Source organism: Thamnophis elegans, chromosome 12, assembly GCF_009769535.1.
Source record: "Thamnophis elegans isolate rThaEle1 chromosome 12, rThaEle1.pri, whole genome shotgun sequence".
Taxonomy (NCBI): domain Eukaryota; kingdom Metazoa; phylum Chordata; class Lepidosauria; order Squamata; family Colubridae; genus Thamnophis; species Thamnophis elegans.
The window spans coordinates 34,728,968-34,800,871 of NC_045552.1; the positions used below are offsets into that span (position 1 = coordinate 34,728,968).

The window sequence follows — 71,904 nt, forward strand, 5'->3', positions numbered from 1 at the left end:
TACTAAAATCCCTACTTATTAATCATCAAAAATTAGCTAATTTTTATCATTAATTGGTATTATCAGCCAGTGTCTTTCCAGTAGCGAAATAATCCTTTCTCTCTCAACGGGAGTTGTGTCATTTCTCTTATTAGAATCTTTTCAGAGTTTAACACTTTTCTCCGCACTCTGTAGCTTAAAGGATCTCTCATGTAGTTTCGTTGCTCTTTAATTGTTATTAACGTAGGCTTAGCTTTGGTTATCAAACTTGTTTCTGGATATATTTGTCTTCTTAATTCCATCCTTTTCACTCTTTTTTTCCCCTCCTGCATCTTGAAGTTGAAAGAAAGGCTCCAAGTTGTCAAAAACACTTTTCCAGCTTCCCTTCTTTTCACTTTTGCTCGTATTTAGTCCATTGATGAATTCATCTGACATATTATCTTTATTTTCTATGTTTCCATTCTCTTCCTTGATCTCTGGGTCTCCAACCCCCTCATAGCACCCCATACACAGTCCCATTTCTTGTCAAATCTCTTAAATCCTTCTGTAATATTTTGAAGTCCAGCCAGGATGTTTTGGATTATTAAATTTTCTTCCTCTGAATATTGATCCATTTTTCAAAATGCAAAGGAATATAAAGAAAAAAAATAGGAAAAGGAATCTGCCACTCTAGCCTATCAAAATTTTAGGAGATGTGTCTGTATTTATTTTAAATCTTAAACACCAGTTCTTTCAAAGTTTTTAAAATAGGAGGGTTTTTATTCTTGCTTATCTTTTCCTTCTCTTGCCAAAATATTTACCAGAAGCACTAACAAAACAGATTTCGTGCTTTTGAGTCTTATCAGGTTTTATAAGTGAATTCCAAACCCTTCCATTGCAAGGTCAGTGAAACCAAATGAAGCAGGATACATTGTATCCAAAACAGAAACAAAGTTCAGACTTTGGCTTCCAGGTGGCAGATTCAATAATTAGTCAATTGTTATTTTTGGCTTTCCCTTAAATATCTTTCATATAGTTTTAACCAATAGAAGGAAAAATTTGTTGAAGTAAGAGAAGAAGTTTAATTTAGCCAACAAAAAAAAGTAGGGTAGTAAAAAGGAAAAAATAGAAAAAAAGATCAGTCCATAGACTACAAGCAGGGAGACAGGAAATGTTGCAATTACTTCAATCCACAAAACATTGTTACTAACTAGAGCAGAAAATCTTCTAGTAACAATCCAATAAGTGTCAAATTCGTCGCTTTATTCTTACTTTGAGGACTAGTTGTTATTACTTTTTTTAAGAAAAAAAGTTTCTCAACACGGATTTTCTGAAAGTAAAAAAAGAAAAAAAACCCTCACCAGATGGAACGCTTTCGCTTCGTCTCTTCCTTCAGGAGCCATCTCCGACTATGCCAGCCTGGGGGCTGCCTGTTTGTCCTCAGTTGGAAGCACTACCCTTGGGTCAGACAGGGACTTTGCAATGTCCCTGTGACCAGCAAGGCTTTGGCTTCCCTGTCACCGTCTCTTCGGGACGGTTTAGGTCCTACCGGACCGTCCAAAGACAAAAGTTTCATCGACAGACCCGGACTGTTGGGTCCGTGCCATGTGACATCGTGACGTTGGCTCCTCCCTCTCCATAAGGCAGCTTTCAGAGAGAGGTTCTTAGCAGTTGTTCTTCCTAGGTGGGCATGATGGGGGTCTCAGAACCTCTTAATGGGTCTGTTCCTGGTTGTTTCTGGACCTCGTGGTTCTTCTCTGGCACACTACAGGGATCATTTCCATGATGGTGGCTTTGAGATGCAAGCATTCACTATAGGTGCCCTGTCTTTTGTTACACATCCTGCTCAGCTATGATTAGATGGATTCCAGTCCCACCCACCTACATTTCTTCATTCTAACCTCCAAATAAGCACCTGGCTGTTAGGCTGTTAGGATGGTCACAAATGGTTGATTTAAGCAGCACCAAATGTTCCCTCTTAATCATTCTTTCTTTCCACCCTCTGTAAGTGGTTTTTTTCATGTTCAGGTTTTCATCTGTTTTTTGTGTAGCCATCCACTATCCCCCGTTTTTCCTTTCTTTGAGTTTTGTTTTGTTTTGTTTTTGTTTTGTAATTATGCATCAGTATCTCCTTTTTTTCTTTTACAAACTCTTACTCATGAGTTCCTTTCTTCATTATCTTAACTGTCATGGTATCCTACTGTTTTTCATTGCTCTGAGTTTAATAAAATTTTATTTCTTGAAATCCACGGTAGATAAGAATTCCAATGTTACCTTACTGTTTTTGTCTCAAATGTGTCAAGATTTCTACTAAGACTTCAAGTTGTGTGTGTGTGTGTGTGTGTGTGTGTGTGCGTGTGTGTGTAATCTGTTACTAGAACTTACTAGAAAGCTCATTTCATCTTCTCAACCCGGCCCCATTCCTATTTTTTTTAAAAAACATCATGCAATCACTTTTGAGTCAGACATAAAAAGAAGAGGAAAAAATAGCAAGAATTGTGAATGACAGTCATTAAAATCCCTGGAACTAAATATATTGCTGCAGCAAAAGAAAATAAGTTACACGTTTATGAAGTTTCCTAAAAGGATGAGTTGTCAAGAAGCAAGGCAGCCATAGAAGAATAGATAGGTTAAAGGATGGATGGATGGATGGATGGATGGATGGATGGATAGATGGATGATAGATAGATAGATTGATTGATGAGAGAGAGAGAGATTTGTTGTTGTTTGGTTGCTAAGTCATATCAACTCTTTGTGACCCCATAGACCACAGCCTGCCAGGGTCCCCTGTCCTCCACTATCTCTCAGAGTTTGCAAGATGGATGGATGGATGGATGGATGGATGGATGGATAGATAGATGAGGGACAGAGATATGTAGAATAGTTAGTCAATAGTCTGCCTATTGAAGAGTGTCCTGCAATTTTGTTTTTCTTTATTTTCTCCTTCTTTAGTTATTAAATCACACTATTTTATCTTTCGTATGTGGAGAAAAACTATGACATTCCATGTAATGTTCCTGGGCACTTATGACAGCATTCAAAGCAAAGTTGCGTCATGTTCCTACAAACTTCTAGAGGCTGCAGGATATTTTTATTGCTCTCTGAAGACAGCGGGAAGGTTAAAATAGCAGAACAATGTTTCTGTGTGGGATGACAATGCCCATTTGTGACAAGCTGCTATTCAAAGCTGACCTCTGGGCTTCATCACTAGCTGCTTCTCCCTCCTTTGACCCTTGAAAATCAGCTGCAGCATCTGCCTCTTTCAAAAGCGGCCCCATCATGACCTTCCTCTTTCTTCTTCTCAATCTGGAGCCTTCAAGTTCTGTTGTCCCTCCACTGTCAATTTTGGTTAAGCTAAAGAGGATAGGAATAGTAAAGCAACATATCCAATCATTAGGTAACAATGAGTAACATTTTGGGCACCATGATATAAAAAAGATATTGAGATTCTAGAAAAAGTGCAGAAGAGCAACAAAGATAATTAGGGAACTAGAGGCAAAAACCTACAAAGAACAGTTCAAGTTTTGTACAAAGAACAGTTGCAGGAATTAGGAATCTCTATTCTAACAAAGAGAATGAGTAGGAGTGACATCTTCCAATATTTTAGAAGCTGTTGCAAAGAAGATGGGGTCAACCTATTTTCCAAAGCAGGACAAACTATTCTCTGAAGGCAGGACAAGAAGCAATGGATGGAAACTAATCAAGGAGAGAACTAACCTAGTTCTCTGATAGCGAGAACAATTAACTAGTTGAATAGCTTGCCTCCAGAAGTTTTGAGTGCTCCATTGTTTGAGATTTTTAAGAAGAGATTGGACATCCATTTGTCTGATTTAACTGAAATGGTATAGGATCTACTGCAGGATCCTTTCCAACTCTGTTGTTCTGTTAACAAGCTGGAGAAGAGCCACTACAACCAGGGAATTCTCCCTTCAAACTCAACAGATTGATGGTGATGCAGAGCTCAAAGAAATATAAGAAATCATTGAAAAGTGCTTCGGAAAATATTAATATGTATTACGTGAAGTGTCTTTGGAAAAGAGACAGACATACAGTCAAAATATTAAAGTATAGAAAGCTGCACAAGTGAGTTTGGAGTAAGAGCGCCCAAAGTAGGGCCAAGAAGAGACTTGCTTTGCAACCCCCTGAAAACATGATTATTGTAAATCAGGGCAGTCCAACCTTGGCAACTTCAAGACTTGTGGACTTCAACTCCCAGAATTCTCCAGCCCCAACTACTTAACTGCTGTAAATCCATCTACTAGTAATGAGACTCTCCAAAACTTTTGACCCACTAATTCTATTTATCAACCATTCTTGGTATCAGGAAGATTGCTCCAAGTATTGGGAGTCAACAAAGGGGATCCAAAAAAGTCAAGATGGTGGTTGCGACTGTGAGTTTGAAGTTCCCCGATAAAGAGACATGATTTCAATCATGAAGTTATGGTTGGCATGTTGATTTTTTGAATACACGGGCATAGCCCTCTTGCAGAGGCTTCTGCTTGCAACTAAATGATAGTCCTCAAAACACACGCACACACACACAGACACACATTTTACACTTGATACCTCAAAAAGGCTCAGAAGGAATTTCTACTTGATCAGGACGGCCCTTAAAACTACCAGCTCCATCCCTTTCTCTCTTCCTCTACTTCTCTTTTTTGAGCCTCCATTTCTGAGTTGTCCAGGTTTAATGTTCAAAACGTTTGTTAGAGGGCAATGATAATTAGAAACTAAGGGAACAGTTTCCCTAGAGACTTATGAGGCAAGCTGTGGCTGAAGCAATCTCTGCTTATTGATTGACTGAGCAAGTGAAGGAGTAGGAGAATTTGCAATGCGGCATTTGCCTTGGGTCTCCTCAAAAAAGAGACTCATAATCTTCCATCCTTTGGGATGTCAGACAACTGCGAGAGGGAGGTCCGGTCCGCATGCAACATTGCGGATCTACTCATGACTGTTAGTGAGGGATCGTTGGGTTTTACCTTGGAAATTAGAAGCCAAGTTGAACCAATGCTGAGGCCAAGAGCTGTGATGCAGTCCCCACATTCTTCGCTCACACTTGTGTCAGCCCTGCCTCAGCTGCCACTTTTACGTAAAAACCCTCCTCAGATTCATTGGCTGCAAAAGTACCATTTGATTAGAAGTCAGGTGATTTGCAGTAAAGCAAAACCAGAACTGGAATTCGTCTGCCAATTCCCTGATTGAAAACCTTTTCCTCTAAGGCACTTCTCATTGCTGCCCCCCTCCCCCCTCCTCCAATACATCTCCAAGATGTTTTGAAACTCACAGAGGTCCTTGACTTACAACAGTTCATTTAGTGACCAAAGTTACAACATCACTCAAAAAAGTTGACCAATGGCCATTTTTCATACTTACAACCGTTGCAGCATCCCCATGGTCACATGATCAGAATTCAGATGCTTGGCAACTGCTTCATATTTATGACCGTCGCAGTGTCACAGGGTCATGTGATCCCCTTTTGTGACCTTCGGATAAGCAAAGTCAATGGGGAAGCCAGATTCACTTAACAATGATGTTACTAACTTAATAAATACAATGATTCACTTAACAACTGTGGCAAAAAAAGTTGTAAAATGGGGCAAAATCGCTTAACAAATGTTTCACTTAGCAATATAAATTTTGGGTTCAGTTGTGGTCATAAGTTGAGGACTACCTGTACATTTGCTGCAGTTTTAAGGACAATCTGAGTCACTAAGCACAATTATCTGTTTAACAGACACATATTTATTTTACTGAATAAGCCATCTGTGAAATTAGCATAATCATAAACCCCCAACTATTATCACCATCCACATAATATCCTCATAAAATACAATTGGATTTATGGCAATCATTTATTCCTAATAAATTCCTTTTCCAAGCACAATGGTGATTGTTAGAATTGTTGGCATTATTATAAAATACAATAGCAAAGATGTAAAAATGTTTCAGCACCATCAATGGAGAAAACGGTGAGGGTAAGGAAGATCATTTTTTGGCAGGCAGAGCATGAACCACAGGTAAGTGATGGACCATTTTTCTTATGCATGTCTATTGTGCAACTAGGGTCACCCAAAAAGTCCCCAAAAATCCAAATCACAGCTGTCTCCACCATCATTCATTCCACAGACACCAAGAGAGGTCCCTTGGAACATCTCCAGGAGAATAAATGAGGAAATGGGACTTGCAGGGATTAACTCAACAGTTAGTATGGTTAGTTAATATAGTTTATTTTATTTTTATTCCTATTTTAGTGTAATTGTTATGCTATTCTATGCTGGTTGATGAGTGAAATAAAATTAATTGATAATATGGTTTGGTATGGTTCTTCTTGATGTATGTAATGAAGACATCCTTGGTTAAATTAAAAATTATAATTCAGTGGCAAAGTTTTCAACAGGCTGCAGTGATTATTCATTTTTGTTTTCTTTTGCTGTGCATAGATATATAAAATAAAATGACACATGATCTCAAAAGTTATCAAGTTACCGGATGAACAAAACAGAAGAAGCCAAAGGGAAATACAGAAAAAAGGAAAAACCAAATGCCAAAGTCCATAATCAATTGTACCTAAAATCTGGGTCACTATTTGGAATTCTATACCCAATGCACCTCCAAACAGTCTTAATAATTAAAACGGGATGCACAAATTTAAAAAATATATTATCTGGATATTGTTCCTATACAGGATTTACAAAAGAGGCCTGTTAAAGCTTTGAAAAATTGTATGACAAAGGATAAAGAAAAAAAATGACAAGAAATCAAATTCTAGGACTTTATTTGAAGGGATTAAAGATCAAGATCATTAAAAGCAAAAGGAAGGTATATAGAGTTGATTTAGTTGATCAAATCAAAATAGATATGTTGTTATTTCTAGTAATCCTTCATGGATTTTTTCTGACTGAGGGTCTGAAATGATGAGGCTTCATGGATTTGTTTATAGATAAGAAATGGGACGTGGGCAGAGGAGACCAGGTTTTGTGTTTGAAGAGAAGCTGTTCACTTATTAAAATTGTTTATATTTGTTGTGATGAAGGAGGAAATCATGTCTTTATATATTTGTTTGCTATATTTTTACATTTCTATTTTTCTTACTATTTTTTTCTTTTCTGTACATTCTATTTTTCCTTTTTGTCCTTTTACTTTTTTTAGTTTGTATTAGTTCTTATCTTTGCAATTATAACTTTCAATAAAATTAGGGTAAAGGTAAACGTTCCCCTTGCACATATGTGTTAGTCATTCCTGACTCTAGGAGGTGGTGCTCATCTCAGTTTCAAAGTCGAAAAGCCAGAGCTGTCCAAAGATGTCTCTGTGGTCATGTAGCTGGCATGACTAAATGCTGAAGGTGCAGGGAACACTGTTACATTCCCACGAAAGATGGTCCCTATTTTTCTACTTCCACTTTTACATGCTTTTGAACTGTTGGGTTGGCAGAAGCTGGGACAAGTAATCCGAGCTCACTCTGTTACGTGGCACGAGGGATTCAAACCGCTGAACTGCTGACCTTTCTGATCAACAAGCTCAGTGTCTTAGCCACTGAGCTATCAAACAAAATAAAGCTTTCTGTTCCAAGTACAGATGGGAATATCCATCCTCTAGCTACTGTATTTTTCAGAGTATAAGACGCACCCTTTTCCCTCAAAAAAGTCTGAAAATCTGGGTGCGTCTTATACACTGAATACAGCATTTTTGGCCTCCCGAAACCCCACCCCCTTCGCAAAAGTAACTGTGCAGAGCCTTATGGAGATTTATAGATTGCTCCTGGGGGCTGGGGAGGGCAGAAATGAACGAAAAACAGCCTGTTTTTTGCCCCCCACCCAGCAGCACTCTATAAGATTCATAAAGGCTTTCCGTGCCCTTTTTTGACAAAAACAGGCCCATTTTCATGAAAAATGGGCTGGTTTTTGCTCGTTTTTGCCCCCCCTTAGCCCCCCAGGAGCACTCTACAAGCCTCCTAAGGACTATTCATGCCTTTTTTTTTTTTTTGAAAAAAAGCGGGCCCATTTTCATGAAAAGTGGGCCATTTTTGAGAGGTTTGCAGCATGCAAAAACCTTTTTAAAAAATTTTCCTCTTCAAAACCTTGCTGAGTCTTATACTCTGAAAAATACTTTGAATACTTCAAACATTCATGAAACATTTCACTGAATATCACTATAAATATCACATTGATTTCTCTTCTCCATCTAACTGGAAATCTTGAAAGAACCTTGTCTGGAATCTTGCCATCTTCTAAATTGAGGTCCATGAAAATTGGTGAAAAGGGCCTTCACATCACTCAGTGGAATATTATTTCACAACAACCTTCAGAAATTGTTGGTGCTCTATCACAGGAGGCTTTTAAGAAGAAACTGGACAGCTACTTGTCCAGAATACTAGGGGCTCCTGCTTGAGCAGGGGATGGGCCTAGAAAACCCCCAAGGTCCTTTCCAACTCTTTTATTCTGTTAAACATATGTAGGTTTTTGTGCTTGTTTTTTGTAAACTTAAAAACATTGCTAAGTCAATATAGAATGTTGGCTATTTGCAGATACTTTTTTTTACAGAACTGCTTTGCTACAGGTTCTGCACTTAGGCAGGAAAAACCAAATGCACAGGTACAGAACAGGCAGTATCTGGCTCAACAGTAGAAACTGTGAGAGAGCTCTAGGAGTCCTAATAGACAACCGCTTAAGCACCAGCCAGCCATGTGCTGCAGCTGCCAAAAGAGCCAATGCAGTCCTAGGCTGCATCCACAAAGTGATAGCATCAAGATCACACAGCTTTATACCACACTAATGGTGCCACACTTGCGATAGCGTACCCAAGTTTGGTCATTGCAATACAAGAAAGATGCTGTGATCCTAGAAAGTGTGCAGAAAAGAACAAAGATGTTTAGGGGGCTGGAGGCTAAAATGCATAAAGAATGGTTATGGGAACTGGATACGTCTAGTCTAATGAAGAGAAAGATGAAGGATGACATGATAGCAGTCTTCCAGTATCTGAGAGGTTGTCACAAAGAAGAGAGAGTCAATTTATTCTCCAAAGTATCTGAGGATAGGACAAGAACTTACTGTACAGGTGGAAGATCATCAGAGAGAGGCTCAACCTAGAAATAGGGAGGAATTTCTCAACAGTGAGAACAATTAATCAGTGGAATAGTTTGACTCCAGGGTTGTGGGTGTTTCATCACTGGAGGCTTTTAAGAAGAAACTGGACAGCCTCTTGGAATTGGAATTGATTTTATTTGGAATTGATTTATTTTATTTTATTTTATTTTATTTTCTTGCCTGAAATGGTATAAGGTCTCCTGCTTGAACAGAGGGTGGACTAGAAGACCTCCAAGGTCCCTTCCTGTCCGATGATTCTATATTTTTTTCACTAATTCTGTTGCCTCCACAGGAGTCAAGAGATGGAGAGCAAAAACATCCAATGCCTTTCTGGAGACCCCCCCAAAAGGCCAACTTTGAGCTGAATATCGTAGTTCAACTTCGCTTCCAACAGAATCGTGTCAGAGGAATCAGTGACTGAATAGAGGCGATTACTTGTTGCTATGGTAATCATCCATTGTGATCTCCTTGGAAATAAAGAGAGAGATTTTTTTTTTGCAGTGCCACGCATCTGGTTTCTCGTGATAAGGGGTAAATGCTTCCCAAAGTGGCTTGAACATCTGAGAGGGAAGCATAATGGGGTAAAATTAATTCACAGGGACTGTTTCAGCCCAATGCCCTCTTCGCTTTGCAAGTCCAGTAACAGAGCAGCCATGAATCAAATGCTGTTTGATTCGGTTTCACTTGCTCCGTATCTGAATGATGCTGTTGGTTTTGCCTTTGATTTTCTAAGCATCCTATTTAAATTTATCCCTAATTCACATTCATTCAGCGACTTGCTTCTCCCTCCACCAACCTTTGCACAAAGCTGTAGGGAAAAGATTCAGTGCAAAATATTAACAGCCCTGGAACTGTCCACAAGCAGTTTCCAATGAGCCCTTGCCAAAGATTTTACAAATTTTTATTCCTTCAATTGCAAAATTTAATTTTGTCTTTCATAGACGTTGGAAAGGAGGGCTGTACCACGGCTGGTCTGGTTTTGAATCTATTCCCTGGATGTAGCCCAGTCAGCTGGCACAATATTCAATATATTAAGGGATTTTTTGGACCTACCATTTTGTACTGTAATTGTAAAGCAACCTTTCAGCTGAGGGGAATGACCAACTTGGTTTTCTTTTATGTCATAGTGTAAAGATCCACAGAACTGAAGTAAACCAACTGATCAGCTGGAACTCTTGTCTTCTGCCATGTTTGTCAGAGGGCCAATTGCCCTTCCAGGATCTCCCAGTCCATTGTCTCCCCCCACTTTGAATATTCAGTCCTTGCTACTGGGCTACGAATGTTGCAATGGGTTTTTTGTTGTTGTTGTTAAATTTCTCCAAATCTTCTCTGATTCTAACAACTCCCTTGTGTTTCTTAGTAACTTTGTTGGTTTACAGTCATTCATCTGTTGTATTTGCTTCTAAAAAAAGATCAGCAATAATTGTGGAAGGACACCCTTTCTTCCTTCCTTCCTTTCTTTCCTGCTTCCCCCTCTCTCTAGCAGATGTGACAGCACCCCTGGAAGGGAAATAACCAAAACTCCCTCTCCTAGTTAAATTGAAGGGGAGGGGGGTTTCGTTACAAATGTCTTCCTTTGTCTTCCTTTTTGGGGAAAGAATATGCAGACTTTGCCACTCAATTTCAGCTCATTGACCACTAGGAGGCGCCATGTGGTCTGAAAGACTTCTCCGGACAAGGTGGCCTTCAAGGCCCCTATGGGTGGATTGTCCCATATACCATGAGTTGACCTCTGGAAGACCTCATCACAGTTAAGAGAGCTACCATTTTATTTAATTCTTATCATTGTTCTCTACTGTTACTATATTACTATCTAGTGGGGTGGTCATTAAACGTTCCCTCCTGGTGCCCCCACATTTTAGAAAGTGTGAGCCAGCTTGGATGAGAAGCTGGATATACTCCTTAAAACACCAACACACCCAACTCCACCGACTGCTTGGCCCAGGTTTTTCTTTTGGCTGTTTTGAGGCTGGCAGTCACTCTCAGGGAAGCTGTCAGAGAAGACCTTTCATTGACTGCCTGGAAAGCAAAAGTGTCAAAGACTGAACTGCTTGTATGAGCAACAGGAACAACACATCTGAAGGCATCTCTTTCTGTCCAGAAGTAAGTAAGGTCACCTTATACTGAGCAGGTCATCTGACAATCTCTTCTCTGTCTATCATCATCCACAACTTGCTTTTTGTTTATTTGCATCAGAAGCACCACAATTAAAATAAGGCATGCTCTATGACATAACATTTAAAATATAAAATACAACATTTAAAATAAATACAAATCTAACAGATCTTGCCCAGAAACTAGCAGCCTTAATTGCATTCTATCATGAGATCCTCAAGTGTGCACTGATGAAGACACAAAGGGCAGGTATACATATGTGTTGTTGTCTGCATGTCACCACAATCGCAAAGGGCAGAAGGCACCAAATAGCCCCATTTGTTCAGAGTGTCTCCAGATCTTCTTGTACCCATGCACAGTCTGTTCAGTGATTTCCATGCTTCCCAGCTTTTATCAGACCTGGTGGCAGCTCCTCCGTTGTTGGTTCAGTGTTGGTTCTCGATGAGGTTCTCCTGTGAGTTACAGCTACTCTGAGTTTCTGCAAGCTCCTGTTGTTATGTCACCATTGATGGCATTTAATCACTTTCTCTTCCGTCTGCTTCCTTTTTTTTTTTTTTACTACTTGTGATTTTTCCAATGACCTGCCACTATACAGACTGATTTTATTTCATCACCTATTGAACATTTTGTTGCTGTCTAAGGTACCTCCAGCCATTCAAAGTCACGAGTTTTTTCTTCATTTATCCTTTCTGCTGGCCCATCTTTCATAGCCATTGAATTATATTTGAGAAATCATACTCTTGACAATATATACCATTGTAGTCAATATTTCAATATTTTGACTTCTCTGTCAGAATGTTTCTCCATATTGCAGATGGCTTTCTATTTTCTTACAGTCACTTTTCCTGTAGAGCAGGGTGTTCACCCTTCTCAATCTTAAGACTTGTGGATTTCCTGTCCCAGAATTTTGGGAGTTGAAGTCCACAGGTCTTGAAGTTGTCAAGGGTGGACACTCCTGCTGTACATTTTAGGTACCACTTCTTCCATTCGTTCTCTGATTGTTTGCATTGGGTTGACATTGTCCACTGATAGAATTTTAGGACCTTTGTTTTGTTTTTGAAGGCAGTGGACCAGCTTTAATCTTTCTTTGATCTTCAAGAAAAGATTCCTTTTCACTTAACCCAATCACCAAAGTGGTCCCTTCAGCATACTCCCATGGTTTGATGCTTCTCCCAAATTTCTGCTCTTCCTAGCCTAGCAGTTCAGCATGTAAGTCAAACAGATCCTGTGACAATACACAACCTTGACTCATCCCTTTCTCCATCTTCAAACTACACTCCATCTTCTTTTCTCGTTATTCTTTGGCTGTTCCAAATCCTTTTTGGTTGCTCCCTATTTTTTTCTCATTATTTCTTCATCCTGTAGTTTCATCAAGCAATATGTAAATTGTTGAATAGACTGCACAGGGGTATCCAGAAATACCTTAAACAAATGGGACTGTCCAGTTGTGTCTGCCTTTTATGATTGTGATGACATGTATACAACAACACACACATATATACCTGCCCTTTGTGCTCCGATCAGTGCACGTTTGAGACCTCATGCCACCACGACAGAACGCAATTAATGTTGTTAGTTCCTGGGCAAAATCTGTTTAATTTGTACATATTTCAATGTCGTATTTTTATATTTTATATCATACAGTATACCTGATTTTAATTGTGATGCTTCTGAAATGAATAAACAGACATCAAGAAGCAGAATGAGGTGAACTGATTCCAATCCATTAATCATTTTTCAAATCGACAGATATCCCTTTCTGGTGTCTGGATCTGCACAGATCATGCCAGGAGAAACTTAGTGATCTGTTTTCTTTGCAACTCCCCTCTTAGTGCTCTCCAGCAGGGACTTTGCATTTTTACAGCAGCCACAAACTGGGTCCATATTTTCAGGTGCCAATAGTGTCTCCCTTTCCTGTTCAGCCACTGGGTGGGATTGCACAGACAGTTGCAAGAAGGGATCATTGCTTTGCCTCAAAATTACTTTTTCCTGCCTGGGAATTTTGTAGCTTGGCACACCTGCCTTCCCGTAGGGTTTCCTTGGGATCAGCCGATGGAGACCTGGAGGGGAAGCCGAACAAGAGGCAAAATACCCTTGACTCACTCTCCCTTCCCCAGAGAAGGCTGGCAGCAGCTGCCCCCCTTCCCAAACAACCCCATCCGCTGGACTGGAGGCATCAACCGCAGATTCGCACCAAGAGTTGGTTATAAGACGGGCGGCTTTATCAATGCTCAAACAAACAAACAGGCGGCTTCTCTTGCGGATCATTCCAGGCCGGGCACTTTTGGCAGAGTCTTCTCTCCGCCCTCCCCAGAAAGCCAGCCTGGTACCGCTGACCTTGGAGAAAGAGAGGGTGCGACCCAGCCAGCTTATGAATGAAATTCCAGAGAGAGCCGGGCGGGGCTTCGCTTCTTACGCCGGAGCATCTGGGTACACCTCGAAGGGACGGGTGGGGGGAGAGCCAGCCAGGCGCCCTGCTTGTTATTCTGATCATGGGCGCCGCTGATTCACAGCCTGGGAGCCGCTCATGAATAGAAGCGGAGAATTTTGACGTCAGAGGGGAGATTTATCAGCAGACCCAAAGGGCGAAGAATATTCAGAGCTGCGGGCTGCCAACCATCCGCCAGCCTCGCCTGGCCATGCTCGCCCGGGAAGGACGCGCTGCTTGCGCCCCAGACTGAACTAGCGGGGCGCGGAGAAGCAAGCCGGACCCGAGACTGTCCGACGCCTCGCAAAGCCAGGTAAAAAAGAGGCCCGTCCCAAGTGCCCCCTTTCTTCCCTCCCCGGACCCCAAGGAGCCCTTCCAAGCGGCCGCCTCGGGCCAGCCTGGCATCCCTGCAAAGTAGTAAAAGGAGAAAGATTTATACGATCTGAAGAAAAACCAGAGCAAAAGCGCAGCCGGGTGGAAGAGCATTTCACCTGCGCGCCGGCGTAGGGAGAGCCCAGTCCGCTGGGGTAGTTTGGCTAGTGGGTGGAGGGGACAGTGTGGGGCGCGGGGGAAGGGTGGCTTTCCCACCGCCCGACCAGCAGCCCAACCTAAGCCGCCTCACCCACCAGCGGTTTTCTCAGCCTGTCTGCGGGGTCTCGCGCGAGCCTCCTGGTCCCCCCCTGAAACCTAGAGAAACCGCGGGAGATTTCTGGGCTTTTCCGGATTGCCTGCAGGGGGCGGCAAAGAGCCTGAAATGGGGCGCAGGTCCTCCTTTCACGGAAGGAAAGGCAGCAGCGCGTCTCCTTCAGAGCGGCTGGGAGCGAGAGGGGCGAGGGCGAGGGGACTGGAGAGGAAACCTGCTTTAAGGGAGGTTTGTTGCAGTAACTGAGCTTCAGGAGGGGCAGGAGACGCCGGCCGCAGTTGGGGAGAAGAGGCGGCGCTTTCCCTGCCGTAGATAGGAAGGGACGAGAGACGCTCCTTTGCAGCCGCCTCCCACTGCCGCTGGGCCTCAGTCGTCAGGACAGACTTTAGGAAGCGCGGCGTAGCGGGAGGGGAGGCTGAGGCTCTGGCTCTCTGCAGCCCGCGGGAAGCCCCAGCTTCAGATTCAAGAAATTGAACCCAAGATACAAGCTCCGAACTCGGGAGAAAGCGAGCGAGGCGCTATGGGCCACGATGGGATGCTTTGCCTGCCCTTTGGATGCAGCTGAAGAGGGAGCTGGTGATGATGTCACCGCCTCTGCATCCTCCGGGGGAGGGGAAATCTCCCCCAACTCCCCACCAGTGTTGCACTACATACCCCATCCTCCTCGGCGGAAGACATGTAGGAATCCAACACTTCGGAGGGATGAGGGACAATCTAGGAAGAAAGGAAGAGGAGAAGGAGGAGAACTTGTGCCCAGGGAACAATTGACTTTCTGGTGAAGGGAAAGGGAGCGGATCATATTGTAGAAAACGGGCTCGTTAAGGACTGGAAGGCAACAGATCCAGGGGAGGAGGCTGAGGGGTGGGGGTGTTAACAGAATAACAGAGTTGGAAGGGACCTTGAGATCTTCTAGTCCACCCCCCCCCCTTGCTCAAGCAGGAGGCGGCTTCGGCCTGCCACTGCGGGCGATGTCGGAGGGGAGCCTTCCCGGGGACTAGGTACAGAGACGGCCGGGGCGTCTAGGCCTCCTCCTCTCTCTGACTCTCCCGGCCTCCTTCCTCCCGCAGCGATGTTCCCCAACCCGGCCGCCGCCGCCATGGAGGAGCAGTTCCGGCAGCAGCAACAGCAACAGCAGCGGCTCCTGGTGCTCTTCAACGCCTCTTCGCTACCGCTGGCCAGTCTCTGGCCGCCCACCCACCTCTCGGCCGCCGCGGCCAGCCCCGCCCTCGACCTGCCGCCCGACGCCACCTTGGCCGGAGAGGAGGCCGGGACGGGCGGCTGGGATGCGGGCTCAGCCCTGGGCGTGGCGGGCGCGGTGAGCCCCTGGGACATCGTGCTATGCGCCACCGGGACGGTGATGGCGGGCGAGAACGCGCTGGTGCTGGCCGTGCTCTTCTACGCGCCGGGCCTGCGAGCGCCGCCCTTCCTGCTGATCGGCAGCCTGGCGCTGGCGGACCTGCTGGCCGGACTGGGGCTGGTGGTCAACTTCAGTGTGCGGTATCTGGTGCAGCCGCCCAGCGAGGCGGCGACGCTGAGCGCGGCGGGGCTGCTGCTGGCCTCTTTCTCGGCCTCGGTCTGCAGCCTGCTGGCCATCACCGTGGACCGTTACCTGTCGCTCTCCAACGCGCTGACCTACCACTCGGAGCGCACGCGGACCTTCACCGCCGCCTCTCTGCTGCTCCTCTGGCTGGCCTGCCTGGCCGTCGGGCTCCTCCCGCTGCTGGGCTGGAACTGCCTGCGCCAGCCCAGCGCCTGCAGCGTCCTGCGCCCGGTCACCAGGGACAACGCCGTGGTGTTGGCCGTGGCCTTCCTGCTCCTCTTCGCCCTCATGCTGCAGCTCTACGGGCAGATCTGCCGCATCGCCTGCCGCCACGCCCAGCAGATCGCCGTCCAGCACCAGTTCATCGCCAGCGCTCAGGCCACCTCCACGCGCAAGGGGCTCTCCACGCTCTCGCTCATCCTAGGCACCTTCGCCCTCTGCTGGGTGCCCTTCGCTGTCTACTCCCTGGTGGCCGACGACTCCTACCCGCCCGTCTACACCTACTCCTTGGCCCTGCCGGCCGCCTGCCACTCGCTCCTCAACCCCATCATCTACGCTTTCCGCAACCCCGAGATCCAGAAGTCTCTGTGGCTGGCTTGCTGCGGATGCATCCCGGCCGGCTTCTCCTCCCGGCCCAGGACGTCCAGCGATGTATAGAGGGGGGCTGGGCCAGAGGCAGCTGGGAGCCAACACACCCCTCCCCCCACCCACTGCCGTCCCTCCCCCGTCTCCTTCTGGATGCTCGCCTTCCGGAGTCTCCGCGGGAGGAAGAAAGGAAAGACAGCGCAGAAACACGCGACCGCCGACTTTCTGGGGAAGGAAAGCCGAGGTCGAGGGGAAAGCCATTGCAAAAGGTTGTTTTCATATATCAGATTTTGCTAAAACGGAGACAAGACGAGAAGCGTCCGACTTTGGCTGGGGGCTCCCTAGAAAAGGAGGGGCAGCAAATTGGCCAAAGCGCCTCCCCGAGGGATTCAGCGGAGAGGAATTGCAAAACGCCTTTGCCCTTAAGGCCTTTCCTTGATTTGTTCTAAAGTCCCTTAGTGTAAAACCTTGATCTCAGGAGGGGCGGGGGGAGGGGCCAAATGGATCCCGATTTATTTATGTTTTAAGTAATCTTTTATTGGCGGGAGGGATCATTCTCAGTTCTTGTGAGATCGCCCTTCAGGAGGGGAGGAAGGCAATAAAAGTGGGAGCAGGATGGGTGGTGGAATCTTGCCCAGTTTTAGGGGTTGGGGTATGGGTGGCTTGTGGGTGAAAATGCGGCCCAAGCTGCCGATCAGCTGCACCCTTCCGAATGTAAGCGTTCCAATGCTGGCTATAGCGGACTCCTTTGCCGGGAACGCCGCCGGAGGGAAAGCGGAGGCCGTTTGTCAGGGATGTCCTTTTTTTGTTTTTGTTTACTCCAGTCAGATTTTTGTCTGCTATGCAATATCGAAACAATAGTTGAAAACACGCGCGCGCGCGCGCACACACACACACACGAACAGAAGATGCAGGCTGCCCACAGGCTCACGCGCGATGACGACGAGCCGAGTCGGAGTGGGATGACTCGAGCCAGCCAAAATGGCTTCTCGTCATCCCGCTTCAGCACCTCCGCCCTCGGACAGCTCCCCGCAAGCAGCAGGAGACCTCCGGAGTCCCCACCTCACCCCGCCATTCTCAGCCCAGGAGTTTTCATGGGGGAAACATGATTGAAAGGGGGGCGTGTCTTGCGCATGTCAGCCCAGGTAGAACGCAGGGCAAAAAAGGAGGAAACCCCCCCCCCAATCCTTCAGTATTGCCCGTTTATTCTCCGCCCTTCAGGAAGATTGAGTAATTTATGGGTGGGGGAAAGTCTGTTGAGGGACTCCTCCCCCCATTTCCAACAGTGCAAACCCACCTAGGGAGCTACAGGCCTAAAAGCACATTAAATTCATAAAGTCTCACTATTTAAGATTAAGGCAAGCCCTTTTGTCTTTGGAGGTGACTTGTGAGATAAAGGCAGGGGAAGCAAAGGGGGAGAACACGGAAACCACAAGTAGTTGCTATGACTTCTTAACTACTCTGCCCACCATCCCCATCTGCTCTTCTGATTCAAGGGTGGGCCATTCCTCTTTCAAACTGTCAGCTTGATTAAGTCCCAGCATTGATTTGGAAAAAGAGGGACCTCCAACTTAGCTAGCATGTTCTGTCAACACAAATGTATGTGTGCAACACATCTGAAGAGCATGTTTTCCTCAATCTATTTTCTCTGGAATGTGAAATTAGCAAATTGCCTCCTGTCTTTGATTTTATTTTGATTGAGGAAAGGAATGCATTGGGGCCATTTCATAAAGAGAGAATGGTGGGGAAAATAATATTTCACTGAATTTAGGGCCATTTCCTCATTAGTGATTCGAACTTCCTCATGTGTCACCCAACCATCATTGCAACCACTTGTCAACTATCTTTAGTGTCGTTATTTCAGTATAAGGACTGTTGGAGATGTTGTAAGTCACTACAAGAGCCACAGTGGTGCAGTGGTTAGTATGCAGTACTGCAGGCTGCTTTCTGCTGACTGCCGGCTGACTGCAATTTGGCAGTTTGATTCTCACCAGGCTCAAGGTTAACTCAGCCTTCCGTCCTTCCAAGGTGGGGAAAATGAGGACCCAGGTTGTTGGGAGCAATAGGCTGACTCTGTAAACTGCTTAGAAAAGCACCACAAAGTGGTATATAAGTCTAAATGCTATTGCTATTGCTACAAGCAGTCCTTGTTAGGGCCAAGTTAGTTGTAACAGGTTTACTGAAGAATCCCATTACGTCATCAAAGAGGCTAGCAGATTTAAATCCATTCAGACTTACTTTGTAGTGTGAATGCAAGTCATTACACAACTTAATTAAGCATGATTTACTGGCTTTCCTTGGATTTCTACTACATGCAAATTCTCCTTCCAATTCATAAGGTAATACAGTCATGATCCCTTTTGAAATATTTCATTTTAAAAGTTATTTTAAATTCAATTTCATTACTTCTCTGTTTTTAATTGAATGTCTTCTGCATAACAGTTTAAGCAGGTCAGGTGAAGATGTATGATACAGCATACTAAATGTCTGGTTTTTTTTTTATTTCCTAATTATTTCTATCTCCTCTCCCTCAAGATTGGAAATACGTCCTACTGTGATTGGTGGATACTTCACTGAGGTGTCTTGGGTTTATGGTCTTTTCCATTTATTGTTTTAAGTGTTAATTCCAGAAGTTCTTGTACTGTTGTAAGTCTTTGGACTCTGCTAAAAAGGATTTCATCCTGTATAAACCCATCACTTATTACATTCTGTGAGGGTGTGTGGGAATGACCTTGCCAGACAGGTGAAGGAGGACATATTGCCCAGGCAAATGGTTGATAAGAAGCAGCTCGATCTGCAAGTTGGGAAAAAGCACCGGAAGCATTTCCTAGGGGACCTTCCTGGTTTTTCAGAGACTAAAAAAAGAGGAAAGGAGAAATGCTTTCAGTCTTGCAAGATTCTATTTAATGTAATCTTACAATTTAGAAAAATGCTAATATTCCTGTACTTTTTCTCGGGACCTTCTCAAAACTTGCAAGATTGGAAGTGTTTTCCCCTCCTCCTCTAAGAGGCAGCAGACCTCCCACCTGTCTCCCAAGGTCCTTCCACATGTCCTCCCAAAATGTGACAGTGGTGGCTGTGGATTTCAACATGAGTGGCACCAGAGTGCATTTATGCCAGAGTTTGAATGGAAAGAGGCATGTTTTATATCCATGAACTTATGGAGAGAAAAGTTTAAGCAATTGACATGACGTTTGTCTTTTTAAGTCTTTTGTCTCTACTTGAAACACGATTGAGAACACGAGATAAATCTTGTCCCAACTGAAATACCAACAGAGATAGTCCTTGACTTACGACCATAATTGAATCCAAATTTTCAGTTGCTAAGTGAGACATTTGCTGAGTTTTGCCCCATTGCACCCATTGTTTTCTTGCCACAGTTAAGCAAATCACTGCGGTTGCTTGATTAGTAACACAGATGTTGAGTGAATCCGGCTTCCCCATTGATTTTGCTTGTCAGAAGGTTGCAGAAGGGGATCACATGACCCCAGGACACTGCAACCATCATAAATATGAGTCAGTTTCCAAATGTCTGAACTTTGATCACACGACCCTGGGTATGCTACAACGATTGTGTGAAAAATGATCATAAGTCACTTTTTTCAGTGTCATCCTCGTAATTCTGAAGAGTCACTAAATGAACTGTTGTAGGTCAAGGACTCCTTGTACCGTCAGCAAATGGGTGCATTTTCTAACCAGCAAGATAATTCTGTTCGCCTTTATTTCTCTGCTGCTTGTCTACATTCCGAGAAACTTTCTAGGGCAATTTTGCACTGTATCCTCAGCCGTTTGGCTGACTGCTGTGTCCTGCCTATCTCACCTCTCTGGCCTTCTAATAGCAGGCTTGGCTGATGAGGAATGGAACCAAACTGGACTGCTGAGTAAAAGAAGAGAGAGACGGGATCAGTACAAGGGAAACACTGAGCTTTGCAGATTTTCAAAATCTAAACAAGAATCATTTAAAAAAGTGAACTGAGCATGCTCAGTAGTGGTGGAGGGCTTTGTGTAGGTTGCAGGAGGGAAGGACCAGCTGGAAAAGAACATCTGGCTGGGATGTTTTACAGAAGCATTCTTGGAATGTTTCCAAGGTAGGTGGAGGAAGGTGTCTGCTCTTTGCTCCCCCAAGCAAGCTGTCTTTGATTGGTTGAATTGATCTGTTGGGTTTACATCTCAACTTTTGTGGCCTTGTAGGGGGCAGCCAGAGAGGCTGAGAGGAGGTGGGGCACCTGTAACATGATGCACAATAGCCCATGTGCAATGACACAGCTGCAGCTGCTCATTCTCTTCCCCCTCCCACTTAGGAAACACTACCCTAGCTCAAAGTCAAGCACTCATCCTCTTGTTCTCCAATGTGTTGGATCACAATTCCCATCAGGTCTAGCCCCCACTGAGGTTAGAAAGGTTGTAGCTCAGCACCAGTTTGAAAAGCTGAAGGCTACTACACTAAAAAATAAACAGCAAACTGAAGTTGAATTTTATCATAGAAGCAGATCTTCATTGCTTTATATTTTTGTGTGTGTTTCGGAAAGGATGTCTATTTTTTACATGTCAGTGACCCACCCACCCTTACAGTGGGGTTCAAAACCCAGCCAGCTCCTCTTTCCTTCCTCTTCCTTGGCTCTCTCCTCTCCCCAGTATATCAGGCAACTCTTGGGAATCAGGACATGTGGATTTTGAGAAGCGACTACCCCAGACATCTGGGAAAAGAAAGATAGCTAATGTACTATTTTCATATAAGCATCTCACTTCTGGGAAGTCTGGGCAGAAGAAGAATGGGGTTCTGCTGTTTGTGTCCTTACTGCCTTGGGAGGGGCCCTGGAGAGGTCAAGTGGCAGCCAAGTCAATGTCCCCCCTCCCTGCTCCAGTGCTCCTTGTTGAAGGGAGATGTGCACACGGATTCCCCATGGGATCAGAAACGCACCACTTGCTAGCTACCATTCCATGTGGGTTCATTCAAGCCCTTGCAATGCACTTTATGGACTATTAGGGTGGGAGGGCGAGTGGGGGAAGAGTGAGAGGAAAGACACAAGAAATCAATGCTTTTCATTGCACTGCAGTTTTATGGTGTATACTATTATACATTTGTCTGTTGAGAGTAAATTATTTTTATTACTGTACATACAATGTTTGTGAATTGTCCAGGAATACGTAAAAGTTATTTTAACAAATAAAATTGAAAAAGAGAGATTAAATTCTGGGGCATCGTCCCAAGAAAGTGCCAAAAGGATGTTTGGTTGTCTCATTTAGATATAGACTCACTGCGAGAAAAAGTCCTGGTTATGTTCAGATGTGGAGACCTTGGTGCGCTCTGTGCTTGGTTGTTTTCTCACAAATGTTTCATTACTCAACTAGGTAACCTCATCAATGCAATCAGGAGTACTGATGATGTTATTTAGCATATTTTTGGGAGTATAAGACGCACTTATCCCCCCCCCAAAAAGAGGGTGAAAATCTGGGTGCGTCTTATACACTGAACACAGTATACCGAAATCCTGCCTCCTTTGCAAAAAAGAACATACAGAGGATTTGGGAGGCTTGCAAAGTGCTTCTCGGGGCTGGGGAAGGCATTTTTTCTCATCTCCCCCCCCCCAGTCCCCAGGAGCATTCTAAGAGCCTCCCAAAGTTCTGCATGCCCCCCCCCCTTTTTTTTTTTTTACAAAAAATGAGGCATGCAGAGGGTTTGGGAGGCCTGCAGAGTGCAAAACCTTTTTTTTAATTTACCTCTTCAAAATCATGGTGCATCTTATACTCAGGTGCGTCTTATAGTGCAAAAATATGGTAGTTTGGGTAATGAAACATCTACAAGAAAAACACCAAGCTCAAAGAGAGAGCACCAAGGGCCCCACACTGAGTTACAAATATTATCTTCAATTGTATGCGGATGACATGCTGTTCAACCAAATAACCAACCACATTTTTAGCTTGGCCTGCTGTGGTGATCAAGGAAATGTGATCATTAACTGCATCATGTAAAGTTAGACTTGGGTCTTGACTCGATGTTGCTATTTGACCACTACTGGCATTTCAGACTTGCTTCCTGTTCTAAAAGCTGGCACAGGGTCTGATCCATACACCAGGGGTCCCAGCTCCTGAGCCACAGACCATGTCTGGTCTGTGGCCTGTTAGGAACCAGGTTGCATAGCTGAAGGTGAGCAGTGGACAAGCAAAACTGCACATGCATAGGATCTAGTTTGGCTGCCCATCTTTTCCTCCCCTTCCTCCGGTCCTTGGAAAAATTGTCTTCCATAAAACTGATCCCTGAGGCCAAAAAGGCTGGGGACTGCTGCCATACACCATCAATCTAATCTCTCCAGAGATGTGTAAACAGCCCAGTTTATACAATGCATACCAAAAAACCTCCAGGGATTCAGTCATGTGGTCACAACTGGTCTCTTGACATTCTTTGCCACCCCACACAGATGCCCTGAACCTCAGAAGGTTCCAAGTTCACAAGAACTGGTTTAGAATAAAACTGAAATTTCCATCTGTTTCACTCCAAGTTCTAGAATAAATCATTGATTTTGTCTTAGCCTCTGAACAAAATGGGTCAGTCTTGAGCAATTTATACCACCCCTCCCATACAGATCTTCTAGATATTGTTTTGTAAACTGGGATTGAGCTGCTTGGGTTGGTGCTTTGCCAAAATATTTTGCTTCCATTCCTGGTGCTTCTAGCTGAAGCTGGAAATGAGGGTGAGAAGCTTAAGGACATAGCAGATGAGCAGATGGTTCTTGGAATCTGTTGCGCTGGAGACCAGATTATGACTCCTCAACAGCAGTTGGACCTGCTGGAGATCTTTGCTCCAAGTTCCATCTCTGAGCTGCTGTTCCATTTCCTGTTTCATTCCCCAAAATGATGGAAGGACTTTCTCTACATTGAAGCCAAATCCTCAGGATTATTTGGGCAGAGACTGAGTCCCAGGAGCAGAGGTCATGAGATGGTCCTGGGATAATGGATAAAATAATCCAGAGGTCCAGTTTGTGACTCTCTGACCAGAGCAGCACTAAGGCAAGGAATTGCAAGCTACACTGGGGGGAAAAGGTGAGTTTAAAATTGTCCACTTCTAATGGAGAAAGGATCTCTGCTAACCATTCAGTCATTTCCCCAAAACCGACCTTCAGCAATTTTAATGCATATCCTTGCAATGCAGGATATGACAATTTCTGTTGTCATTACTATTATTGGTGCATTGCAATGTTTGGATGTCTCTAGGAGAGTTTACGTCACTAGAGAAGAACTCTTGACCACACACTATGCCTTAGTAGTCCACCCTAAGCCTTACCAGTCTATACTCAACACAACATGGGGAAAAGCTCAATTTCCAGAAGCTTTTCTGCTTCAACTGTCCCTGCTGTGTCCCATCTCATTTTTCCTTCTCCTGCTTCTATTCTTCCTCCCCCCCCCCCCCAGCTTGATTTCCACTGCAAAAAACAAAAACCCAGGGAGATCAACAACCACAGGAAAAAAATACTCTTAAAATTTTAATTTTCTTTATTGTTATCAACATGCATAAAGTGTCAACAGCTTTGATTTATTTTGCACAACATTTCCTGGGGAGAAAACAATGAAAAGAAACATAATTGTTTACTAGCAGCTTTTGGCTCTTGGTTGTTTTTTTTTCTCTACAGGCAGGAAAAGAAACAAGAAAGAAAGAAGATCCATCTGGCACCATACAGTTTGGTCCTGTCTGGTCAGTGTTGAGACCAGCAGAACCCAGGAGGCTGCTTTACAAATAGCAAAACTCTGTAGGGCAGAGAGAGCAAGAGAGCAAGAGAGCAAGAGAGCGAGCGAGAGAGAGAGATACAAGTGGGAGACATCTACAGATCTACTGACTATATGCATGTACTTAGAATCGCACTCTGTGCTTCTGGCTACTGCAATTCGTCAGCTTTAGAAGAGTATGAAACCAAATACTTAGAAGCAATGTACAAACCTCCACATGGCAAGATTTACTACCCGTTTCCCACCAGTCGGTCCCTTTGAAGAGAAATCAAATATAAAATAACATTTTTTTAAAAAAGTACTATATCCATGACACAAGCAGAAGAAATATGAACTTGGCTCACTTGCTTTGTTGGTGTCACATTCATCCACATTGAAAGTGAAAAATATGAGGAGTCTCCCTACTTCCTGTCAGCAAACTATTAGATAATAGATATATTAAATCTTGATGTCCTCCTATCCCATATGGGAGACACCTGGTTGCTTGTTGCTGGAAATAAATGAAGTCAAGATGGAAGAACCTGGAACCCTCAGATGTTGTTGGACTCCACGTCTTCCTTGTGACTCTGTGTTTCTCAACCTAGGGAAGTTTAGGAAGTGGGGATTTCGACTCCCAGAATTCTGGGAGTCGAAGTCCACCTACCTTAAACTTGCCAAGGTGGGAAACCTTGCTCTGAGTGAAAGAACAGATCTATAGCTCAGCTACATTGGACCTTATCAGAGTCTGTAGAAGTTCAGGAAGTTAGAATAAGCCAAAGTGCTCTTTTATCCCTTTTGGTTATACATCCCTTTTATTTCTCCAAACAAGAGTGGGAATATCAGTAGGGATTCTCTGGGAGCTCAGTTCTTCCTTCCTTCAAGGAAACCCAGACACCCCAAATGGCCACAAACATCTTGCCAATGAAATTTGGTTGTTTTGCCAACAAATGTTGGCACTGGTATCTCAAGCCATTGAGGGTTTTGGAAGATTGGTGATTCCTCCCTTTCAGAGTGGCTCTTAAGGACTCTCCACTCCCCTGTCCCTTCCAAACATATTCCTGGTTCCTGATCCTTCTTATGACACAATTCTCATTCTGGTAACATCAGCTATGACTTTCAGCTAGTTGTAGGACCTGGTTGTAGATCCCTATCCCAGGACACTGTCCACCCTGAGTAGGATCATACTGAGGAACAAGGGAAATAACATGAACATTTGTTTAGTTGATCCATTTCATTCAAAATGTTAAGACTGTGGAAATGTAACCACTATGTCCTGTTATTAGATGAGCATGTAGCAAGCAATAACTTCTGAGGTTCCCCAGAGGATGGTTGATCAATCACCACATCAAACCTCTCCATGGCTTTTCCACTGTGTCCCAGGTTGAGACCTTTTGCAGCTGGTGGCTGCTTCACTTTGTGCAATCTTTTTATTCCGCCCCCCCCCCCAAATATTCCCCCTTGGGACTTTATCAAGAAGTTCCCAGAGGTGCTCAAGAGTTGCACTGAAGTATGGGATAAGCAGCCAAGACTTTGGGCCAGCCAGGTTCAATCTACATGTCAGGGAAAACAGCTGAGATCCAGATGTAGAAAGGATGAATCCCTCCCTCCCTCCCTCCCTTTCCGCAGAAAGTAAAAGGAAAACAATGTTTCCTCTTCAAATTGCTCTTCCTAAGGAAGTCTTTTAGAACTAGATGCATTATGAGCGATAGCATTCAACTGCTCTACTAACATCAACTGATTTCAAAAATCTAGGACGGTGCCAAGCATGCTTATCCAGATCTGATGCCCCGTCACTCTCTTCTCCAAACAGCAATCCCAGCAGTTCAGGGAAGAGGCATGTGCTGGTGGTTTTCTGGTTGTAGTCCTGTAGCCCTCTGACTCCTCCTAGAGCCAAAGGATGGTGGGGCCTATCAGAAAATCAAACTGGAGAGCTTGGATGCAGGATAAGTCCATCAATTGGTTGCATCGCTATTTCTCATCCATCCCTCAAAGCTAAGCTTGTGTCAGAGGAGAAATGCCCAAGACCACTGGAGGCCTTTCCTAAAATTGCTGATGACAATCATTTTTAATGTGTCAGATAGAAAAAAAATCTGAAAATGGTACTTGCTTCATTTTAATCAAAATATACTTAAATCAAATATAAAAAGTGGATCAAATCTATCTGATGTTGCCCTGATCCTTCCCCTTTCTTCTTCTCCCAGATCCGAAGTTGTGTATCCTTAACAATAATCCTCTCACGTTGCCCTGTTCTATAAGGAGCTTAAGGCATTCATGAGGAAGGGAAAGAAAGGAAGAGATGTCACACGCATGATGACATCATTATGCAAATGACATCACAATGGCATGACATCACTGGGGTTTGTACTAGCCATCTAGGCTAAGAATCAGTGTAACATAGATATAAATTTCTATTTGTGATAAATTACATCTGTTTCTTTGGCACCAACCACTCAGGGGGTCAAAGACCTTGCATTTCTTTTGAACCCACATCCTAAACTCACCACATCCTCAATCTGAGGAGCTCCCTTTGCTTGAGCTCCATCCCTCCTCCCAGCTGCATCCCACTCCTTGCCAGGAGGGCCCCACGCTTAGCCATTCTTCCTTTCCCTTTCATACAGTTCTTCTCCTTTATCTCCTCTGCTCTAAATTTAGCCCAGGTCTGTCCACATTTCCTTTTTTCCTGCCAGGGAAAAAATTGACAATAAAGCAACATATAATCAGAGAACTAAATCTGCAAAAAGACAGGTTCAATAATCTTTGCTTTCCATTGTACGCTTTCTCTCTGAGGAGGAGAAAGCCTCCTGCTCTTCTCTGGTGGAGCTAAAATCCCCTGTAGAAGTTGCAGCTCACAGACTCTGCTGGATTTGAAATTACTGCCAAAAGACTATTTCAAACATTCAAGCTAGCCTCCAATAACTCTCCTCCCATTTTGATGCAGATAGACCCTAGCAAGGACTTCCTGTTACGACGGCATAGAAAATACTATTTATGACCATCATAGCATCCAGTCACATAATGAAAATTTGGATACTTGGCAACTGGCATGTGTTTATGACGGCTGCAGCATCCCCGGGTCACCTGGTCATCATTTCCGACCTTCCCTAAATCAGCAAAGTCACTGGGGGAAGCCAGATCGTCTTAACAACTTCAGTGAATCACTTAACAGTCATGGCAAAATAGGTCGTAAAATTGGGAGATGCTGAGGTTCAAATCCTTTGGCCACCTAATGAGAAGAGAGGACTCCTTAGAGAAGACCCTGATGTTGGGAAGGATGGAAAGCCAAAGGAGAAAGGGACGGCAGAGGAGGAGAGGGTTGGCTAGAGTCATAGACGCAATGAACATAGATTTGGGCAAACTCTGGGAGACAGTGGAGGATGGGGTGGGGCTGGTATCCTCTGGTCTGTGAAGAGTCGGACATGACTTAACAACTGAACAACAAAAACTGAACCCAAGAATTCTCTTGCTCCCGTTTATTGTCTGGTGGGTGCTGGAGAGCACTCCCAAAACCCTCTGCCTCTTCCTTGATTCCTAGGAATTTGCTCCTTATTTCTCAAAGTCAGCCTTAACAAAGATATTAAGCTTGAACTAGCTATGCTAGTCTCCCTTTATTTCTTTGTCAGTCAATTTAAATTTTACATAAAATAGTTTGCCGCAGAAGCAGTTGCCTGCAAAAGCTCCTGGACTGGGACTGAAAGGTGAAAGCGGAAGCAGTCTTGCTCCCTCCCACATTTGGATAGACCAGGTGCCTAATGATAGACTGGTCTCACTGGAAAAACACCTAACAAGGTTGGTTCACCTGCCTGCCATTTTCTCAGTTCTCCTTCATCCACCTTGATGTTTCATTTATTAAAATAATTTTGACCTAGTGGGTCTATCAATTTAAAATCCAATCAAAAATTAGGAGAGCCATAAAAAGCAACGGTGTATTCATGCCAGATGCCTAAATTAGTTGCTGAATTGATTTGTTTTCTGTGTGTGCAGTTTGTTGAGCTATAAACTAATGGAATGGCCTGGGCTCAATCCAGTGCTAATCCACCCTCCCCTCCCCATATATTCTAATCAGCTTTAATTAGCTGCAGCCATAGGCTTATAAAGTTCAATGTCTTGTACAAAACCAGCTAGGGATAAGGGATTGATACAAAATCAGCCAAGATGGCAGAACTAAAGGAGAGCCCCCAAATTGCCTTAGCCAATTATTTACAACTCAAGAATTGAACAGAAAGGAGATATTTTCCCAGTTTTGGTGCTAATGCAAACGTCCTTTCCTATTACACAATAGCAATAGCACTTACGTACTTATAAACCGCTTTGTGCTTTACAGTCCTCTCTAAGTGGTTTACAGAGTCAGTCTCTTGCCCCCAACAATCTGAATCCTCGGAAGGATGGAAGGCTGAGTCAACCTTCAGCCAGTCAGGACTCAATCCCGCTAGTAAAGTTGGAAGAGCTAGGTTTTTTAAGAAGCAGATGTAATTATTAGTTTCTCTCTATTTGATTTTTTAAAATAATCATTATATCACTTCCCATAAAGGCAGCCCTGGAAGTGACAGAAGTTTGGAAAAAGGTAACCTCTGGTGTCATCAGGAAATGCTGACAACAACTCCAACTGAAAGGGGGAGTCCATTTGTGGAGGCTTAAATGGAACTAAGGACAAGAATATAAGCCATGTTTGAAGGATTAGGCGGTCTTCAGCTAATGTGACTAGGAAGCAATGAGAGTGTAGTCCCAAAGGTGCTTTTTCAGGAGACAACTGGACTTTCTTTTTTTTCTTTTGAAGACATTTTACTTCTCATCCAAGAAGCTTCTTCAACTCTGACAGGATAATGGGGAATGGAAGGATTTATAGAGAATCTCTACAGATAATAAGTGTGTTGCTTCCTGGTCTAAAGGAAAATCCAGAAATCCTATCTATTTGATTGGAAATATTTGACTCAAAAATTTGACCGGGAAGTAATTCAATGGAACTGCATCTTCAGACTGAACCTTTTGAAGCAAACCAGCAGATAGAACTGAATGACTTCAAAATTCAGATCCAATCTGGGGATTCAATGGATATTTTGAGCCTGAACAAACATACTTTCTCTCCATTGAGTTGAAAATCCAGTTCAAATTATTAAACTAAATTAAATTACATGTATTTCCTAAAGTGAGCTAGAGTCCAAATTGAGTACAGTGAAAATAATCACAATAAAAAAGTTTTTAAAGAAGAGACTGGACAGTCATTTATCCAGAATGTTTAGAATAGAGTCTCCTGCTCGACCAGAGGAATGGACTAGAAGACTTCCTTAATTCTTTCCAACTCTGTTATTCTGTTACATCTGACCAACATTCCCAATTTAAATTTGATTAGGAGTTCCATATCTCTATTCTATTATCTGCTTTTATTTGGGGGTTTTGCTACTGATTCACTCTTGAAATATATACTACAGTGCGCAAAACATCTCAGGATCTGGGGATTTTGACAAAACACTGAAAGCAATGCTGCGACGCCATAATGCTGATACTATCATTCCCCTCCACCTCTTAGATCCCCCCTGAAGCTCCTTCTGCTGCAGAGTTCCTTGCTCACTGGACAAATTAACGTGGATCCTCTTGAGAATTTTAACTAGACACCATTATGGAGGAGTGCTTGAACTGCATATGTCCTTGTCCAACTGTATCGCTTCTCAGAAGTGCAATAACACCAACAATCCAATCTTTTTGCATGCAGTTTTTAAAAACAACCTGATTAAATTTAGTCTCAAGCAGTCTCGTCTCTGTTGGTCTTGATAGTTCTGGCAAGGAAAGGAAGAACCATTTTCCTTCCTGCCACACATTTTTTCCATCCAAATCCTGCAAAGTTTTGACTCCTGCCTCCTCAGCCTGATTGGTTTTGAAAAAGTATTTTTTTTCCTTTGTTTTTACTCTGGGTCCCATTGAATTGCCAGTAATTAATCAGAACAACATTGGCCACCTGATCCTTACAGATCACCAATATGTATAATCTTTTCTCTTTTGTGAGCATCTTATACAAATCATTGGAGATTAAAAAAAAGAAGTGGGAATCAACCTGACATTTTAAATAAACTTTTTCTCTCTCTTTTTCTGTTTATATAGATATATATTTAAAGCCCACTATATAAACACTGTACAATATGAAATAATTACAAATCAATTCTGCTAAACTACATAATCCTATGCAAGGTATGACTTCATAATTAATCACACAATATGCATAGCTTGTGCCTCCTTGCTATCATGGCTTCTTCGGTATCAGCTACATTCCCCAGCAATTCCTACTAACTGTCTGGTATTATTGTCTAATTATCCTTCTCTTAAAACCCAGAGGTATCTCAAGCAGATAGCAGTCTTTGTATAGGTAATCCTCGACTTACAGCAGTTCATTTAGTGACTGCTCAAAGTTATAAGAGCGGTGAAAAAATTGACTTGTGACAAATTTTCATACATGACCACCATTGCAGCTTCTGTGTGATCACGTGATCAAAATTCAGGTGCTTGGCAATGGATTCATATTTATGTCGGTTGCAGAGTCCCGGGTCACATGAGCCCTTCTGCCATTTTCTGACAAGCAAATTCAATGGGGAAGCCAGATTCAGTTTACAGCCATGTGACTAACTTAACAACTGCTGTGCTTCACTTAACAACTGTGGCAAGAAAAGCCGCAAAATGGGGCAAAATTCACTTAGCAAATGTTTCACTTAGCAACAAAAATTTGGGGCTCAATTGTGGCTATATGTTGAGGACTACCTGTACCTCCAACTACTGTCACAATGTGCTGGGTTATTTCCTATGCCTGACCTATCTCAATGTTACAAATGATGATCTGGCAACTGGACTGAAGAATCTGCCTGATACTAAATCAGAATTTCTCAATCATGACAACTTTAAGACTTGGACTTCAACTCCCAGAATTCCCCAGCCAGCCTGGAGACGAAGAAGCAGAGCCTTGGCCGTTCTCTAGGTAAAATTGATCCTTTTCCCTCTCTATCCAATCTTCTGCCATTTACCCTACCCAATCTTGTACCTTGACAATGGAGAAAGTTACAGGCAGAGGATGGAATGTCACTCCTGCTCATCACAGGAAGGCAGGCCACCACTTGGTGGAGAAGATGAGCTGAAGAATCCCACTGCCCTCTGCAGGCTGGAATAAGAGCAGATTGGATTGAGAAGATGGCAAGGGACCAATGAGGCAGACGTGGGCAAAATATAGGCATACTTTTCACAAGGCTTATTTCAGGGAGTCAAAGCTCTGTGTATACATCTGTTCCTTGAAGGACTACTACAGGCTACATGGATCCCAATTCCTTGCTGGAGGTATGGAGAATTTTCTTGGACAAAAAAGGGTACTTATATTTTTGGAGGGCTACAGCAGAGCCTTCACTAACCTTCTTCAGAATAATCAGGTATCCATTAATGTAACTGGTCTCCCTCGGTTGACAAAGGCAAATTGCCAACCAATTTAGACAATATGTAGCAGTACAAAAAAAAAAGGCATATGCCAAAAATTGAGAGACAGACATTTCCTTAACACTTCTTGGCAATGGAAAGACTTTAGTTTATCTTGATTGTCGAAGGAGGAAAGCAGAATCTTCCTGTTATGCAAACTCTTGTATACTTTTGATTAGAATCTGAGGGCAGAATTTAAGAAGCATGATTAAGCAACCTCAAGACTCAGCGCATTCTTTCGCTTTAAAAAAGAAGGTTCTCCAACTTGGCAATTTTAAGACTTGTGGATTTCAATTCCGAGAATTCCCCAACCAGCATGGCTGGCTAAGGAATTCTGGGAGTTGAAATCCACAAGTCTTAAAGTTGCCAAGTTTGGAGACTCTTGCTTTAAAAGAATGCACTGTACCTCTTGGGACCAAATTCTACCCCCCACAAAAAAATAGAATAGGGCTGTGCGGTGCTTTGAATTCAATATCCCAAATTGCTTCAAATTATGTTGAGGTCTGAATCCAAAACTTAAAGCAAGCCTGAAAGCAGCCACATCATTAAAGAGGAGGCTACCGTGGAGCGACCTCTGTAGCAGATGTGCAATCCTGAAAAAAGATACAGTTGTATTAATGAGCCACAGAGAGGCCTGAATTCACTTACACTGAAGCAACTTTTCAAATCTTGCATAGCCATAAATCAAAAGGGGACTTCAGACCTCCCTCCAATAAAACCCAAAGCTGTGAAAAACCATGAATTTAGGGGCAGTTTACAGCCAAACACTCACCTAATTAAAAAAATTAAGTGATCTACAAAATACAAAAATCACAATAAGACATAAAAGAAAAACACAAAGCAGTCAGAACATTAAAAATGTGTGTGGTTTTTGTTACGCTTTCTTAATTTTTTGACTGCTTTGTGTTTTGTTCTGAGTTTTATATTTTGTATTTTAACTTTGTTCTGAATAAAAGAAAAATATAAGTTTAAAAAAAGGCGATCTTAGGAGAGAGGAATTGGCACTTGTTTTCATTCACTGCCAAATACTGTTATGTTTTTAAAAATTACCATTATATTCCTATGTACATTTAGTGAGTGTAAGCCCAGTGAAACTCAATCAGGACTTACTTCCAAATAGGCACAACTATAAAATTGGGTATTTATGAAAGTGTGTGAATATCAACTTACTTTGGTGGAAAATTTTAATTTTCAAGGCTGCTCAAGGATTTTAAGATGATTAAACCAGGAAGGAAAGGTACACAGCATCTTTCTGGAAAGAAACAAGCACCTAAAACCATCCTGCCCTGTTTGTGATGGTTGACAGTTTTATCATATTTGGTTATATCAGCTCAAAAATCAGAATTTTCCCATTAATATTTTGCAAACTTTTTTTCTGGATGCACAAGCAATTTTACAGCAATTTTGGTTTTAGTTCTTCACAATTAGGGGAAAGGGGGGGGGAAAGGAGAAGGAAATGTAGTGTTTTCTCCATGGCAACATTGAGAAAAATTAATTATAGATCAGAATGCAAAATAACTCAGCAAATTAATTGTTGGCCTGGTTTTGCTGATTCCCTCGGACATTTGAAACTCTTATGGTTAGAAACATTCATGGCTCACTATTCACACATTCACCTGGGTGACAGATTAATAATAAAGTGGGAAAATAAATATTCTATCTTCCCACTAAGTGGAGTCAGAATAGTCTTCTGAAGAACAGGGGATTCATGTTTTCTACAAGTAGAGTCAAAAAATCTTGCAATGCTAATTCGTCTCCCTCAATGGCTGCTAATCTGGGATTTTTTCTCAAACTCCCCTTGGTCACATCTGAACTGGGATTGTTTGCCCTTTGTCCAACCGTTGCCATCTCTCCCTGAACTTGGCTTATGGTCAAGTTTGACTGCCAACAGTAGCAAGGCTCAAACTCTTCCTACTGGCCATAACATGGCTTGCAAAATAAACCATGGCCCATGGAATCCTATGCTGTTATGTGAGGTCCGAAGGATTTGTGGATTCAGGCTCTCAGAAGCTGCAGTTAGCCCAGCTGCTGAATTTGCAAGCTGGGGGTTATGGTTGTGTTCAGCAGGTTAGGGAAATCTGAAATCTACTGTCTGTCATCCTGTTTTTCTCCTTCCCTTGTAAAGTGCTAGCAATTTATCCCAGCCAATTTGCTTTCTGGAGTTTAGTTGAAAGTGCTAGAAGCAATGGAAAAAAACTTAAGAAGGATTTACATCCTTCTAACTTTGGAAACCAAATTACTGGATTTTCCACAGAGAGAAGCCTCTCTTCGCACCCCCTTTTGTGCGCTCTGAGGAATGGGTCTCTTTAGGAAGGGTGTTGGCTTAAATTTATCCCCATAAATTGATGGCTGTCTAAATCTGTCAGGCCCAGGCTGGAATCTTGGGTGGGAATGACTGCAAACGGTCCCCTGCCTTGCATGGTGTAGGGCTAAGGGAAGGTCGCTCCATTTTTCTAGCATGTTGAACAAAATTCGGGTGTCATTTTCACCACTGGGAAAACTCAGGAGAAAGCCAGTCTTCTCCTCCCCCACCCATCCCCCAACTGAGTGTTTCAAAAGATAAGGATCCCTAATGCCTGACTGCCCACAAAGAGGCTACCTCAAAACATTGTCAACAACACAACATGGCACAAAAGCAAAGCTCCTGGAGGCTGAGCTGCTCAGGGCAGCCGTGATTTACCTGCCAGGAACACTGAGTCGCCTAAGCCTGGTGGCAGAAAGGTGGCAGGAAAAAACCTGGGAGACCTCCCCCCCCTGCTCCAAAGGCAGCCCACCGCCCCTTCTTTAATCGGACCACTCGTTCTCATCCAACTCTGAGTCGTCGTCTGATTCGCTGTATTCCACAGCAATCCTTCGGGAGAGAATGGTGGCCACGTCATTCCCCACCGGCTCCTTCTTAGCTTCCTGTTCCCATTGCTCTTGGACTTTGCGCAGCTGAATTCCTGGGGAGGGGAAGAGGGAAGGTTTTTCTCCAGGTCAATCTAAGGAAGCAGACTCCTGGCAACAGCTGATCTAGCAAGCCCCAGATGAAGGCTCAGACTGGCTGTACCCAGTAGTGAAATTCAATTTTTTTTACAACCTGTTCTGTGGGTGTGGCATGGCTTGGAGGGCTTGGCAGGGGAAGGATACTGCAAAATCTCCATTCCCATCCCACTCTGGGGCCAGCCAGTGGTATTTGCCAGTTCTCTGAACTACTCAAAATTTATGCTACCGGTTCCCCAGAACTGGTCAGAACCTGCTGAATTTCACCCCTTTTGTGTGATGCTTTGGTCTAATGCTTCTGGATTCAACTCCCAGAAGTCCCCAGCCAGCCATGATGTGGAGCTGAAGTCCACAAGTTTTAAAGCTGCCCAGTTTGGAGAGCCCTGATCTAAAGCAAGAGTTCTCAACTTGGGCACAAGGACATTTCAAGGGAGCCTGGGGTGGAAACAGGTAATGGGGGCCCAGAACACATGCCGAGAAGGCCACAAAAAAGCAAAGTGTATAAAAGTGCAAATACCGTGGGGTCCTTGTTGCTCTCTGAGCTTGGTTTACAGATGTTTCATTATATTCAATAGCCTAGTTTGGGTAATGAAACATGTGCAAGAAAACAACCAAGCTCAGAGACTACCACCAAGGACACCTCATTTCAACCCTAAGCTACAAATATTCTCCTTTATTATTGTGGACATAAGAAAAAAGCACCAGTTGCATGTCCTTATCTGAGAAGAGATCTGGACAAGGGGGCCACAGGAAAAAAGGAAGGTTGGAATTGGATTAGAAAATGGTTGAGAAATATTCATCTGGTGGATTTGTTGCAAACTTCTAGCATGCTTTTGAAACCCAACCCACCACTTCTTTCAAGGTGTTCATGTCAACTCACAAAGTCTTCCCGACCTGCTCTCGAGTTGCCATGGGAGGGGGAAGGGGAATCGAGCCTCGCAGCTGCAGCAAGGGAATTGCACTTCAGTCAAAACAAAAGCACATTCCAGGCAGCAAATGTCAAGGCCATCTCCACAGAGACTCACAGTGGCCGGAGGGAGGGACTTCTACAACCTGCAAAATTGCTTCACTAGGGAATGTGACTGATGACACATCTTGAGGGGGGGGCAGGGTCAGAGCCAAGGAGCGAATTAAGTGAGGTTAGAGTTGGCTCCACTCAGTACATGCCTACATGACGCTCCTAATAAACAACTGGATTTCTTTTGAACCTTGGCTTGAGATTCATCATTTAATTAGGGCATTGGTTGGAACCCTGACCGTTCACTAACTATACAGAGTGATCCCCAGGTCTCTCTTAGTTCGAGTGATGGCACTAAGAACGGATTCATTTGCTAACCCCACCCAAGGACAAAGGGACCCTCAACAAGGCAAGGCACATAAGGCAATTGTGGGCTCCTATAGTTCAGGGAGAGGGGGCATCTGACCTCCATCTGCAGCCAACCTGCCATGGCCAACTTGCTGAAGGAAAACTCACTGCAAGACAAGAGTTACACTAATACCCAAGAAAAGGTGGAATAGAATCACAAAAGAAAGGATGCAAAAGGAGGGACAAAATGAAATGTAAATGACAAAAATTGAAATAATGTTTTAATTATTTTAAACATTTAAATTGAATTCTTGAGTTGTTCCATGGTGAGTTGCCCATGGTGAATTGACCATGGCAAGACGACCATGGCAAGTTGGCTACAGCAAGCTGTCCCATTCCACCCCTTGGTGTGGGGGATGGGATGATGTTCTCCTAATTTTGCTTCCTTCGCCAAGGAAAATCAGGGTCACTAAAGTGCATCAGCTCAAATGCTGCAGGTGGGTCCAAATCATGGGCAAAGCAAAAGGCACTGACTTACCCCGGCGGATGGCAGCGAGCAAGTCGCTCCTGGCATCAGTCATTGGAATCAGGGGCACCGGCTGCTTCCGGGATTCCACTGTCACGGCAGGCGGGGAGACTGTGTGTGCAGGGGAGGCTGAGATGGTGGGGGGCCCAGGAGGTGGAGGGGGAGGTGCAACAGGAGGTCCCATGGGGCCAGCCTGGGGAGGAGAGACAGAATAAGGGCAGGGCACAGCAGGGGGAGGGATAGGCGCATAGGTGGCATGGCTAACTGAAGGTGCAGCATTTGGTGCCATGGCCGAAGGTGCTGAGACGGGGCTGTCGAAGGCAGTTTGAGCAGAAGGGATGACGGGGGGTGGGGGCGGAGGAGCAGGTGGCACAAAGTAGTCTGCCATTGGCACTGGTTGAGGACTGCAAAGAGAAGGAAAGGAAAGAAGGTCACCAGGTGGCAGGACAAGAAACAACAGATGGAAACTAAGCAAGGAGAGAAGCAACCTGGAACAAAGGAGAAACCTCCTTACAGTGAGGACAACTAACCAGTGGAAAGAAGTTGCCTTCAGAGGTTGTGGGTGCTTCATCACTGGAGACTTTCAAAAAGAGACTGGACAGCCATTTGGAATGGTATCAGGTTTCCTGCTTGAGCAGGGGGTTAGACTACAAGACCTCCAAGGTCCCTTCCAATGCATTCTATGTTCTAAATAAGCCATTTCCAGCTTTCATCCCATCAAAACAAAGGCATTTCATGGGAGGGAAGGGTTGTCCAGTTGTGTGGTCTCCCAACACATAAAATGAACCAGAAAACTAACTGGGAGAAGCTCCAACAAGCTCTCCTTGCCTAACTTTCTCTGCCTTTTTGCTGAAGAGGTTGGGGAGGTGGCTCAGAAGACCCATGGTTAAAGCCCTAGACCAGGGGTGTCCAAACTTGGGAACTTTAAGGCTCGAGGACTTCAACTCCCAGAATTCCCCAGCCAGCATAGCAATAGCAGTTAGACTTATATACCGCTTCATAGGGCTTTCAGCCCTCTCCAAGTGGTTTACAGAGTCAGCATATTGCCCCCAACAACAATCCGGGTCCTCATTTTACCCACCTCGGAAGGATGGAAGGCTGAGTCAACCCTGAGCCGGTGAGATTTGAACAGCCGAACGGCAGAACTGCAGTCAGCTGAAGTAGCCTGCAGTGCTGCATTTAACCACTGCGCCACCTCGGCTCTTTGGACACCCCTGCCCTAGGCCTTCTCGGCCTTCTCTCTTGCTCTTTTTTGCTTCTGCTTCTGCCTTCGACACATTCCACATAGTCCTTGGCTTATGACCACAAAGGAGTCCAACATTTCTTTTGCTAAGTGAGAGCATTCTTTAGTGAATTTTGCCCCATTTTACCCACTTTCCTGTCACAGTTGTTAAGTGAATCACTGTAGTTGTTGAGTTAGTAACACGGTTCTTAAGTGGATCTGTCTTCCCCATTGACTTTGCTTGTCAGAAGGCCACAACATGGGATCATGGGATCCCGGGACATTGTGACTGTCATAAATATGAGTCAGTTGTCAAGTGTCCAAATAGGGATGTTGCAATGGTCATAAGTATGAAAAATGGTCATGAGTCACTTTTTTCAGTCCCATTATGTCACTAAATGAATGGTTGTAAGTTGAGGCCTACCTATATATGATCATATGAATTATGCCATTAATGCAACATTTGCACTAATTGCAAAATGATATCATGATGTTAATTCCCCCCTCCCCCTCTAGAGATACCAGTGTTTTAGAGGACACCTTGTTTAGGAAAGCTTGCACACACAAAAATCAGATTGATAATCCATTATTTTTACCTGGGAAAGATTTGCACTTATAATGAGCCTTGGGGCTCATCCTTATGCTATTAAAACTCTCTTGCCTGCAACCTTTAACCGGGTAAAAAAAGGGCATCGAGGGCTAAACCTTTCAACTAAACTAAGGGCTAACTTATAGAACATGATTCCCATGGAATTGAAATTTGGCAAATTTTATAAAACATTTTAAGACCTAAAATGATGACAAAGGACTTTATGACATAATATGAAATGGTGTAAAAGATTTCCTGGGGTCAACATCTGCTCTTTGACTCTGCTGTGCAGTTCGACATGGGATACTTTGAAGGCAGGTTCACCTCTGAATGCCTCCCTGAATTTTTAAGAACTTTTCCAGTACAGCTAATCCTCAATTTACCACAATTCATTTAGTGACCATTTGAAGTTACAATGGCACTAAAAAGTGACTTATGACTAGTTTCCACACATATCACCATTGCAGCACAATGATCAAAATTTGGATGTTTGGCAATCAACTAATATTTATGACAGTCGCCGTGTCCTTAGGTCATGTCATCCCCTTTTGCGACCTTCTGACGAGCAAAGGCAATAAGGGAAGCCAGATTCACTTACCGTATTTTTTGGAGTATAAGACACACCTTTTTCCCCCAAAAAAGAGGCTGAAAATCTGGGTGCGTCTTATACACTGAATACAGCATTTTTGGCCTCCCGAAACCCTATCCTCTTTGCAAAAATGGCCGTGCAGAGCCTTTAGGAGGCTTCCAGAGTGCTCCTGGGGGCTAGGGAGGGTAGAAATGAGTGAAAAATGGACTGGTTTTTGCTCCCCCACAGCCCCCAGGACCACTCTACAAGCCTCCCAAAGCCTATGTATGCCCTGTTTTTTTGCAAAAAGTGGGCCATTTTTTGCTCGTTTTTGCTCCCCTCTAACCCCCAGGAGCACTTTGCAGGCCTCTCAACTCTGCATGTCCCATTTTTCACAAAAAACGAGGCCTGCAGAGGATTTGGGAGGCCTGCAGAGTGCAAAAGCTTTTTTTTTAATTTACCTCTTCAAAATCTTGGTGCGTCTTATATTCACTGTGTTTTATAGTCCGAAAAATATGGTAACAACTGTGTTACTGACTTAACAACTGCAGTGATTCACTTAACAACTTGAGGACTACCTGTACCTTAGAAGCTCTGCCATGGTTGAAGAGATTGAGGAATCTCGTGAGGAAATCTCTCCGAAATGATGACCCAGCAGATCACAGTTTGTCTAATATAAAACAGCCTCAGCTGACTCAATTCCATTCCGCCTTTCAGTTCTGGATCGCCCATTTCCTCGATGTTAATTTAGAGAGAAGCTTCTTAAGGCAAGATGGTTCAAGCTTCCTAAATCCATTGAGTGTCCTTTAAAGCTTTTTATTTCCTGCAACCGATGCATTTTTATCCCACATAATCAATGAATGCAGATTTGTCCTAATATTTGCTCCTTTTGTCTCTAGGCAAGGAAAAGGAAGACCAGGGCTGTTTCTATATTCATCTGATCCATAATTATTGCTTACCTTAAAATACGCTGCTGTCTTTTACTGCCCACAAGATAATTACCTTAGATGATGCTCTAACCAAGAAAGACAAGTGCTTTTCCTGCAAGAAACCATTTCTCTGAATATCATTTGCAATTCTAATCTGTGCTTTGCATTATAATACCTCTTGGCTACCTTTAAATAAGATGAGGATTGTACTGCTTGAAAGCATTCCATTTGTCCAGGATGGTGTTGACCAGGAAGTTGGACTAGAAGTCCTCCAAGGTCCCTTCCAGCCCTAGGAATCTATGAAATGCATTTTTGTCTGCAGCAGAAGTCCCCAATCCTTGGGCTGCAGCACACTACCAGGCCATGTCCTATTCGGAATTGGGCTATGTGAGTGGCTAGCAGGAGAACATGTGACCGTCCGTGCAGCTCACCTTGTGTAAGAGGCGGGCCGGTGCACATGCATGTAAATACCTACCGACCCACTGCTTGTGCCAGTTGAGCTATGCACACCCGGTCATTCATGTGACCCAATTCCGAATAGGCCATGACCTGGATGTGGGCCAGAGCCCAGGGATTGAGCAACCCTTTTCTACAGTGTCAATTGAGGCTGCTGTCCATGGTCCTGAAGTCCTGTTTGTTGACCACCACCCCACCCCCCCGATATTTAGCATGGAATTGCTGTTTTATTTGGAACATAAAATAATACAATTGGATGGGACCACAGAAGTCTTCTAGTCCCTGCTTCAGCAGGAGATCTTACGCCATTTCTGAGAAATGGTTGTCCAGTCTCTTTGAAAACCTCCAATGATGGTGCACTCACAACTTCTGAAGGCAAACTATTCTATTAGTTGATTGCTCTCACCATTAGGAAATATTTCTTTAGTTCTAGGTTGTTTCTCAATAAACATAAATTTATGCTTATTTGGCCATGATCAAAGCTATGCATGCCATTAATGTAGCATTGACATGGAAATACAAATGGGCAGGAGGCACTGAACTTTTCCCTTTTTATGCATGTTCACCTTCAAGTGCTGCTGACTACATAGGGTATAGGGCCGGCGGAATTGCCTCAAGGGCAAAAGGAAGGGTGTCTACCAAGACACTGCTTAGGTAAGGGGACCTGAGCTTGGTCCAAGAAGGCAACTTGAGAAAATTGTCAACTCACAAAGCATTCCTGACCTGCTCTTGAGTTGCTATGGGCTGGGGGATGGGGGGGTCAAGCCTTGCAGCTGCATCAAGGAACTTGCATTTCAGTCAAAACAAAGCACATTCCATCTGGCAAAGCCAAGGTCATCTCCAGGATGACCCACAATGGTCAGAGGGAGTGATTTCCACCACCCTTGAAATTGCTTCCTTGGGGAATGTGATTGATGACACACCTTGGGGGGAGGTGGAAACAGGGTCCCAAACGACATGAAGCTCCTAATAAATGACTGGATTTCTTTTGAAGTTTGGCTTGATGCTCATGGTTTAATTAGGGCATCGGTCGGAACCCTGACAAAAACAATTCAGACAAGCTCTTCCCTCATTTGCCCAAAGATAGAGGGAGATGGAAGCACATTCAGATTTGCAAGATTTGGTTACTATAGCTTTACAATAAAAGTGGCATTGGTTTACCTCATAGATTTTGTGCAGTTTTCTCCTATGAAAGTGTTCTGCCTTCTTTCTAGGGTTGAAAGTGACTGGTCCAAGGACACTCTACACATCTGCGCAGAACTAGAACTCATGCTCTCCCACTATCTAACCTGGTGCTATAATCACTACACCAAACTACCGTGTTTCCCCAAAAATAAGTGCCCTAGCATAATTATTTCTCAAAATGCTTGTAATTATAAGCCATGCCCCCAAAATAAGCCCCAGTTAAGATTATCAGCCGGATGGACATGTTTAGTATATTTCCCCAAAATAAGACCTAGCCAGAAAATAAGCCTTAATGCATCTTTTGGAGCAAAAATTAATAAAAAACCCGGTCTTATTTTTGGGGAAATAAGTCCTCTTCCTTAACATTAGGTGGACATGGTGGTAGTCCTATCACTACATAGGTTCAGGTGGAGAATCTCCTATAAGAGGGCGAGATGATGTCCCTAAAGACCTCAGTGCCAAGTGGAGTATTACAGTAAAAGGCTGAGGGATACATAAACATCTGTTGAAGTGGACATCTACACAATCCAAACAATTAAAAGGTGAAAGTGAAGTGAATCCATCTCTTGATAACCTATTGCTTTCCTATTGTCTTTGTTGTCTTCTTTTTTTCCTCCTAGAATTGACTTGGTTGTAAAGCACAACTGCCAACACTTGCTTGTTAGGTGAGGTTCAATTACATTACTGATGCTTGTAAATTACTCTGGCCTTAATGGGGAGATTCCCCCTTAGGTCCTACATCCTTGTGACTATGTCTTCTTTAGCGAGGAAAGGAACCTTCCATGCATTCTCTTAAGTTCTCCTTCCCTTTTGGCCCGTGGACCTCTTTCTATAGTAAAAAAGAACAGTTCTAATTGGAAAGAAACCAATAACTGAAATTCCGCTGGGTAAAGAAAGTGGAATAATTAAGGGATAATTAGAGGGGCCATTTATCAATACTGACATGATTACACTGAAAGTGAATCAATTAGGACCAGAGAGAAGGTTGCCAGTTGTAGAGTAATATAACATTAAATTATTTGCAGAATGGAAGATACTTTTTAATTCCAATGAAAAGGAATGCAGAAATGCAATGCCTCAGCAGCACTTACTAGACAGTCTAATATACAAGCAAGCACCATGAGAAATTTGTATATTGGCTTTATTAAAATGTGAGTCATTTCTTCAGCCAACCTAAGGAAATAATTCACATTTTAATAAAAGCTATTGTGTTGAAAAGTCCTGAATCAATCTGCCAATGATACACAATTTATCAAATTTTGCAAACAGTTAACTTAAAAACAACAACCTTAAGTTGCAAAAATTCACTTATTGGAGATAATGGGCATAAAAACATATGAAATTAAAGAAACTTTAGCCAAAAATCACATCGTGTTATGGAAAGACTTTCAAACAAAGCCTGTTCCAAGAAAATAGATAAGATGCGTCATGTTCAAACAAAAGAGTATAAAAACCCCTAACAGGTTTCGTGCCAGGGATAAACTGATGTGGAAGCTGAAGGGAACAAATTTATAATAAGAACAATGAGGAATGATTCTGCTTTGCCTTGGAACACGGAAAGACTGGCTGGAAGATTCCCCATAGCAACCGCTTCTCAGCTGAGAAATCCTGGCCTTTGCACATTCTTCTAGATCCACTCTCAGCCAAAATGCTCATCATGGACGATAAATAGATCCCTGTCTGGAGGCAGAGGAAGGCTGCTAGAGGAAATCACTCCCATGTAGAAGCTCCTTGCAAGTAGTCCTCGACTTGCAACAGTTCACTTAGTGACTATTCAAAGTTACAACGGCATGAAAAAAGTAACATGACCATTTTTCACACTTATGGCCATTGCAGTCTCCCTATGGTCACGAGATGAAAGTTCAGACACTTGGGGACTGGCACGATTTTACGATGGTTGGAGTGTCCCTGGGTCACATGATCTCCTGGCTTTGCCCTGGAAGCCAGAGTCATTTAGCACTGAAAAAAGTGGCTTATGAACATTTTTCACATTTATGACTGTTGCAGCCTCCCTATGGCCATTTGATCAGAATTCGAATGCTTGCAACTGACATGTACTTATGACGGTTGTAGCATCCAGGGATCACGTGACCTGGTTTTGTGACCTTCTGACAAACAAAGTCAATGGGGAAGCTAGATTCACTTAATAACCATGTTACTGACGTAACATCTACAGTGATTCACTTAACAACTGTGGCAAGAAAAGTCCTAAAATGGGGGGAAATTAACTTAACAGATGTTTCGCTTAGCAACATAAATGTTGGGCTCAGTTGTGGTTTTACGTTGACAATGACCTGTATGTTCATGAAGGGGACAGAACCCTGTTGACGCAAGCAGATATGCCACTGGGCAGCCTGGCCTCTCTTTGAGAGCTCTGTTTGGGGACGGCTGAAAGGTTCCCAGGATGAGGGCCTCAACAGGCTTGGCCTGAGAAAGAAATCTCCCACTTCCCCAGTTGGCTGAAATAAGGAGCACCCGCCAGGAGGAACCTTCCTTTGCTGCCATCCGACAGGGATTATTGAATGTCTTAGGACTGTCAAGAGATGATCATCAAAGGAGTTCATTCAAGGTCAGAGGTGTCCAAACTTGGCAACTTTAAGATTTTAAGATTGTGGATTTTAAGACTTTAAGCTATGCTGGCTGGGGAATTCTGGGGGTTAACATTGCCAAGTTTGGAGGCCCCCCACCTCTAGGTGGCATTTTCCAATGGTGATTTCAGGGCACTGAATCTTATTTGGGGCCCGTCCATAAAAAAAAAAAGGAAAAGAAAGGGGTTATAATCTGGTTTCTGAAGTCACCCCTAGAATAAATTACATCACATTTCTGTAGTTCTGGAAAGAGGAATTTTTCCACCTGGGAGCTTCAGAAAAAAACCAACTCTTCCTGCTTAGGGGGAAAGTCATGACGGACAGGTAAAAGGAAGTAGACCAGAATCCATACCCATAGTCCTTGATTATCTGAGGTCGTGGTCCATTTAACATGGTCTCGGGTGGCTGTGGTACATGGGGCTGCTGCACGCGGCTGAGGCTGTTCTGCCGGCTTCCCACTGCCGAGGGCCTGAAGATCTGATCCTGGACCTGGGTGGCCACCAGGACCACCTCTTTGTTCTCGGTGGCCAGATGTGTGGCTGGAGCCATCATCTGTTGGCCAGGATGGTTAGGACTGGCTGGGTAGGAATGATCAGCTACATCGGATGCATAAGATCTGTTGCAGACAAAAACACCAAGAGGTTGTCCACCTGGAGGGCAGGAATGGGGGGGACGAGCAGAGGATCCAATTGATGGCAGGGACTTGATGGTATCTATTACCTCTTGGAACCAAGGGTTTGGTGTGCCAAAAGCCATACTGTTAACATGTGCAAGCATGGAGATGGAGGAGGAGGAGGAGGTGGTGGAGGAGGAGGTGGTGGTGATAATGGTGGAGAAGGAGGAGGAGGTGCATGTACAGATAGAGGAGGAGAAGGAAGGTAAAGTTGAAGGAGGAAGAATAGATGAAGGAGAAGGTAGAGGTGAAGGAGGAGGTGGAGGAAGAGGAGAAGGTAGAAGAGAAAGAGGAATAGAATGTGGAGGGAGATGGAAATAGAGGGAAAGAGGACAGGGGAAAGAAAGGAAGGGGAAGGGACAGATGAGAAGCATGCAGCAAAGGTGGTGCAAGCACAATTCCACATCTTCCAAATGGTGCCATTAACTGCTCGGCTCAGCACCACATCAATCCAGCCAACCCCTCGCCCCAATCCAGCAGTCCCTGAGCAGCAGATATTCATGCTTTTAAAGAATGGCACAGATTTCCCACCTACCCCAAAGGCCTGCATGCTCTCTTCCACCAAAGCAACCCCAAAGCCCTTGGAAGCCAAAACCACAAAGCCAAGCAAGACATGGCAGTCAAAGCAACGGAGGAGGCCAAGCGAGATGTGTCATTCACAAAACCTGCCTATTATCTGGGGACAGTGATCCTTCCGATGAAGCCATGTGATATGGGGATGGTGAGAACCTGTTATCTGGACGGAATTCTTTATCGTAAGCCATCATGTTCCACTCCAGTCGCCGGTTGCGCGCCTTCCGCACTTTCTTCACCTCCCGTGTGGAATCCTCAACCAGTCGCTGCTCCTGGAGGGGGTTGGATGGGAAAGAAGAAAGAAGAGCCATCAGACTTCCCAGATGGCTCCCAAGAGCTGGGGCAAAGTCCCCCCACCCCAATTGTAAAACACACCCTATTCTACACCTGGCCCTGATGAAGGATCATGGGGGAGGGGGGAATCCTCTCCGTCCCTCCTCACTCCTGCTGTGATTCCCACAATGGACAAATGGCTGCAAAGATTGATGGGCTTAGCAGAAATGGCTAAATTGTCTGCTCTGATTAAAGAAAATAAGACAATTAATTTTGCTTCTACTTGGAAATCACTTCTGGACTTTGTGCTTGAGGTGGGTAAAATGATTTTTTTAATTTTGGGGTTTGCTGATTAGATAGATTTGTCATTATAGAAATAACTAGTATGTATTATCATATAAAACTAAAAAGTTGAGATTTCATGTTATTATTTTATTCTACTGAACCAAAAGGAGTCGTTGGTCAATACTTATCTTTTTTCTTTTCCCCTTTCCCCTACATGTTTTCCTTTCTTCCTTCTCCTTCCCTATTTTCCTATCATTCTCATTTCTTTTTGTATTTTATATTTTGATAAACTAATAAAAATTTGCAGCACATCTCTGCTGAGTTACCTGTAGTGCTGGACCCTACAATGAGTGGGAATGGGAAAGCAAATTTGAAAGGACACACCTATTTTCTTTGTTTAAAAAAAGTGAGATTCATAAAATCATAAAGCTGGAAGAGACCTTAGAGGTCTTCTAGTCCAACCCCCTGCCAAATAGGCGTCCTTATACCATCCTAGATAAACAGATATCCAATTTCTTTTTAAAAACTTCCGGTGATGGAGCACCACTGTCAGGAATTTTATCCTTAGTTCCACATAAACATATTTCTGTCTTCTGTTATTTCTGGATGGAGATCTATGGAAATTCTCAGTCATCCAGGTCATGGCTATCCCAGAGGTTGTCCCTTTGGGACAACTGGATTTTTTGGATTTTTCTTTGAAGACTTTTTACTTCTCATCCAAAAAGTTTCTTCAGCTCTGACTGGAGAGTGGGGAATGGAAGGATTTATACTCCTTGCAGACAGCTGGTCCTTTGCATCCTTTGAGAGAGTCATTGAGGCCACCTGGAGGTTTGTCTGTGTCCTCAGGGTCACCCGAGTGGTGCAAATGGGTGTGGAGCCTTCTTGGAACTGCTGAAAGGACTGTGTTGTAGACTGGAGATAGATGATGTCCTATCCTTCCCCTTCTGTTGAGAGAGGGCTATTTTGATATAGACGGCCTCTTTGACCCCTCTTTCAAACCAGCCGTCCTCTGTCCAAAATGTGGACTTTGCTGTCTTTAAAAGACTGGCCTGTGTCTTTTAAATGCAGATGGACTGCTGAATCTTGTCCTATGGATGAGAAGTGAAATGTCTTCAAGAAAAAACAAAGAACATCCAGTTGCCTCTTCATAAAAAAACACCATTCTGGATGGAGGTTTAGCTGCATCTACCTGTACAGGTAGTCCTCGACTTACAACTGTTTGTTTAGTGACCAAAGTTACAACAGCACTGAAAAAAGTAACACGCAGGACAGTTGCATTATCAAAATCTGCAGACTTGGCAACCAGCATATATTTACAACAATTGTGGCATCCTGGGATCCTGTGATTGCCATCTGCAATCTTCCCGGCTGGCCTCCAACCAGGAAAATCAAGGGTGGTGGAAAAGTGGATTCACTTAACAACTGCGGTGATTCACAAATTGTGGCAGAAAAGGTCATAAAATCACTCTGCAGAGATCCTGAATCATCCAGGTCATCGCTGTCTCAAAGACACTTTTTAAAAAGGCAGCTGGGCTGTTTTTTTTCTTAAGGAAGAAGAAGACGTTTCACTTCTTATCCCAGAGGCTTCATTGGGTAGGGGAGGGGCTATAGAGGGATTAGTTCATTAGAATTGTAAAATCAGGAGAAACTCACTTAACCACCTGATCCCAATTGTGGTTGTAAGTCAAGGACCTCCTGGACTGGGCCAGGAATTCCAGGCTCTGCAGCTGCTTTTACCTTCTGCCTGCGTTTCTCTTTCCTCTTGTCTTCTGTGGCTTGCAACATCTTCTCCTTCCACAAGTTAAAGAAATAGGATGGGTCCGTATAGAATTTTAAGCCATCTTTCTTATCATCTCTGAAATAGCAAGCAGGAGGAAAGGAGGGCAAGGGAGAGAGCAAGGGGAAAAGAAAGAAAGAAAGAAAGAAAGAAAGAAAGAAAGAAAGAAAGAAAGAAAGAAAGAAAGAAAAAGAAAGGAGGGGGGGAGGGAGGAAAGAAAGAAAGAAAAAGAGAAAGAGAGAGAGAGACTTGATTATGATGGGCAGAGACAGCACACAGTCAAGACCCCCAGTCAAGGGAAGGGGGTGAGGGGCCTCAGGCAGCAGCTTTAATTTCAGAACAACAAAAGAAGTTTGGAGAAAGAAAGGTGGCAAAAGGAAATTTGCTTCTACAGCAGAACATTTTAATCATCATATTTACTCAAGAGAAAACCTGATGTTAAGGGATCCAGCAGCTCAGAACAAAGAGAAAATAAAGAAACCACGAGAAATCAGGAGGAGGAAGAGGAGGAGGAAAATCCTTTTCTGAGTTCTTTCCAACAAGATAATGAGGGAAGGGAAGGGAGAGGGAGGAGATGCAGAAGGAAAGAGGGAAAGAGAGGGAAGAAAAGGAGGAGGAGGGGAAGAAGTGGAGAATGGTGGAGTCCTGCAAGAATATTGAGATGCAGAATCCTAAAAGTCTCACTGTCAGGTTTCCAAAAAATGCCCTAATTTTATAGAGTTACTATCTCCTATATTTTGTGCAGAATAAATATTCTCTTGAAATTTGGGCAACTGACAGTTGCTTAGTTCATAAAGAGAGAGAGAGAGAGAGAGGGAGGGAGGGAGGGAGGGAGGGAGGGAGGGGGAGGGAGGGAGGGAGGGAGGGAGAGGAAGGGAGAGAGAGACAGGGAGAGAGAGGGGAGAGAGACAGGGAGACAGAGAGAGAGACAGAGAGAGAGACAGAGAGGGGAAGAGAGAGAGAGAGAGAAACAGGGAGAGAGACAGAATGTCCCAATGCAAGAGGCTTTAAGCAATAATTCTCCAAAGGTTTCCTTAGCTGTAAGCCACCTGGAGTCACCTCAAAGTTAGATGGGCAGCATATCAATAAAAGAAACAAATCAATAAATCCCCACTTTTGTCATAATCCAAATTATAAATTGATCATAAACTTTTGAGGATTGCTGTAGCCCTTTCCCAAGGCTTTCCCAGACCTTCCACCTTGTGCAACTGTTGTCATAAAGACCTCTAGGTGACAGCCTCCTGCTGGTCAAAGTCCTTCCTCTCAGGCAGGGCCTCCAACCTTGGCCACTGGAGGACCTGTGGACTTCAGCTCCCAGAATTCCTCAGCCAGCCATGCCTTCTAATGGATGCAAAGCCACCAGCAGTGCCCCTGCCCCGCTCTACCTGTATGGAGTGAGGATATTCAAGGGCGGAGGCTTATCACAACGCTGGTACATCTCCATCACAGGGTTAGGGATCGAATTGCGCGAGACCACCTGCTGATTCTGGATGGTAGAGCTCTTGAAAGCCTTCCGCATGTTGATATCCTGCAAGGAGACTGGAAACACAAATCAGGCGCTGTTTAGGATATGCTTATGATCCTGTCTCATACACAAAGCACACACACACAGACACACACACACACACACACATGCCCCCCTGCAAAACCTGCTGAATATCCTAAAGGTGCTTTTTCTAGAGGCAATGGGATCTTCTTTGTTTTTCATTGAAGACATTTCACTTCTCATCCAAGAAGCTTCTTCAGTTCTGACTGAATGGTGGATGGAAGGATTTATATTCCTTGCAGTCCTCTGGTCATTATCACTCTTTCTGAGAGTCATTGATGCCACTTCCACAACCAATTGCACTTATCAGGTGATTCCAAGGGCCACCAACTCTCAGAGAGAGCACTAACGACCAGATGACTGCAAGAAATCCTTCTATTCTCCACCATTCAGTCAGAACCGAAGAAGCTTCTTGGATGAGAATTGAAACGTCTTCAAAGAAAAAAATGAGAAAGTCCAGCTGCCTCTTGAAGAAACACCTTGACCTGGATGATTGAGAATCTCTATAAACACCCTGCTGAATAGTTGATGCATGATATTGACAGTTATCAACAATTTTAAATGTGATTTTATTAATAACTGGTATTTAGTCAGCAGACGATAGAAAGCAGAAAGACTGTCATAAGTAAAAATCTATTATTATATTGTGTGCTATGCAGAAAGTTAGGAAAAAAATAAGTCTATATCATTAAGACTAAATAACTCACTAAAAGGTGGAGTGAGGGGAGAAGAATCTTCTTGCATCGACGATCAAGGTGGCTGGATTTTGCATACAATCTCAGGCAATGTGGTTGTGACTTACAAAGTCATCTTTGCCAGAAGATAATAAGGAGGGGGCGTGGGTGGGGATATTTCTCGAAGTGGGGATGAAATATGACTCAGACAGGGAGCAGCAGAGAAAAAGGCTAGGCTGAACTATAAAAATCTATTCAATCAGACCATCATCTCAAAGGGGCATTTTCAAAAGAAAACTGGACTTTGTTTTCCCTTAAAGGTCTTTCACTTCTCAATTCTGACTGAATGTGGAGAATAGAAAGATTCACATCCCTGGCAGGCATCAGTTCGTTCCATCCTCCACCATTCAGTCAGAAGAGAAGAAGCGCCTTGGATGAGAAGCAAAACGTCTTCAAGGAAAAACAAAGTCCAGTTGCCTTTTGAAAAAGCCTCTTTGGGGCAACCAAGACCTGGATGACTGAGAACCTTCCTAAATTTGAACACCCCCCCCCCAGTACCTTCTTCCACTGTGGAGTCCAGCTGAGTGACCTTGATCACCAAAAGATCCACCCGTTCCTGCAAGGAGTTCATCCGCAAATAAAAGCTATTGGCTTCGTTGAAGAGTTCTCCAAAAATATCTTCAGCATGTCTGCCTGAGAGGAGGAGTTAAAAGAGAAGCCCACTTGAGGTCTGCAGAAATAGAGATGGCCTTCAAAAAAGATTTTGGGAAACTGGGCGACTTTAAGATAAGTGGAGTTCAACTCCCACAATTCCACAGCCAATGTGTGGGCTTCAACTCTGGCAGTTGAAGTCCACACATCTTTAAGTCACACAGGTTGAGAAACATTGTTCCAGATGGTATCCATAACTAGTACCGTTCCTAGTTTGGACTAATGATCTCTCTAGTCAGCCAATCAGATACAGGTAGTCTTCGACTTATGACCAGAATTCAGCCCAAAATTTCTATTGCTAAGTGAGACAGTTGCTAAGTGAGTTTTGCCCCATTTTACAACCTTTCTTCCTACAGTTGTTAAGTGAATCACTGTAGTTGTTAAATTAGTAACATGGTTGTTAAATGAATCTGGCTTCCCCATTGACTTTATTTGTCAGAAGGTCGCAAAAGGGGATCACATCATCACTTCTGTGGTCATATGGCCAGCATGACTACATGTCGACTACATGTGCATGGAACGCTGTTACCTTCCCACCAAAGTGGTATCTATTTATCTACTCACATTTACATGTTCTTTAACTGCTAGGTAGGCAGGAGCAGAGGCAAGTAACCGGAGCTCACCTCGTCACACGGTGCTTGGGTCTCAAACTGCTAACCTTCTGGTTGACAAGCCCTGCATCTTAACCACTAGGCCACCCTGCCCCCTTTAGGTGGGATAAGATCCCAGGAAACATTCCCAGCATTAACCTCTTCTCTCTAGAGATGATTCACTAATGTTTTAGAGGCACATGGGACCCCCTGTTTACACTCTGCTGTGGAAAAAGCCGTATGAACACCAGCCTTCAATACCAGCTGACCTTCAAATGCTACTGTTGGCTTTGCAGATAATTAATCAATGCAGATAGGCAAGATAAATTCAGCAGAGGAAAAGTCTCCCTCCCTAATCAATGTGAGCAACTCCAATTTGTTCTGGGTTTCTGAACTCTTGGATGGACCTAGCGGGACAATTTCCAGTCCTTCGGAAAGCGTGAAACTGCAATATGATAATTTCCTTTGTTGGTCACTTTGTCCAAGGAAGGGGATCAAAATGATGCACAGCACTGAAGAAAGGTGCAAACCTGGGGTTGTTCTTTTTAAACCAAATCACATGTGAAATAATTGTGACTTCTTACATCTGAAAACTTGCACACACACACACACATCCCCCCATGTTGGGCAAAAGGCAGGTGATGCTATTTGTACTTTGCAAATAATATTGAGCAGCCGGGTGTTCATAGTCCATCTTAAAATGGGTTCAGGCTGCTGAGAATTTTTGATAGGTTATTTTGGAATGGGTTCAAAATCTAGTTCCTTCTTTTTCCAGTTCTTTTAATAAAAATGTTAAAAGCATCAATTTTATTATTATTTTTTCTTGCAGCATCCAATCAGTAGGTAAAGTATAAGTAAGGGGAAAAAGAAAGTACCTAAAGTTAATGAGGAATATGGAGAGATGCACTGAAGTTTGGTTCCATTTGGTCACCAGAGAGATTTTTATCAGTTTGCAGAGAGAGTAAACAACATTTTCCCTTTATTCTCAGAGCCATTTCTTGAGGCCTGTTTCAATTCGGAGTCCAGTACAGTTACGACCACAATTGAGTCCCAAATGTCAGTTGTTAAGTGAGACATTTGTTAAATGAGTTTTATCCCATTTTACAACCTTTCCTGCCACAGTTGTTAAGTGAATCACTGCAGTTGATAAGGTAGTAACCTGGTTGTTAAGTGAATCTGGCTTCCTCCAGTGACTTTGTTTGTGAGAAGGTCACAAAAGGGGATCACGTGACCCCAGGACATAGCAGTGGTCATAAGTGTGAATCAGTTGCCAAGCATTCAAATGCTGATCACTTGATCATAGGGATGCTGCAAAGGTTATAACTATGAAAAATGGTCATGTCACTTTTTTGCCCTTGTAACTTTGAATGGTCACTAAATAAACTGTTGTAAATCAAGGACTACCTTTACGTTACTTTAGGCTGGTTACTGAATTAGCCCATTTCCTGGCCTGATGCAATAGACTGAACCAAAGACGTAGCCTCCAGCTCCCTAATCCTCTTTGTTGCTCTTCTCTGCATTCAACATCTTTTTTATTCTGTGGAGCCCAGAACTGGATGCAGGATTCCAGATGTTGCTTTACTAAGGCTTTGTAAAGCAGTACTAGAACTTCACATGTTCTTGATTCTACCCCTCTATTAATGCAGCCGAGAATTATATTTCAACTTGGTTGAAAGCCATCCAGAGTTGCCTTTTGGCAGGATGGGTGGCATATAATTTTTTAAAAATTAAATAAAATAATTAAATAAAATAATTAAATAAGATTCGTGGAACTGAAAGGGACTTGGAGACTCTCAAGCCCAATTCCCTGGTGCAACTGCACCCTACTTCGGTCTGCTTTGACTAACGGGGGTGAAGGAGTTTGTGCGAAACCTGCCCACTTACTGAGGCTTCCCAACTGTTTAATGATGGCGGCCAAAGTGCTGTTGGTCACACACTCCAACTCGCTGGTCACCCCATCAGGAAGGGCCCCCCGGCAAAGATGGCGGGGTTCGATATTGCGTTTCACCAACGGCATCTTGGTGAGGAGTCAGTGGACCAAGTCTGTGATAAAGAGAAGAGAAAAGGTTTCATTTTCTTTCAAGGTGCCTTCGTTAAGAACTGAATTTTGCAGAAATTTAATAAGTGAGGTCCTTAGTACTCTCTTGAGCTTGGCTGTTTTCTTGCAAACGTTTCATGACCCAACTAGGTAACATCATCAGTGCTAAAAGGGAGTGGGGTTTGCAAAGAGGAGAAGGAGAGGAAGGAGAGAAGAAGGAGAAAAACCATGGAGCCCTTGGTGCTCTCTGAGCTTAGCTGTTTTCTTGCTGATGTTCATTACCCAACTAGGCGACATCATCAATTTAATAAGTAAGGAGGGGAAAGAAAGTACCCAAAGTTAACATAGGAATAGGGAGAGATGCATTCACGTTTGGCTACATTTGGTTACCAAGAAGAATTTTCATGAGTTTGCAGAGAGAATACACAAGATTTTCATTCTATAGGGCCGCTGAGAGTCCTTTCTTGAAGACGTTCTCCAATTTGGAAACCAGTACATTATTTCAGCTTGATTACTGATTAACCTGTTTCCTGGGTTGAGTGGAGTGAATGCAACTCTCACATAACTTACCCACCATGTTCAAAACAAAGCAAAGTCTGAATGCTGCTATTGCATCTACCAGGTTCGTAATCAGCTCTCACGCAACTTTGCCAGGTAGATTGTTTTGAGAGATGGAGACTGATCCCAAAATCAAAGCATGGATTTGGTAGTTGAGATGGGAACTATATCAGAGCTCTTTATCTCACCCAGGTTTTCTCAACCTTAGAACTTTTAAGACGTGAGGATTTCAACTCCCAGAATTCCCCAGCCAACCATGCTGTGGTTGAAATCCTCACATCTTAAAAGTTGCTGAGATTGAAAGGGTTGGTCTAATCTTTTCATCATTTTACATTACGAGCCTTCTTTTATTATGCATAAATAACAGAAACCAACAACCAGGAATCCGAGAGCAGGGTTTGTCCCCTCCGGCATAAAAGCAACTGCAGAGACAAATGTGATTCTAACTTTTCCTTTCTTTCTGTGTTGCTTGATCAGTTCCCAATCCTCCCCTCAGCAGGTTCTCAAGAGAATATTGTCCATCCTTAAAGGAAGCCCAGCTGCTTTGAGTGAGTAGCAGCATATAAATCAGACAACTGCCTGACCCACCATCCTTCACCATGGGCACCAGCTGCTGGAGCAATCTTCATGACTTCCTAGCAGGGGAACTAAAGCATCAAATGGTGTCCAATTTCTTAGTGGCTTTAAAAGATGCTGGAGATGTTAGTGTTGGGAGAGCATTACAAATAGACCTTGACTTACAACCAGAATTGAGACCAGAATTTCTGTTGCTAAATTACACGGTTGCTAGGTGATCCATGCTTGATTTTATGATCTTTATGCCATGATTGTTAAGTGAATCACTGCAGTTGTACTGAGATCCATTAATAGTCAAAGAGGGTAATTGGTGGAACAGAAAGGAATCTAAAACCTTCTGGCTTCTGTTTTTCTGCCTCATTCTCAGGCTCTTTAAGAAGACATAAATTCAATTTTGCATCTACTAAGATTGTAGGTCTAGCAGGTACAAAGATAGCCAGGGAATTGATTGAAGTCTGGGAAATAGGCCTGTTATCAGTCAACAAGAGTGCTGATTTATCACCTGTTTATCAGGTATTTAGGAGCTGAGGACTTGGCAGCACAAGAAAACAAGAGTCAATGATTTAATAGCCAGCCATCAACACCCCAATCAACAACTAAAAACCCACACACAACCAGGCACCACATAAATGTTACACATAGAATAGCCCAAACCACATATTCTGGTAGAGAGAAGCTCCCCAAGGATGGGCTCCAGTATGAATCTGAAAGCTCAGAAAACTAAATCCCAGATGGGATCCTGCTGAATGGATCCTGTTTCCATTTTCTCTTGATAGTCTTTTTGAATTGACTCTCATCGGAGTTCGGAGAAGGTACAGCTATTGGGGCTAATGCTTCTGTTGGACCTCTGTCCCTCCTGGCTGCCCCAGCCATCCAAACTAGGAGAAAATAATGGGAAACTGGTCCCCCCCCCCAGTATTTTCTTGGAATTCAATGGAAGGAGAAGAAACCACGGAGGGAGATTACGCAAAGAAAGACGGCATATTCACCCATGAACCCTGGTTGCCTTGTCACCGAATACCAAAAAGGTCATCCTTCACCCATAAATATTTCATCCAGATAATCCTGTCATATAAAAGAAGTGCTGAATGCAGGTTCTCTAGCTTCACTGATGAGGTGGTAGAAAGATGGTGGGAAGATTTTTGTGCCTGAAATTTTCATAAGCTTGTCTGATCTTCTTGACCTTTTGATCACGTTGATTTAGGAGGAAAGATGTCCAATGTGAGGGTGCTCTCCGAACTTGGTTGGTTTCTTGCAAGACATTTCATCACCCAAACTAGGTAACATCAACAGCACTGATTATTAGCACAATGGCATTGATGATGTTACCTAGTTTGGGTAATGAGATGTCTGGAAGATAACAACCAAGCTCAGAGAGCATCAAGGACCCCTCATTTCAACCCTGAGCCTCAAATATTGATCTGTATTGGAAGGAAGCTCTTCTAGACCCCTTATCAAGGCTCTTCTTTTCTCCTACCATCTGACTGTCTTCTGGATTCCACAGATGGGCTCCCAGGCCCCACAGGGATAGGAAACACGCAAGAGGCTGCATTTAACGGCCCACTTGAAAGGAACTGGAACAGCTGCCAATTAATAGGCCAGCTGAAGCCCTTTTCTGCTCTCAGGGAGTCAACTTGCCTGTTCCAATCCAAAAAGAAGAAAAGAAATGGAAGTACCAGAAACAACCAACCAGATGAATTCTGAGCTCCATCCTGTCCCAACAGAACTCTGCAGAAAGACCCCTAGAATTTTGACCCAGGAGATTTCATGACAACATAGAGAGATCATTTCCTTCCTCCCACTTCTATTCATTAAGCAGCCAGAGAAGGAAACCAGCTTTTGGGAAGTGGCTGATGGAGCTGAATGCAGAGCTACCCAGCTGGGCCTCATTGAAATGCTTCTCTCTTTCAACCTTTTCCAGAAAGCTGCATTAGGCATGCTGAAAATCAGGGGCCTTTAGTTCTGTCAATAGCGAAGCATAGAAAGGAGAGCAAAATGATGCTGGCCTTCCTTGTAGCTTAGGAGACCTGGTAGCTGATGCATGTGGTCTTTTCTTGGGATGTTACAGAAGCCCACCAGCACAAAGGATACCATGATCCCCATATAAAACAGCTGAACCTCTGGTTACAATGAAGGAAATGATTCATCGGTTTACAGGCAGGCCTCAAATTGTGAGGCAATGGAGAACGTTAGAGAAAGTTCCCCAAGGATGTGCTCCAACGTAAGTCTGAAAGCTTGGAAGACTAAATCTCTGGTCCCAGTGACCGACCAAGGTTGGATCCTGCAGCATTATCCTGGGACAAATATATTTGTAACAGAGACTGCTCATCATGGTTTTAAGTTGTGAAGTTGTAAAGCAGGTCAATCATGTGACCAACTCAATTTTATGAGTTTTCATAGCAATAGCACTTATATACCGCTTCACAAGGCTTTCCAGCCCTCTTTAAGCGGTTTGCAGAGTCAGTATCTTGCCCACAACAATCTGGATCCTCGTTTTACTGACCTGGGAAGGATGGAAGGCTGAGTCAACCTTGAGTTGGTGAGACTCAAACTGCTGGCAGTTGGCAGTCAGCAGAGCTAGTCTGCAGTACTGCATTTTAACCACTGCACCACCACTGTGCCTGAAGTGAACATCACAATTGTAAAATGACATGCTGCAGATCCATGGTTTGCTATGGGCCAGTTTTACAGTAAACAGTAAATAAATGCAGGTTTTTTGGCAAAACTGTCATAAAACACAATCACGTGACCATGGGGCACTGCCAATGGCCGTTAATGTAGTCCTATTGCTGAGAGCCAGAAAGGTGGTGATGTGACCAAGGGAGGGTATTAACCATTGGAACTTCGAATCTGGATTTAAGTGTCAGGTCCAAATAACCAGGAACAGGGATTGAGTTGAAAGCACTTTCTTTATTACTACTTCCTACACACAAGAATCGGTTTTACTAATGGTCAAGGCAAACCTCTGTAGATAAGAGTCAATGGAATTTAAGGGGGCCTGGACTTAGGTCCCTAGTGGGCACTCCAAACCACTGACTTTTTTTGTGCACACTGAACTGGCAGTAATGCAGGGAGCAACCCACCCCTGCCCAGAATTATGTGATCACCTTTTGCAACTTCTGACAAGCAGTCAGTGAGGAAGTCTGATTCATTTAACAACCATGCTACTAACTGAACAACTGCAATTGATTCACTTAACTGTAGCAAGAAAGCTTGGAAGGGACCTTGGAGGTCTTCTAGTCCAACCCCCTGCACAAGCAGGAAACTCTAGACTATTCCGGACAAATGGCTGTCCAAACTCTTCTTGAAACCCTCCAGTGATGGAGCATTCACTGCCTACTGCATGTAACAAAGGTCAGGACCTTCCTGTCTCCTGCAACTACTCCTCAGTAGGGAGACAGCTTTTGAAGGTAGAACATATCTAAGAGTTACTGAGAGTTTTTGTCTCCATAAGTTGGTCTTACTTCTTGTACAAGTTACTTTACTTCATGCCATGAGAGTGAATTCAAAGACGGACGACATCGAAGGATTGATTTTGAGAAACTGCAGTTTTTGAGAAGTTTGGCCTGATTGTGTTGCGCTAATAATCTTCACCAACATTGTTTTGAAGAACCTTCTCAGTGAAAACATCAATCCAGCAGGATGCTAATCCATGGCTTTCTGCTGACAAACATCCAAGTTTAATAGTTTTAAATACTTTTTAACAGGAAATCTTCACACCTGGACATTTAGCAGCAAAGACCTGAAGAGTTTCCTCCCCGCAAAGCAGTTCATCTTCAGGTTTACCTTGAAGGTCTCATTAGCAAGTCGGCATTGGAAATTGCACATTATGGAATGGCTGATTAATTAACACCTGAAGCTACTAAATTAAATGCAGGCATTTGGATGAAGAGAGGAAGAACCGCAAAGGTAAGGTGGGGTCAGCATCAATGAATTCACATCACTCCTGCTGCAGAGCATAAACAAAGATGCTAGAAGAAGAGAACTATCCGGTGATTTTTCAATTAGCAATTGTCCTACACAGCATTTTGGCTAATGCATTAAACAAAGAAGGGAGAGGGAGAAGGTGAGAGATAGAGAGAAGAGACACATCTGTACTAAAAGAGATTTGTTTGTTCTTTAGGCTCAGAGAGCATAGAAAGTAGCATCTCAAGGTAGCAAAATTAAGTAAGAATTTGCAAATCAGGCAATGCCTTCACATGAAAGAATCAGATTCCATAGCAGATGTAGGAGATGAAGAGGCTGAGCCTGAGGGAAGAGATTTAAGTCCAGCCCACCTTGAATGCCTTCCTTATCTCCCACTCATTTCACTTGACTGCTAGTTGGTCAGATTCTTGTAGAAGCTTAAGCTTGCAAAATCTTTATATTCCTTTGAACTGCCAGAATCTCCTGATTTCCCCAGTGCTTGACAGCAAAGCTCATGTTTTGTATTAGAAACAGAGAAAAATACATATGGCATGATGGTATTCCAAGTGCCCTTTAGAATTGGCTCTGCCCAAGTAAGTCCTTGGTAAGCCATTAGGGTATTATTTTCTGGTTGACTATTTGTCTGGTGTTAATCTCTGCTTATCTGGATGTTGGCTGCTGGAGGGGATGTGTTCTATTCTTTTTATTTTCTTTCTAGGTTTTATTCTTATCTCTTTTGAATGCTGCGCAAATGTGGTTTATCCCTTTTATGTGTCTACTGATGACTAATTTGTCTGAATGCCAAACTTCCAGGAATTTGATCTTCTTTTTTGGATTTAGCTTGCTTTAGGAGGCTCAGTTTCCCAGCTGAAACTGTGGTTGAATTTGTCCATGCTTTGTCAGATGAAAGAGTTAAATGCCTTCTGACAGCCAGCTGGCATTTGTAAATCTACTTTGCTAGTCTAATCTAGCCTCTAATAGGTTAACAGATGTGTTTTAATAAAAAATGCTTTCCTGTGACAGATTGCAAGTAAGGCAGAAGAAGAATGGAGAGGAAATGAGATATAAATATCCAAATGATAGCAGGGAGGCCTATTAGCTTATCTCCTAAACAAGAACTTAGTCCAAGTGGTCAGAGACCTGGAAGAAAAGGCTTCACAACCCTCTGAGGAGCCTTTAAGGTAATCCTCGGCTTTACAATTGAGCCTCAAATTTCAGTTGCTAAGTAAGACAGTTGTTAAGTGAATTTTGATCCATTTTACAACCTTTCTTGCCAGTTAAGTGAGTCCCTGCAGTTGTTAAGTTAATAAGATGATTATGAAGTGAATCTGATTTCTCTATTGACCTTGCTTGTCAGAAGATTACAAAAAGGTGATTACACAATCACTTCAACTGTCATAAATATGAGTCAGTTGCCAAGCATCTGAATTTTGATCATAAGACTCTGGAGATGCGGCAACCATCGTTAAATGTGAAAAATAGTCCTAAGTCACTTCTTTGTAACTTTTAGCAGTCACTAAACGAACTGTTGTAAGTTAAGGATTACCTGTAGTGCAAGCAAGAGTTGGAAATTCTCCTGACACTTACCAAGGTTTTGCATTTATCCCAGACTAGCATTAAAGACACTGAAGCCTGAGCAGTCCATGGTCTTGCCCAGTTGAAGGGAAGCTTAATGGATCACTACTCCCCAATTTGTTTTTCTCCTCCAAGGTATCAGAGCCTCCTCTTTACTCCTCCTGTGACCCTCATCTGCCCCTCATTCTCAATTTAAGAGCTGCAGGAAACAGGAAACGGCACAGACATGTATAGGGGCAGGCATCAAACAACAATCAGAAAATAACAGAACAGAATAACAAACAGTTGGAAAGGACCTTGGAGGTCTCCTAATCCAACCTCCTACTCAAGCAAGGGGCCCTATACCATTCTGGACAAATGGCTGTCCAGTCTCTTCTTAAAAGCCTCCAGTGATGGAGCTTCCCCAATTTCTGAAGGCAAGCCCTTCCACTAGTTAATTGTTCTCATTGTTAGAAAACTTGTTAATTCTAGGTTGCTTCTCTCCTTAATAGTTTCTATCCATTGTTGTCTTGCCTTCTGGTGTTTGGAAAATGTTGATCCCCTCTTCTTCATGACAGCCCCTCAAATATTGCGACACTGCTATCACTGCTACCTGTCATTCTTCTTTTCACTAGATTGGACAAACCCAATTCCTGCAATCATTCATTCTATATATTTTAGCCGCTGGTCCCCTAATCATCTTTGATGCTCTTTTCTACACTCTTTCCAGAGCGTCTACAGCTTTTTTATAATATGGTGACCATAACTGGATGCAGTATTCCAAGTGTGGTCTTACTAAGGCTTTATAAAGCAGTACTAACACTTCACATGATCTTGATTCTATCCCTCTGTCAATGCAGCCCAGGATTGCATTGGCTTTTTTAGCTGCTGCCGGCTGGCTCATATTTAAGGGATTGTCAACAAGAGCTCCAAGGAGTGGGAAGCAAACTTTCTCAGTAGGACCAACAGAAAGTGTCAAGGCTGCTTCACTCAGTAACCAAGAAAGAAACCACTCAACTCCATTTTGTAGAATTAAGAGTACTTTTACTGGTCATGACTAGATAGTAGCTAGGCAAAGCAAGGTCTGAGGCAAAAGCGTGTACAAGCATAGATATCAATATGTGATCCAACCCCCTTCCCCTAGTAACCCCAGCCAGTCCAATCAGCACACCCCACAGGTGTCATGTGGGAGACGTCTTCAAAAAGCATCATCAGGCTGGTATGTCAAACAGTTGGCGTCGCGGCAAATCCCTTATCTGCAACATGCGCAGTAGATGGTGAGAACACCTCCCTTTATACAGTCACTCCTGTGCTGACACTTCCCCACCCATATACAATGCCCCCCCCCCCCAGTTTCAATGGCAGCCGAAAGCAAGCAGCAAAACAGAGGCTGACATAAAGTATTTTTCATGTTTCAACCTTATTTGACAACCAGGACAAGCAGGCGCAGCTGCAGAAGGAATGGACAGGCTCACACTGTGATCCTTGCTCCAAATCACGCAGAGCACCATTTGACCCCGAGGGAGCAGGTGAAGCCATGGGGAAAAAATGTGGGCAGGTTGACTCTGCATCTCAGGGATCTCTTGGCAGGCTGGAATTGGGGAAAGGAAATTTCATCCCAGCTTTGCAGGCTGCAGCTTTCTCGTCAATGAAGAAAAGGGTCCATTCACAGCCTTGCGGCAGAAAATATTTCCCCATCTGGATGCAAACTTCAGTCACAGCCAACATCTGGACCCAACTCCATTGCCAAGCAGCAGGGTTGTAAAGCAAGACGTCACACAACTGCAATGATTTACAATGGCGATTGCAACTGTTGTGGTTGCTGGCATTAAGCAGGATGTCACATGATCCCCATTTGCCCCTCCAACCAACTTCCCCACTGATTCTGCATTTGGAAAGCCAGCAGGAAAGGTTGCAAATGGTGACTAAGTGACCATAGGATGCGCAATATCATAATTGTGACCTAGCTGTTGAATATCCACATCACCATCATATGACCGCAACAGACAGTGACGACCGCAACTGCAAGGATTAGTCATAAGCAGTGATGGGTTGCAGGTGGCACGCCTGCGGTATGGTGTACCGGTGCCTGCCCGGAGCACCGGATACCGTTCCGGTACAGTGCTCCAGAGGGCCTGCCCGCCCGAGCTCCTTACCTGTATTTAAGCCTTTCGGCATTTCCACACATGCGCACAGAGCACACAGCGCCTGCACAACACTCTGCTGAGCAGCTGGAGCGTCACGCAGGCATCGCAAGAGGTAAGGACGCATGTGCATGCTGCGCGTGTTCATGTGGTGGATGCCGGGTCCCACTGCAACTGTACCGGTTGCAACAGGATCCGGAACCCAGCACTGGTTAGAGTTTAGTTTAGAGTTTTATTTCATTTGTATGCCGCCCTTTTCCCTAAGGGGACTCAGGGCGGCTCACAACTCAAAAAGGGAAGGGGGGATACAAACAGTTTAACAAGAACACAAAACTATACATAGTTAAAAAGCACAACAATCATACCATTCGAGATAGGGGCAGCGAATCTTTAGCCCCAGGCCTGTCGGAACAGCCAGGTTTTAAGGGCTATGCGGAAGGCCTGGAGGGTGGTGAGGGTGCGAATCTCCACGGGGAGTTCGTTCCAGAGGGTCGGAGCAGCCACAGAGAAGGCTCTCCTCCGGGTAGTCGCCAGTCGACACTGGCCGGCAGATGGAATTCGGAGGAGGCCTAGTCTGTGGGATCTAATTGGTCTAGTGGAGGTAATTGGCAGTAGGCGGTCTCTCAAGTTATAAGTCTCCTTGCTCAGCACAGTCCTAACTTTGAATGCTCCCTGAAGGAGCAGTCATTCAATGAAGGACCACTTGTGTACCTAAACATCAAGGAGTTGCAACACCCATGATCAATCTTGCCTGGGCCGACTGCATCGTTCAAACATTGTCTTGAATCCTAGAGACAAGGAACTCAAGGATGCATCCCAGGGAATTGCAGTAAATTATTTTTAGTTGTTTGTTGAGTTGTTTAAGTTGGTGGAAGCCAAGATAGAAATGGGAACGACTTTTCATCTACACAAACCAAGCAGCTGAGAATCTGGGAGCTTCCAAGAATTTGTAGCATTCAGCTTTTTTAATCTGCTGATAATCCCTAGGATGACACCGAGTTGTATATCATCAAGGACGGCCCAGCTCCCTCACTCTTACTTTCCTTGTGTGTTTCTGTATGATGTGCTCCAGTTGATCTAAATTCACAGAGGATGGCAGGTGGAGGGAGTTGGGCAGCAGCATCTGCAGCAAGCTAGGATGATGCTAAAGTGACAAGCGCACCATGATGTCACACAGAGGGCACCTTCACCCCCTTAAAATGGGAAGCGGCAGCTTTTATTTTATATATTTTTATATCGTACCTTTGTTACTTTTAGAAATAACTATCAGGATGATGGACAAACCTAATACAGGCAGTCCTTAACTTACAACAATTACACCCGCACTGAAAAAAGGGGCTTATGACCGTTTTCACACTTACGGCCGCTACATCATCCCCAGGGTCACGTGATCAAAATCCAGGTGCTTGGCAGGTGGTTCATATTTAGGATGGTCCTGTGATTTTATAACCATTTCACAAGCAAAGTCAATGGAGAATCCCCATTCACTTATAACATCTACGTTACTAATTTAACAATTGTCGCGATTCATTTAACAACTATGGCAAGAAAGGTTGTAAAATGCGGCAACGTTCACTTATAAATGTCTCGCTTAGCAACAGAAATTTTGTGGTTGTAAGTCGAAGACTGCCTGTACTCCTTCATTTTCCTATTTTCTCCACAACAACCTTGTGAGGTGGGATGAGCTGAGAGAGAGAGTGACTGGCCCAAAATCACCCAACCAGCTTTCATGCCAAAGGTGGAACTAGAACTCCCCGTCTCCTGGTTTCTATCCTGGTGCCATAACCATTAGACCAGTGTTTCTCAACCTTGGCAACTTGAAGATGTCTGGACTTCAACTCCCAGAATTCCCCAGCCAGCATTTGCTGGCTGGGGAATTCTGGGAGTTGAAATCCAGACATCTTCAAGTTGCCAAGGTTGAGAAACACTGCATTAGACCAAATTGGCTTACATCTACGTAACAGTGACATCATCCATGTGGCCTCATATGCTCCGCCCATCGCAGGAAACTTCAGGTAGTTCAGTCTCCAATGGACTATTTTTTTCCCCATTCTCTGTCCTGGGAATTTCCATTCAGTGTCATTTCTTAGCTTCAGGTCATCAAATTATGAGTTTGTTTGATCCAAAAGCTGCTTGCAAACAGGAGAGGGCACTGTGTTTATGCCTTCAAATCTTATGGGGCTCTTATTCTATTCTACCACTTTCCTTCTCGGGCTGAAGAAACTTTTCCCACTAGAAGCAAAATGAACTCTTTGCTGGAACTTGTTGAGTCACTCTAAGGCAGTGATGACAAACCTTTTTGTTGTTGGATGCCAAAAATGTGAGGGTGTATGTGCGATAGCATGCACATGACTGCAAAGTGCACTCCCAGATGTGCATGATGCACAACTCCCCCCAAGCTTCCCTCCGCGAGCTGCACTGGCTGCCCATTGGTCTCCGGATACGCTTCAAGGTGCTAGTCGTCACTTATAAAGCCCTTCATGGTATTGGACCTGGATACTTGAGAGACCGCCTGCTGCCAATTACCTCCAACAGACCTATTAGATCCCACAGAGTAGGCCTCCTCCGAATCCCATCTACCGGCCAATGCCGATTGGCTACCACCCGGAGGAGGGCCTTCTCTGTGGCTGCTCTGGCCCTCTGGAACGAACTCCCCGTGGAGATTCGTACCCTCACCACCCTTCAGGCCTTTCGCAAAGCCCTTAAAACCTGGCTATTCCAACAGGCCTGGGGTTGACGAGTTCCCATCCCCGCTCAAACTGTGTGGTTGTTGATTGTTTTTAAATTCTTTTTGTAGTTGCTTGTTTGTTGTTTTTCCCCTTGTCTGTATTCCCTCCCTTTGATTTGTTAGCCACCCTGAGTCCCTCCAGGAATAGGGCGGCATATAAATGTAATCAAATCAAATCAAATCAAATCACACACACCACACTGCTCATCTCCAAGCTGAGTTTGGTATTTCCTCGGGGTGGGGGGGAGGCCAATGAAAAATGGCCTCTCCCGGACCTCTGGAAGGCCAAAAACCAGCTGGCCAGCGTGCGCATACATGCTGGAGGCTCACGTGCCAGCAGATATGACTCAATGTGCCACCTGTGCCCTAGGTTCACCATCACAGCTCTAAGGTAATTCAAAAGTAATACAGATACTGTAGTCCTTGACTTACCTTAGTTTAGTTAGTGACAGTTCAAAGTTACAATGACATTGAATAAGTGACTTATGGTCGTTTTTTTCACACCCACATCATCCCCATGGTCATGTGATCAAAATTCAGATGCTTGGCCACTGACTCATATTTATGACGGTTGCTGTGTCCTAGAGTTACGTGATCCCCTTTTGCGACCTTCCGACAACCAACATCAATGTGGAAGCCAGATTCACTTAACATCTGGGTTATTAACTTAACAACTTCAGGGAGTCACTTAATCATATGGGGAGGAAAGGTCGTAAAATGGGACAAAACTCACTGAACAAATGCCTCACTTAACAACAGAATTTTTGGGCTCCACTGCTGGTCGTAAGTCGAGGACTGCCTGTAGTCCAACCGCCCATCTTGTCACTGGTAAAAGCAAAGGGATTAATTGGCCTCCAAGCCAACAACTGCCACACATCAGTGAAGCCTCACCGTTGCCAGGGGCAGAGTGTGCAGGCGTGGTCCTTGCTGGGACTCTCCAGGCGAGGGTAGCCCAGGTGCTCTGCTTTGAGAGGGCCTGAATGGTCTCCTTCCTAAAGGAAAACTCCTGCTTGGCTTCCTAAAATCTTCAACCCAGATGGAAGGGAAGGAATGCTATTACAGGTAATCCTCGACTTACAACCACAATTGAGCCCAAAGTTTCTCTTGTTGACCAAAACAGTTGTTTAGTGAGTTTTGGCCTATTTTATGATATTTCTTGCCACAGCTGTTAAGTGAATCACTACGGTTGTTAAATTAGTAACATGGTTGTTAGTGATTCTAGTTTCCCTCTATTGACTTTGCTGGTCAGAGGTTCGCAAAAGGGGACCACGTGATACCAGGACACGGCAACCGTCATAAGTCTGAATCAGTTCCCAAGTGTCTGAACTTTGATCATGTGACCATGGAGATGCTGCAATGGTTGTAAGGGTGAAAAATGGACATACGTCACTTTTTTTCAATGCCATTGCAACTTTACATGGTCACTAAGTGAACTGTTGTAAGTCAAAGACTACCTATATAAAGATTGCTATCTGTCTAAAATACCTCTGGGTCTTAAGGGAAGGATACTTAGATGAACATAGCAAACAATTAGTAGTGTTTTCCAACTCTCAGGTCAGCTTTTTCCATCTCTACCTATACCAAAGTGACGTCCTTCAGAGCCACCGGACCCCCACTCAGAGGATTCACAGCCCACATGGACCAGTGATGGCTCTGATGAGGGTTGAGCATCCAAATATCCTATAAACGTAACATTAGATTTGGAGAGGGCTGCAATGCATCAATCTGTGTATTATTTGCTCTAGCCGCCGCCTCCTCCTCCTCCTCCTCCTCCTCCTCCTCCTAATTAGCACAGTGCCGTTCCTCATGAAGGTGTGTGGGGGCAGAAGACCAATCTTTCTGATTCCTCCTTCTGAAGGGTTTAATTAGCATGAATAGATGAGGACCAAGCTAATCTTAGAAGGTGTGGGGGGGGGCAAAGGACCTGGGAGGTCTCTGTTGTCACTTAGCTAGACAAAGGAGGCCACTGATCATAAAACCGAGCCTGCAATGGAGGCTGATGATGGCATACGGCATGACAGAAAGAAGATCTAAATTGCTTTCATAGGAATCTTGCCTGCAAATTAGGGACTGTGGAGTCCTTAGTGCTCTTTGAGGTTGGTAGTTTGTCGTAGATGTTTCATTACCCAACTAAATAACATCATCGGTGCTAAAGGGAGTGGGATTTGCAGACTGGAAGAGGAGGAGGAGGACTGTGGGGTCCTTGGTGTGCGCTGAGCTTGGTTGTTTTCTAGCTGATGTTTCATTTATCCAGCTAGGTAGCATTCTCAATGTTAGAAGGGAGTGGGGTTTGCTCTCTGTTGGATTAAGGGTTTCCAAGCACAGGGAGCAGGAAGTGGGGAGCCTGATGGGCCCCTTGCTTGCCTGTGGATTTAAGAAATTAACAACACAACATGCTGGCTGCTGCTCTGCATGTAAGCAAAGTGGTAGCTACTATGTGAGCCAAAATGATGGCGGTCATTTTCGTCTCCCTTTACACAAATCATCCTGTGTATAAACAAAGACCACCTCAACCTAAAAATACTGGGGTTCTCACACATCACTCTGATCCCTACAAGTGTGACAGACAGCCCTTTCTCTGGCCCCAGCAATGAAATGATCCCCAAGTGTCCCTGAGGTCATGGATTCCTAAAAAAATTTAGATTACAACTCTGGAAACTCTGGAAAAAGTGCAGAAAAGAGCAACAAAGTGATTTGGGGACCGAAGGCTAAAACATATGAAGAACTGTTGCTGGAATTGGGTTTGCCTAGTTTAACGAAAAGAAAGACTCGGGATGACATGATATTCCAATATTTGACAGGCTGCCACAGAGAAGAGGGAGGGGTGTGTCCAAACTATTTTCCAAAGCACCAGAAGGCAAGGCAAAAAGCAATGGATGGAAATTAACCAAGGAGAGAAGCAACCTAGACTAATGAGAAATTTCCTAATGGTGAAATTAAGCAATGGAATAACATGCATTCAAAAGTTGGGGTACTCCATCATCAAGGGCTTTCAAGAAGAGTGGACAACCATTTGTCTGAGATGGTAGAGGGCCCCCTGCTTGAGCAGGGGCATTGGACTAGAAAATCTCTGAAGTCCCTCCCAACTCTATTATTCTATGTTGTAAACAAATGCCTTTGAATTCAATCTCTGAATTGAATTGAAATCTCACACTAACACAGCCTGCAGTTGCTCATACTTAGACTTTGAATTAGAATAACAGAGTTGGAAGGGACTTTAGAGGTCTTCTAGTCAAACCCCAGCTCAGGCAGGAAACCTACATCATTTCAGGCAAATGGTTGTCCAGTCGCTTCTTAAAAGCTTCCAATGTAGGAGCACCCACAACTTCTGGAGGCAAGCTTTTTCACTGGTTACTTGTCCTAGCTGTCAGGAAATTTCTTCTAAGTTCTAGGTTGCTTAGTTAAACTTACTTTAACTTCCATCTGAATTCAATAAGGCTTGAATTTAGGGTCCCAGGCTGAGGCAGATGCAGGCTCCTTGCTAAACCTCATTAAGTGATGAGAGACTGTACAACTCTCTCCTTAAGTTCCAAGATGAAAGGAGGTAGGAGGGGGGAGGGAATATAAGCTGAATATAGAATATAGAATCCTTAGCTGGACTGCAAAGAAGTGAACCGCTCCAGAGCTCCTTTCAAACTCTCATAGGTTGGGATTCTCTCATTTTGCCATCCAGGCTTTGCAGCTTCCCTTTAATAAGACATTTCCAGGACTGACATTTAGTTAAAAGCATAACATAGTAGGCAAAAGGAAAAGGAGGGAAAGAATTCAGATCAATGCCATCCATTTAAAAGATACAAGCAGCAAAACAGATTGAAACATTAGAGAAGAAAACAAGGAAATGGCTTGTGCAAACATCATTCAATTTATCAGTTAGCAGAAACTGCTGGATGACATATCTGGGCATCCTGGCTAAGCAAGACAAACCTGGTTAATTTTTGGATGGTCATTTCAAAAAATCCTTTCTTAGCAAGCACCTAGAAGCCAAAAGGAACATACGGGCCAAATTTCAAATCTGTAGGCTTTACCGTTCTGGAGTTTTCGTGATGTTGCATGAGTGGCATTTTGAGTGCAGGTGCGCGCGCGCGCGCACACACACACACTGTATAAATAGATAGATAGACAGAGAGAGATCATATTAATATAATATTGTAGTATCAATTACCCCAAGTAATTGATTGGTTACATGCCAATCAAGTGCATGGTACAGTGTTCCACCTGTCTGCCAGTCATCCTCTTTCCTTACTCTTTCCCCAGCATGACAGACTTCTCAAAAGAGGTCTGTCTATTCTATTCTATTCTTTCTGTACTATTCTTATTTTATTCCTGTTCTGTTCTGTTCCATTTTCTATTCTATTTTTTATTCTATTCTAGTCTCTATGTTCCATTTTCTATTCTATTCTATTCTATCCTATTCTTTCTGTTCTATTCTTATTTTATTCCTCTTCTGTTCCATTTTCCATTCTATTCTATTTTGTATTCCTTTCTATTCTCTATTTTCCTTTACTATTCTATTCTACCCTATTCCTTCTGTTCTATTCTTATTTTATTCCTATTCTGTTCCATTCCGTTCCATTCCATTTTCTATTCTATTTTCCATTCAATTCTAGCCTCTATTTTCCATTTTCTCTATTCTATTCTAATCTTTCTGTTCTATTCTTATTTTATTCCTGTTCTCTTCTGTTCCATTCCATTCCATTCCATTTTCTATTCTAGTCTCTATTTTCCATTTTCTTTATTCTATTCTATTCTATTCTATTCTTTTCTATTCTTATTTTATTCCTGTTCTGTTCTGTTCCGTTCCGTTCCATTTTCTATTCTATTTTCTATTCAATTCTAGTCTCTATTTTCCATTTTCTCTATTCTATTCTATTCTTTCTGTTCTATTCTTATTTTATTTCTGTTCTGTTCTCTTCCATTTTCCATTCTATTCTATTTTGTATTCGTTTCTATTCTCTATTTTCCTTTACTATTCTATTCTACTCTAGTCTTTCTGTTCTATTCTTATTTTATTCCTATTCCATCCCGTTGCATTCCATTTTCTATTCTATTTTCCATTCAATTCTAGTCTCTATTTTCCATTTTCTCTATTCTATTCTATTCTTTCTGTTCTATTCTTATTTTATTCCTGTTCTGTTCTGTTCCATTTTGCATTCTATTCTATTGTGTATTCCTTTCTATTCTCTATTTTCCATTTTCTCTACTATTCTATTCTATTCTACTCTACTCTTTCTGTTCTATTCTTATTTTATTCCTGTTCCATTCTGTTCCATTCCATTTTCTATTCTATTTTCTATTCTTTTCTATTCTCTATTTTCCATTTTCTCTTTTCTCTTCTCTATTCCATTCCATTATTTATAAAATGTATTAGCCGCCCATCTTACCACAGGGTAACTCTGGGCAGCTTACAGTTACATATGCAGCTAAAACATAAAAAGTTACAATTAAAACCAAAGACATATGCGGGGAGTGTGGGGGGAAATGGAATCTCTCATTACTGAATCACCTCCATTGGGCCGATCTCCCACTGGGGCCCCAGGCTGACTTACTGTCGCATCTTTAGCTCTTGAGAAAAGAGAGGAGGGTTGGGGCCAACCTCACATCGGGGGGGGGGGGGCAAGATGTTCCAGAGGGCAGGAGCCACAGAAGAGAAGGCCTTCCTCCTGGACCCCAACAGCTGGAATAATCGGACTGAGGGGACCTGCAGCATAGGTGAGATGGTCCAATCCGGGGGGGGGAGTGGGTCCCTCAAGTAACCTGGACCATGCCAGGAAGTGCTTTAAAGGTGATCACCAGCACCTTGAATTGCACCTAAAAGTAGACTGGCAACCAATGCAGCTCATGGAGCAATGGTACTACGGGGGCCATTCTGCCCCCCCAAAAAAAACCTACTCATGCTGCCATACTCTGCACCAGCTGTAGCTTCCAATGCTCTTCAGGAGTAGCCCCGTGTAGTAGTCCAGCCGTGAGATGACTAGGGACTGAACACAGGGAATATATGGCAGTTCTTGGTAAAACAGGAGTGGAGAAGGAGTTATTATTCCCACACAGTATGAAATGATGCCCTTCCATTGTCCCTGAAGCGATCCTCCAGTTCCACCACCTTCCGGCATCACTACTGTGCCTGCTTGCTTTAGCTGGGTGGCTGGGATGAACTTGGTATCTTGGGTGACCCTGCTGGAGATGCAGCCTCCTGGCATCTTTGCCCCATCCTCCCAGGAACCTCCCAGTAACACTGTTTATTTTGAGGGGCCCTTGGTTCTTTTCTAGCAGACGTTTCATTACCAAACTAGGTCATATCATCAGTGCTGCCATGATAGCATTGACGATGTTACTAGTTTGGGTTAACAAATTCGCTTAACAACTGTGGCAAGCAAGATTGTAAAATGAGTCAAAAGCCACAAGCCTCACTTAACAACAGTCTTGCTTAGTAATAAAAATTTTGGGCTCAGTTGTGGTCGTAAATCGAGGACTATCTGTATTTCCATAGATAGGCAAAGACATTTGAGACCAACATGGATGCCAATGCATCTGAGCTAAGTTTGAATTTTCTGAATGCCGTAATTTAGTTCTTGCTGCTGAGCGTATGGCTGGATTCTAATTTGTTCCTTTCAAACCATTCCCTCCTATCTTTCTACTTTGTGCTTTTTCAGCAGCCAGCTGAGTCCTCAGGGGGACAGAAGAAAAGACAAGAAAGGCATTTGATGAATGATTAAAGATAGAAGAGACCTGTTGTAATCTGGGATTCCTCTTTATGCGCCAGAATAAAAATTAAATTTTCTGCCGAGGCAAAACATATGGAACGGTTAAGGATGCTTTCCTCACTCATTAGAATTCTGCTGGCATGAGTGAAAGGCCTGCAATCTTCTCCAACCATAACTCCTTGGTAAATCATATACAGAAGGTCCAATCTTTGCCAAAGGATCAGATATTGTTGGCTATCATTGATGGACCACATGTCACACACCCCCCCCAAAATATTGTATGTTATTTAGCCTGGATGTTGGTGATCAGTGATGTCCAATCTTGGCAACTTTAAGACTTGTGGACTTCAATTCCCATAATTCCCAGCCCTGGGAGACCCCTGGCTTAGAGGAAGGAAAATTGACAACTTTGTGGACTTTGACTCCATGCTGGCCTTGGAATTCTGAAAGTTAACAGAACAACAAAATAACAGATTTGGAAGGAACCTAGTAGGTCTTCTAGTCCAACCCCCTGCTTGACCAGGAGACTCTATTCCATTTCAGATAAATGGCTGTCCCAGTCTCTTCTTAAAAACCTCCAGTGATGGAGCACCCAGAACTTCTGGAGGCAAGTTGTTCCACTGGTTGATTGTTCTCACTGTCAAGAACTTTCTCACTTCTAGGTTGCTTCTCGCCTTCATTGGTTTCCATCCATTGCTTGCTATGATGCCTTCTGGTGCCTTGGAGAATAGGTTGATCTCATCTTCACCA

The 71,904-nt window shown here is 43.6% G+C and overlaps 2 protein-coding genes across 2 annotated transcripts; one reads left to right on the plus strand and one right to left on the minus strand.

The window, feature by feature from the left end:
• The first annotated feature begins 15,296 nt into the window (after window positions 1–15,296).
• On the plus strand, window positions 15,297–16,424 carry LOC116516119 (G-protein coupled receptor 12-like). Its single transcript, XM_032228522.1, has one exon. The coding sequence runs from the start codon at window positions 15,297–15,299 to the stop codon at window positions 16,422–16,424; it is 1,128 nt and encodes a 375-aa protein (XP_032084413.1).
• A 15,990-nt stretch (window positions 16,425–32,414) lies between these two features.
• LOC116515274 (wiskott-Aldrich syndrome protein family member 3-like) lies at window positions 32,415–52,980 on the minus strand. The gene is made up of 8 exons (XM_032227209.1): window positions 52,834–52,980; window positions 50,207–50,341; window positions 48,814–48,967; window positions 47,389–47,506; window positions 45,190–45,365; window positions 44,200–44,463; window positions 36,323–36,714; window positions 32,415–34,438 (listed from the first exon to the last, which is right to left on the minus strand). Exons 1-8 carry the CDS (start codon window positions 52,964–52,966, stop codon window positions 34,281–34,283), a joined length of 1,530 nt encoding a protein of 509 aa, XP_032083100.1. The 5' UTR covers window positions 52,967–52,980; the 3' UTR covers window positions 32,415–34,280.
• Between the last annotated feature and the right edge of the window lie 18,924 nt (window positions 52,981–71,904).

What these genes read in the sequence shown, in the direction of transcription:
- LOC116515274 (XM_032227209.1), bottom strand. Translation starts at nt 52,966, where the DNA reads ATGCCGTTGGTGAAACGCAATATCGAACCCCGCCATCTTTGCCGGGGG. An exon ending in GGACTCCACAGTGGAAGAAG is followed by an intron (nt 48,968 to 50,206) that starts GTACTGGGGGGG and finishes TTGTGTTTCCAG; the next exon opens with TCTCCTTGCAGGATATCAAC. An exon ending in AAGAGAAACGCAGGCAGAAG is followed by an intron (nt 45,366 to 47,388) that starts GTAAAAGCAGCT and finishes AACCCCCTCCAG; the next exon opens with GAGCAGCGACTGGTTGAGGA.
- LOC116516119 (XM_032228522.1), top strand. Translation starts at nt 15,297, where the DNA reads ATGTTCCCCAACCCGGCCGCCGCCGCCATGGAGGAGCAGTTCCGGCAG.